This window comes from Nelumbo lutea, chromosome 4 (genome assembly GCF_056320005.1).
Source record: "Nelumbo lutea isolate HS-2025 chromosome 4, American lotus-T2T, whole genome shotgun sequence".
Taxonomy (NCBI): domain Eukaryota; kingdom Viridiplantae; phylum Streptophyta; class Magnoliopsida; order Proteales; family Nelumbonaceae; genus Nelumbo; species Nelumbo lutea.
The window spans coordinates 76,066,822-76,138,910 of record NC_142687.1 but is presented as its reverse complement, the minus strand read 5'-3'; the positions used below and the strand labels follow the sequence as shown (position 1 = coordinate 76,138,910).

General features: G+C 38.3%; 1 protein-coding gene across 1 annotated transcript; it reads right to left on the bottom strand.

Annotated features, from left to right (window-relative positions):
* Positions 1 to 26,733: 26,733 nt before the first annotated feature.
* Positions 26,734 to 63,555, bottom strand: G6PD4 (glucose-6-phosphate dehydrogenase 4). Its single transcript, XM_088984185.1, has 12 exons — positions 62,669 to 63,555; positions 61,932 to 62,199; positions 61,473 to 61,732; positions 57,039 to 57,133; positions 47,519 to 47,633; positions 47,168 to 47,373; positions 46,900 to 47,008; positions 46,676 to 46,716; positions 46,367 to 46,487; positions 46,082 to 46,284; positions 27,266 to 27,466; positions 26,734 to 27,164 (listed from the first exon to the last, which is right to left on the bottom strand). Exons 1-12 carry the CDS (start codon positions 62,786 to 62,788, stop codon positions 26,927 to 26,929), a joined length of 1,977 nt encoding a protein of 658 aa, XP_088840311.1. The 5' UTR covers positions 62,789 to 63,555; the 3' UTR covers positions 26,734 to 26,926.
* Between the last annotated feature and the right edge of the window lie 8,534 nt (positions 63,556 to 72,089).

The following is a 72,089-nucleotide window of genomic DNA, read 5'->3' as shown; positions in this document are numbered from 1 at the left end:
ATAACAAGGTGCTTATCGATAAGCTCTCACTTACAGATAAGCAGGGGGCGAATGTAGGAGTACAGTGATCGCTCAGACCCTCGAAGAACATCAATCATCAAAAACCAACACCACAAAGTTTCATACGAGCAACCCACAGTCAACCTTCATGTTGTGATGAACCCGCAACACACCACAAACCCTGCGATGAACTCACAACACATCACAAAACCATGATAAACCTGCGGTTCACGGGCCTATTTGACACCCGAACCAAAGGAAAACACAACCAAGCCCATCCAAGGGGCCCAAGCCCACTCGAACATGCGATGAACCCACGCCCGCCAAAGCATGCAATAAACCCATGGCTTACAAGCCCACTCGTGACCCAGATCAAGAGAAACCCGAGCCGAGCCCATGGTGAGGCCCACGTGTGCCCGAAGACACGTGGAACCTACAACAGCAAAAGATGTAGCAAGACGCCACATGGAGTCAACAAGAATCCACCAATCAAGCAGTGACGTCATTAATGCCATGTCAATTAAGTTAAACCACTCAAGAGGTAGTAGCACACGTGAGTAATGAGGAATCTTGAGATGAAGGAAAGCCGATCCTTGGGAGAATCCTCATGAGACACGTGGCAAAACCCCAATGGTGCACTTAATGATTGACAGTAAATCCAATATTCCCTTTCCTGATAGGAGACAAGCATCTTTATCTCCTACCTTTTAGGATCTCGGGATCTCCCCCCCATAAATAGAGATCCCCCTTGTATTGAAATTCATTCGATTCTCAGCATTTGGCATCCAACACTCAAGCACTCTCTCTCACTTTGATCCCTTGCCTCAACACCCTTAGCCCCAAAGAGCCTATTCCCCTACGCACCGGCCTCTCTTTGTCTTTCAAAGAGACCACTTACACCCAAGCCTTGCCCCACCTACACATAGGAGTCTACACCACTACATTTATTTCTTCTCTTCGATCTGAAGTTGGAGACATCAGATCTACTTGAAACTCCAAATCCAGTGTTGCTCAGAGGAGTCCTGTGACCTCCTTTAGCCTAGTTATAATTGGATTGGTTCAAGAAGTGTTTTATTCTTCTATTGGTTTGGCATATTATGGAAATTTCCTTTTTCAGACATCTGTGTGAAAGGTACCTTCCTATCATCATCTCTTCTTTTAATTCTAATATTAGTCTTGGAAATCAGCCCCTTTTTATGCTAATGGCTTTAGAAAGAATGGATGTCCTTCCCATCAAATTTAATGAATCAAACTATGCCTTGTGGAAGTTTAACTTTTAATTTCATATTGAGGCAAAGGGTCTTTGAGGCTATTTATATGGAACTACACCTAAACCTGATGACTAAAACATTAAGGCTTTAAATTAGTAGAAGGTATATCCACAATCAAACCTCTCCAAGCAATATCAAATAAAAGTTAACATATTTTCATACCATCAAGGTGAGAGAAAAGTCTAAGAATATTAGGTTGAGTTCATTAATCTTTCGACTAAATACGAGCTTGTGCACATGGGTGAAAACCCTTTAGACCGTTGTGTGAAGTTTATGGAATCACTTTTTGACAGAAGGAAATTCATGTATTTCTTAATGCATCTCAGACTTGAATTTGAAGTTGTTAGGTCTAATATTCTCACTGGAGAGACCCTTCCAAATCTAGATACTATTCTTGGGGAGATCTTGAGAGAAGAAATTAGGCTGGTCATACAGACTACCATTGATGGTAGAAAAGATCCTAACATAGACATTGTTTTTTTTATGATGAAATCTAAGGGAAAGAAGGATTTCTCCCGAATTTAGTGCTATGAACGCAAAGAGAATATCCCACTCGACCACCAAAAGGGAATAAGTCTAACTAGAAGAAAGGGTCTTATAAAGCTTATCAGAAATCCATAGAGAATTTTGATGCCCCATTTACCATTACTTCAATGGCTTCATGGAATGATACTTCCAGTGGTATTTCTGAAGAACGAATTTGGCAACTCATGTCTTCAGCTATCTCTTCTGCTTTCTTAGCTATTGGCTTGTCTGGTAAGTCCACTACCTTCCACCCTTTATCAAACCACCTTTGAATCATAGATTCTATTGCCTCTAATTACATGATAGGGGCCTCTGTTGGTTAGTCTTCTAAACCCCATCTTTCTAATAGATATATTATCACTATAAATGGTGCAAAACTAGATATACTTGACTATAATGATTTACACTTATCTACTTCTAAGTCCTCTTACTTTCACATACCCAAACTTTATTTGTGCCCAAATTAACCACTAATTTGATTTATGTTGGTCAACTTGTGGAAGATGGTAGCATTGTCTTGTTTTCTTCTAATGGTTGTTTGATATAGGACCAACAAACTAGGGAGGTGAAGAGGAAGGGGCGTAGACTGGGTCGACTATTTGCTCTAGAGTTTGGAAAGAAAAAAGTTGATTCTACTTCTACTTCTAGTTTACATTCTACTACATTTAGTTTTGAATCATTTAATTGTAATAATGATTGGAAGTTGTGGAATAAACACCTCAGTCATCCTTCTTCTAAGTAAATTAATTATTTGTTTGCTTCTAGTGGTTTACCAAGTCCTACTGCTTATTTTAAGAATGTTAATAAATCTTGCATTGCTTGTGTTTTGAGCAAATGTCATATTTTACCCTTTCCTTCACATTTAGAGCATGCAATAGTTCCTTTTTATTTAAAACATAGTGATGTTTGGTCGTCTCCAGTTACTTCTAGATTGGGATACAAGTATTTTGTGACTTCCATTAATAATTACACTCGCTTTACTTGGATTTACAAAGAAATTTGAAAATTACCTTATATTCAAATTATTCCAAGCTTATGTTGCTACCCAATTTAAGAGCAAAATATGTGTTCTATGATGGGGGTGAGTACTTTGATGGGGATTTTTAGACCAACTTGAAACAATAGGGAATCCAATCCTAAAAATCATATCATGGTCTAATCAACAAAATGGAATAGCAAAAAGAAAGAATAGACACATCTTGAGTGTAGTTCAGACCCTCTTGCAAAATTCTCATGTTCCTTTTTGGTTTTGGGTGGAAACATCTAACACTAATGTGTATCTAATAAATCTTCTTCTATCATTTGTTCTAAACAATACTTCTCCTCTCCAATCCCTTTTCACAAATTTCCGAACCTATCCTTGCTCAAAGTATTTGGTTGTGTTTGCTTTGTCCACCTTCCACCCCATGAACACACCAAGTTGACTGCATAGGCAGATTTATGTGCATTTATGGGTTATAGTCCTACTCACAAGGGATTTCTCGCAAAGTCATATTTCTTGAGCTTATGTCTTTCTTTGAGCATATTGTTAAATTTCCTATTCATTCTGTTTCTTTGTTAAACAACTCTGATTCTACAGATCCTCCAAATGCTCCAACATCAACTATGTAGCAACTTCAGACTTACTTCAGAAAACAACGGTTTACATTAGCTTCTATGACCCTTCCATCTTCTTTGACATCAAACGTCGATCCAATTACTCCATCTATTCATGTAAGTTCTTCTGGCACTCCACTTGAACCAATTGCACCCACTTTGCATTGTTCCTCTAGAATTTCCCGTCCTCCTGACTACTATGGTTATTCTGTAGACCATAGTTTCTTTTCTGTTGCCTTATCCACCACAGATATTCCTAAGACTTATCAATAGGCAATAGCAATTCCACATTGGAAAGATATCATAGACTATGAGATCCAAGCCCTTCTTGAGAATGACACTCGGGGTTTGGTTAAAGCTCCTCTTGAAACCTCTCTCATTGGGAACCACTGGGTTTAGTCGGTAAAGTTGAAGTCAGATGGAAGTCTAGATAGGTATAAGGCTAGACTTTATTTTCAAGGCTATAAACTGAAATATGGGATACACTATGAGGAGACATTTGCTCCTGTGGAAAAAATGACTACTGTTAGACTTCTATTAGCCATCTCTATAGCTAAAGAATAGACAATTCATCAAATGGATGTAAATAATGCATTCCTACATAGGGAATTGAAGGAAATTGTTTACATGAAGCCACCTCCTAGATATGGTACAGATCTACAGCTTGTTTGTCATCTCAAGAAGTCTTTGTATGACCTGAAACAAGCACCGAATGCCTGGTTTGAAGGATTCAAATTTGTAATCACTAATGTTGGATTTGTGTAGAGTTCTTCAGACCATTATCTCTTCACCTTATATCAGAATCAGGGTGTAACTCTTCTTCTCCTATATGCTGATGATATAATCATTAATAGGGAATGATGTGGAAGGAATTACTATTTTAAAATGACTTCTTAGTGGCTCCTTTAAGATGAAGGATTTGGGTCCTTTAACTTACTTCTTGTGACTTGAGATCAGTTATAATTCCCATGGTTATTTTGTTAATCAGCATAAGTATGCGATGGATCTTGTCAAAATGGCTAATCTCAGTGACTCCAAGATTGTTGATACTCCCTTGGAGATTAATCTAAAACTAAGCAAGGGTGATAGCTATCCTCTTGAAGATCCTACTCTTTACCGTTAGTTGGTAGGAAACTTAATATATCTCACGATGACTCAACTGAATATATCTTATGTAGTCCAAATAGTGAGCTAGTTTGTGTCATCAACTTGACAAGCACACTTGTCCATAGTCCATCAAATTATTAGGTATTTGAGGGGAACCTTATCTCATGGCTTATACTTCTCTTCATCCATCAGCCTTATTTCCTATATAGATGTTGATTAGGCTGGTTGCCCAGATAGTCGACGATCCACTACAAACTAGTGTATTTTCCTTAGTAACTTTCTCATTTCCTAGAAGTGTAAGAAATAATCTACAGTTTCAAAATCTTCCATTGAAGTTGAATATAAAGCTATGTCCTTAGTATGAGTGAGATTATATAGCTATGAGCTCTCCTACATTACATACTACAGGAGTCACCACTATCAGTTCCTCTCTTTGCGGACAATGTCAGTGCAATCAAAATTGCTTCTAATCTTGTTTTCTATAAGCGCACAAAGCACATTAAAGTTGATTTCCACTTCATTCAGGATCTTCTTCAAGAAGGAACTATTTATCTTCCCCATGTGTCCTCTGGCCTCCAACTTGCTAATCTTCTGACGAAGGCAACGACTCGGGCATGACATATATTCATTATGGACAAACTGATGCTCATTCCTAGGCATCAGTTTGAGGTAGAGTGTAGAGATAAAGAGAGTTAGCCAAGGAGGCTATATTCTTAGGGTGTTGATATGTCCATTCGACACACCCACAAATCTGTTGTTGTCTCTTTCTTCCTCTATTTTTTTTAAACTCATATTAGACTTTAACACATATATGTATACTAGAGGTCATATAAATATATATATATATATAATACATTTTACAACTTTTGATATTCTTAAATATGGTGTTTTGATGGCAATTTCCTCAATTTTTAAAGCAAATGATTGGGGTTCAAGTCTTTTAATTTACATTTTCTTTAAGAACATGCGTAATAAATTAATAGGTACAATAAAGAGTCATTAATTAACACAAGTTAATAAGTGGACTAATGATAATTAAGCAATATATGAAAATAAGAGATTATAGGTTTGAACCTTGTTAAGCACATTTTAAACTTTCTATTAGTTAAGGACTCAAGCAATTTCATGAAACTGGGACTAGTTCACCAGTTTTCCAATTAAACCGACTGGTGAATCGATTTTCACCGATTTTTTTATTGGGATATGACCGAACCAGCCAAGGTCTGAGGTTCCAATTCAATCGATCTGACTGGTCTGTCCGATTCGACTTTCTAAACATTAGTTATAACTAAATCTTAAATGGGATTACACACTGGGAATTTTCAACACAATTCTTTTGTTATAAAGCTTCGCTTTGCGAATGCAATGTGAATGTGCTATGATCATTTACTTTAGTGGGACCTGAATTCATATACTTAGACGATGAAAAGCACATTTCGCAACTAATGGTCCTGTTAAATAAAGTGTTTTTTTTATTAAATAATAAATAAATAAATAACCAATAATCAAAGTAGTCATCAAGAAAAGAATTTGTTAACTATTAGTGATTGAAAAAAGTATGCTAAGAGTGACGAAAGATTCTTTGCCTTTTCCTTTTGCCCATGGCTTTAAACTGATCATTTCAATCCTTACATGAAATTTTAAAACCAGAGATTTCCCCATGGTTTTAACTATTATAGCTTTAAACTGATCAGATTCGAATTGGATATACGTAGATCCAAATTTGATCCATTGATTGAATAAATTGTATATACCACGATTAAATTGAACTAAAAGCAATCAGAATAGAGACTTAAAAAAAAATGAAATATATCAAGGATCAAAATTTTGTTACATATGAAACTTATTGGTCTATATGTATCGTATCAAGGCCCCTCTGATATGCCCCTATACAAGATGTTTCACGGTCTCACCTATTATAGGGGGTAGATGGGCCTTAAACCTACCCCCTGAACAAGTTTTGAAGAAAAAAGAAGAGCGAGTCAAAATACACCCCGATATGCCCCTACAAGCTTATATATCGGGCTGTATCAATATTTTGAGCCCTATATATATATATATATATATATATGGAAATATTCATATACTATCACCAAAAAGACGTGATACTGAAAGGACTAAGAATTTTATGTTTTCTCAAAAGCCTTAAAAAATGAAACTTGTTCAATTGAACATTTTATTGTTTGAGAAGGCTGTGAACTTTGAACTCCCGGGGCGTAGGTGCCATTTTATGACTTCAGCCCCATCACCCATGAATTGTATGTTTTTCATTAAATCGGATTTGTTCCTCACTAGGGCTGTTCATAAGAAGGCCCAACCTGACCAAACCAACCAACCCGGACCGACCCAACCCAAGTCGGTCGGGTTTTCATCAACACTGGTCGGTTTCGGGTTTCTTGTGTGAAAACCAAAACTGACCCGAACCGAACCAAACCAATTAGTCTTCTAGTTCGGTAGTTCCTACTTAACTAGTCTTCTAGTTCCTACTTAACTAAATTGTATCTATCTTTGTTTCTATAATCTTTTACACCAAATAGGCAACCCATTAAGCAATTACAATTAGAATTAGGTGTCCTTTTTTACTTAGATTAGAATTTAGAAAGTTTCTTAAAATATAAATATTTCAGCCGTCTTTGTTTGACTTTCTATTTTATTGATAATTTTTATTGATAGCTTTTGTCTTCTATTAGAATTATGTGTCATTTTTTACCTAAATTGTATCTATCCTAGTTTCTATAGTCTTTTACACCAAATAGGCAACCCATTAGGCAATTACAATTAAAATTAGGTGTCCTTTTTTACCTAGATTAGAATTTAGAAAGTTTCTTGAAATATAAATATTTCAGCCTTGTTTCTATAAAACAGTTTGACTTTCTATTTTATTGATAACTTTTGTCTTATTTTCTATTCTCTAACTTGGTCCGCCCCCTCAAGTCCTCAACTCAAGACATCATTTGATTTTTGAACTTGGCTCTCCCAACTCTCCCATCTTCTCAAATAAATTTCCTTCTAATTCTAGGTTTTCCTGTCCTTTTTGTACAGGAGCAAAACCGAAACCGACCCAACCTGACTCAAACCAACCGGGTCGATTTTGCCTATCAGTGAGTCGGTTTCGATTTCCACCTTAGGTAACCCGACTAGATTGATTCAGTTGGGAAAACCCCAATAAACCGACCCAACCCGACCCGTGAACAGCCCTATTCCTCACAGACATGCCTGACACCACATTGGCAGCCCTATATTAAAAACATCTTTTCATGAATGGCAAAATCAAATACAGGAGATATTCTTAATACTATGGCTGAACTCACTATAAAATTGGTATGGGAGTAAATCTGAAAATTCTGATTTAATTTTGTTTTGGATTTTACTTTATTCACGTTCATAAGGGGAGCAGTTCCGAGTTCAGCAAAGAATGCATGGTAGCGTCACAGACGTCGTCATCAATGCGATCTTATATTCGCCTTTTCCCTTTGGAAATGATATTTCTTCGATTCTTTCTAAACAACTATCACAATCTCTCTGGAATCAATTTGATCCACTATGCATAATCCGTAGAACTTTTTCTTTTTCAATCTCATATATATCTGATGTAACTACGTACGCACTTAGGTGCACTAATTCGATGTCCAAGCGGAAATCAGGGAGCAAGAATTCAACCAGCTTATAAAGACAGCATGTGTTAATTGTCACTTGTCAGACATTAATTCCAGCCGTTAATGACAAGTTGGAGCACTAAGGGTTGGAAACGTAATTGGGATTCAATTCTTTTTAGGTCTAAAATTCTCTATTGATAGTGTACGCCACGTATAGTAGAATAAGCTGGATTGAGAAAAGGGTTGTGTTTGATACAGATATTCTTGTTTCTACCTCAAACGCTTTGACATTAATTCTATTAGGATTGGAATTGCTTGGGCTGCGTTTGAAACTATAAAAAAAAAGTGTAAATTTCGCTTTAGGGTAAATTTGCATTCAAGCGGGCGCTTTTGATAAAAAAAAGTATATGCTTTATTGGAATTCATGTTTGTATTTGATGAGGGTGGATTTGGCCCTCCAATAACATTGTGACACATGGCATCTCGAAACAGTTGGACGACACTCAGACGCCACCTAAGCGATGATTTGAAGTCCTAGATCGTAGTTCATCTTCGCCCCAACCTGTCGACCTGTCTTTACCGCCAATCTAAAGACTTTAGCCACAACTTAGACCGGTTAGGAGCACCTCATCTAGGGCCGACCTATAGCACCTTGTCACTAGACGATGTGACTTCGATGCGAGGAGCGACCTCTCTCGAGGGCTTGTCGACCTGACTGAAGGCCAGGAGGTGACCTACGAGTTGTGCTCGCTGACAAATTTGGTATGCATATCCCGACACTCCCAAGTTTATCAGAAGTTAGCCCATGTACTGAGTGTTCCAGAGAATGGCCAACGTGCATGGCGGTTACCTCAGGGGATCTCGGACCTGTTAGGCAACCTCCCAGAAATCTCGGATGCGGTGCGTGAAGCCCATGCCAAACAAAGCGTATATAAAGGCACCAATCCCAATGACACAAAAAGGTACATGCAATTATTTGCTCACTAGCACTTTAGCATTCAAATATTCAACTCGCATCCATAATATAGTACTGACTTAAGCATCGGAGTGATCTCGCCAGGTTAGTCACCCCAGATTTTCTAATCTATTATCTCATAGCTTGGTCCAGTTCGCCACGCAACTGGTGTTCAGATCATCTTCCAACTAGGAGTATCCAGGTCGCGCACCATTACAGCTAAAACTCTGTTTGGTAAAAAGGTAAATTTATCAATGCAAAACTAACCCAACTTTGCTATTTACATGGACCAATTTACACTATATATTTGCATCATTTCCAAATACAGTCTTAGATTATATTTGATATTTGTTGTCACATTAATACAAATTGAAGAAAGATATTTGTTGTGTGTGAGAATTACTTTAATTAGAATGATTCGACTTTACATATGCATTTTTAAGATATGTTTACTTTAACCATAAATAGCCTCAAATAATAATTGTATACCGATTTATATCTATATTGATCAATCTAAAGTCGTTTTAGGGAAAAACTGCAATCATACCAAACACGATCTTAATTTGAATATACGTCATGCAAGCTCTTCTATGACCATGGGTTGGATCAATTCCTCTCCTTGCTTCTAATTCGGATCAGGCTAATTTGCTTATAATTACGAATAAAACAAAATAATAAATAAATTATTTGACCTCACTACATTAGGATACAATGTGAGCATCACTTGTATATATATGGAGAGCAAATTAGCTAGAGACAAATTCATACACATCGGGCTGGCCGGGTGGGTGACCTATCTCGAGTGAATAAGCCAGTGCTCACTGTAGTTCCTATATATATGGGCCCCATCCCGATGTATACAATTTTGTCTCCAGTTCATCCCGACTCATATCAAGTAAGATTTTAAATATTGATATATCTGATATGCCAGTAGAGGCGTATCAGACAATATCAATACTTTTTTTATTTTTTATTTTTAAAACTGATTCAGAAGAGCCGGTTCGGGGCTCTTTCACCCCCTGAACCGTAGGAACGTATCGGGATGCTTCCGATACAATATGCATCGGCCGATACTTTGAACCTTGATATCAAGGGCATTTACTTTTTTTTTATTTTTCTTTTTTTCTTTTTGTATTATACAATATAATACAAGGGCTTATTCACCTTCCTAACAAATAAAAGAAGGGGTCGATTCACCTTACCAAGGAGAGACTGCATTTACACGGGTTTAATCCTAGTCCTTTCCGACCCAATTATTCGTAGCTTTTTCAGAAACAGAAGAATCGGGATTATGTTATAGTTTGGATTAGACAATCGCATTATTCGTAGCTTTTTCAGTATTCGATCTCAAGACGATTCCTTTGGGTTTCCTTTAAATAAAAATTGATACAGTCTTACAGGTGAACCAATTAAAAAGGAGGAATTCTATCATATTAAAAAAAAAAAGAGATTAAACAAAGAAGAACTGAGAAACCGCAATCTCTTTTATATAATATATATACCTTATACTTTTGTACATCGCTTCTTTTGCAGCTGGAGAGCAGAACCCAGAAAGGAAAATGCGGCATTAGAGAGTTAGTTTGAGGTCTAAGCTACCTTCTACTTCTTCTTCTTCTGGTTTTCTTTTTTCTTCTTTTCTGTAACAAGGAGTGGGGAATATCACATGAGGGCTTTTGAACTCAATTTCTTCCGTGAAATCTTCGATTTCGAACTTGGGAACCCAGACCGACTTCTTCTCCTTCTCGTCCACCTTCCTCTTCTTTCTCGACGGCGAAGAAGACGACTCACTCAACTCCATTCTTCGCCGGTCGCAGGCGTCTCTGAAACTTTTTATCAACGCGAAGAACTTGTCCACCTTCTGTTCTTCTTCTTCGTCCTTTTGCTCATCACAAACAAGTAATCTCCTTCTCCCGCCCTTCTCCATTGTTGGAAAAAAGCTGTAAAACAAAATTCTTAGAAAAGGACAAAGAATCTCTCTTCTTCTTTCTCTTTTTTTTTTCAATTAATTAATTTCTAGAGACCAGAAGAAGCAACGTCTGTAACTTCTCTGTGTTTGGCATCTTCACTACTCCAGAATCAGCCATTATATAGAAGAAAGAGGAACGCAAGACTACGTGAAATCTTGAATAGAGAGGAAAAAAGACTCGATGCCTTTTACCGTAATGTCTAAAATGACCCTCCAGAGTCCGGTGCTCCGGACCAAACTTGTTTGGATCAGCTACGACATTGTGAAGAAAGGCGTGAATATTTTAGTAAAAAAAATAAAGGAGCAGCTGGAATGCTGACTTAAGTGGGCTCCACCACTCTGATGTCATCAAAACTTGTCATCCGGTGCTGATGTAAGCTGGATGACGAGGGAAGTATTTTACGAAACGATGGGAGTAAAAGACGACGCTCCTGTCTGTCAGTCCAAGGTAAATGGGTAGTCTTCCTCGCACTTTCTTAAGTAGTGTTTGCCACGGGAGAGTTTTTCAACCGGGAGCGTTCTGTCTTACAAGTGGGCCTCCATTTACAAGTGTTTTATTTTACTTGTTTATTTGAAAAAATATAAATTAAAGAGATAATAGGCTGTTCGGGCATTTAAAGTGATTTGACTTATTATTATGGCATCTTAGAAAGAAGTCAGCTTTTTAAATTTCAATGTATCATATTCAAGATCATCAAGGTGATTCAAGAATCACCAATTTAATGATTCAAGAAACCCCTCCTTTATCAAATCCCAAATTTAGTATATGTTTAGTTCTGTGGGCATTTTTTGAGGGGTGGTTTTTTAGATAAACGTTTATCTGAAAACATCATTTTATACTTTTTTTTTTTGCTTTTGCTTTTTCTATTTGGTTTGGTGTTTTATGGGTGTTTCAAATAACACCCCCCATAAAGGTGCTTTTCACTCATCTTAAAGTGTGTCACATCAGCATTTCATTTCAAGAAATGCCCATATGTTGGGAGAAACAAGAATTTGGCATTTCCCCAAATGCCCCATGCACATAAATCAAATTAAGCGTTTCAGATTTTTAGTATTTATTTGATAAATGATAAAACCAAATAGTGATTTCATATGCAATAAACACCAACGCCTGTGTAGCATTGATGCGGTGGCATTTTTTTCAATAAACACCCATAGAACCAAACATCACCTATCATCGAAAAAAAAGACTACCAAAATGTGATTTCTCAATTACAAATTCCGTTTATTTGTTGATGTGGTGTGAATGACATTATTAGTAAAAATGGAATGCTTGTGAAATGCTCCAGTGCCAAACACCTACTAAGACAAAGAAGAAGCACATCAAGGATTGTTTGGCGTCATCTGAGTTTCAAACATAAATTCAAGGCATTTAGAATAACCCTCAATTTTCTTTTTGCTTATAAACTGATTCATAAAACACTCCATATAGAAAGGATCCGTGGAGTCTCAATAGACATCAATCTGTGTGAAGCAAAGTCTCAAGTCTCAACCCCTATGATGTCCAACGATCAATATATTGATCAGGTGGTGTTGGCCCCGTACACCTGTTTTTAGCTTTTTTAAAACCTATTCAACCTATTCAGAGGGATCGGTCTAAGGCCTGCCTACACCTTGAAATGGATCAAAACCCCAAGGTTGTGTTTGGTTGTTGATGATGCACAATCTGCTCCCTTGTGTCTAGTGATCTGGCCCGAACTAGGTTCAAACCTGGCAATGCCGAGTTGTATTGCCGAGCTGTAAACTGCAAGTCCAAACTGAGAAGAGCTATAGGGAAAGAAGAGTTAGAGTGCCTGGATAGGTTTTACCCAAGAAGACACTCCGATGCTTAAGTTAGTAAGTAGGTCTTTAGTGAGAGTAGGTGAGAGAGTATGAGATCTTATGTGTGCATACATCTTAGAGTGGTCCTAGGGCCTTTTTATATCTATTTGGGGTTCACGTGTCATCAACAACATCTCCGAGTCTACTGTGGAGTTGTTTCTACAGATTGGGGATGTGTTGGACTGTTAGTTGTGAGATTCATGCGGCGGTTACGGGTCGCTCGTAGGTCTTGTGGTGTACGATTCGGTGAGCTATTCCTATAGTCGTGGTAACGGTGTTCGTGCGGGCGCAACGCGTGGAACGGTTTTGGGGCGAGCTGTTGTTGTCGATAGGCCGAGCTTGCCTCAGCTCAGCCACGTACCTATTGTAGATTGCCACGTGTCGATCTGTCAAGCTGTCTTGCTAAGTTGGACGTTATGCTGCTGACAACGCCCACGTGTCTACAATTGTGTGGGGTGACCAAAATGCCCCTCATCAGTTGCAATACAAATAAATTTGCATTGATGCAAAAACCAATCTGAACGATCAGTTGGCCATTCTTCGTCTCGAGAGAACCAAGAAGTCCCGCAATCTTCAACCGCAATAGATCCAGCGCAATTCCGATCCAGTGCAATTCGAAGGTGTTAGACAGTTTTGTATGCCCTTAGCTTCAATCATAATGATGTACATTATGAGTTTATTGTAAATGAATAAAAGTACACATTTGATTCATGTTCCCTTTGTATGTTTTTGTGTAATACCCTTAAACTAGACACTTAATGAGACTTGTGTTAGTTTAGAATGTTCACAGCCAGTGGGTCGGTCTGGGGAGACCTATCCTAATAAGGCTGACACTAATGTGCCACCAAGTCAGTTGGGGTGGCTTGTCTCAGCTGCCAAGGTGAGACCCTAGGCACATGCAGTGTAGGATCAATTGAATCTTTGACCTGGACCAAATTTCGAGTATTGCCTTGGACCTTGGAGATTAATGGGCAAAACTTTAAAGTTACACCCGACCCTTAGATTCGATTATGGTACTGCACCAGGTGTCGGATTGGGCTGTCTTTGATGTACCAATCAGTGAGATCCTTACTGACACCGCCAAACCTCCAGTTCAATCTCCAACTTTGTAGGAGAAATCAAGATTTGATCTTGATAGCAGCCCTTTGTGAAAGGACTGATTGGAAGCAGTGCTCACGTGCCATCTAGCTATTCTTACGAAGGATCAGGTTCTTGGAGAACACTGCTAATTCTGCTCCATCCTACACTGCACCATCTTCAGTGGGAGCAGTCTTTGGATTCTTCCTTGGGTGTGAACACCTCCATTGAGAGATAATATTTCTCTGTATCAGATATACCTCTCTCCTACTCCGTTTGGTTCAGATCTGGTTCAGATTATGGTTCAAGATTGATCCTTGAAAATATGATTTTCTAAATAGGGAATTTGATTCTCAGTTGAAAGGGAGAGAAAAAATTTGAAATTCCCCCACCTTATTCCGCAAGATTTGGGCATCCATACGATGGATCTCTCATCCCTTCAAGAAGAAGGGGCCCCAACCAATGACCAAATATTCCACCGGGTGGAGAAGTAATAGTACCCCTGCCGGTGGTGTTTCAGTTGAAGCATAAAGCTCACCATCCCCAGGGTTAGTTCGACCTCACGGATGGCACAATAGGACATAAGGCTGAGCAAAAACCTAAAGGAGTTCGGCATCAGCGGCATCAGCGGCACCAGCAACACCCTATACCAATTTAGCACCTCGGTGAACCCCTCGCTGAACGGGAACCTCAGCCCAGCCTCCAAGCTGTGCTCATAAAAAAATAGCTCATCGGGCTAAGCATCAGTGGCCATCTTCTCGGGCAGCGGACACCTCATTTGGTATTCTATGGGAATAGCGTACATAGCTCGGATCCGAGCCATATCTCCAAGCGTCAAGATGCCGGATGTGGTACCGAACCGGTGACCTACTCGAAGAAGAAGCTCCGCCTCCATCCTGGAGGGACAAGCCTTGGCTTCCTCAATTTCGAAAACCACTAAGTTTCTCAACTAAGGCTCGTAGGTCGAGCCACAAGAAGAGCTGGAACCAAAACTACTGGAGGACCGGGATGAGGAAGAGGACAGATGAGATGAGGAGGACATATCGGACAATTTGCGGAGTTGAAGAGCGAAAGCTACCGAGCTATCCGTCGAGTTGTCTACCGAGCTATTTGTCGAACTGTGTGACCGACAAATCTGTCGAGCAATGGATGCCAAACAATCTTGCAAGCAATACTGAGGTCAGCCCCCCCCCCCCTTCCCTTTTATAACCATCAGGGGCACAAACCGAGGAGAGATCAATGGTGTAGATGAAGCACCCCAGACAACGCCTTGGAAGGCTAATCAACGCGACCAATAACATACAACAGGAAGCCTCGGAAACTGAAGCGGCACCCTCAACAGGCAGTGGTTGCGCCCATTAATTGTGCCAATTCAACTATAGTACCTGTCCAACCTTCGACGTGGAGACCCACGGTACCGGTCCAGCCTTCAACACGGATCCTCGGCTAGGCCACTCAAATCCTTAGCTAGGTAACTTATGGCCACAAGGCCGCACAGTAGTCTGGTCGAGCACTCCCCCTCCACAACAGCAGAACTGGGGGAGTGGTTCGGGAACCAAAATTTTGGTTCTTATTTAAGTTCTACAGCCGACGATCGGAGGATTCCTCGGCAATGACCAACACGGCATGGATAATACACATGCTCAGAAGTTCCTCAGCCGAGCAACGAACCTAGGAAACCACATCCCTCGGCTTTGGAACTGGGGAAGTGGTGTTGGGGACATGGTTGATCTGGCCATGAGGCCCCCGACCATCTATCACAGCTCGGCCACGTCGGTACAGTCCGACCGGGCTATGGCATTGCCATGGTCCCGCCGACCAAGTCAACTACGCTCCTCACGGTGCCCGCTTAGCAGATAGGGATGGGAAGACAACTCCATCGAGGAGTAGGACTCTACCCCTCGTAACCTCGGTGGGGAACTCTACCCCGATTTCCCTAGAAACCTACTCCGATCAAGATACGGACCCTCTGTCTATAAAAAGGTACTCCGTGCTCGAGGTAAGTGAGAGTATAGTTTATCACATTTTTATCTCCAAATATTCTGTCTTGCATACTTAATTAGTACTTAATTGGACTCATATTTCGGTTCAGGGCATGAAAGAAGGCATCAGGAGCAAAGAAAGGCAAATCGGATGACTTTTCACAGTTTCAGCATTGTTCAGTAATCTGGGCCTAACTCGCCTATCTAAACTCTGATTGGGATGATTTAAGACCCACTGGATAGATAAGAGAAAAATCCACAACTTTCATGTTTTGGGCTTTCGCAGATTCGGCCTGCATCAAAGAAAAATCTAGACCCAATGTCGGGGAAAATTTATAGGAAGGCCCAATCCGCAACTTAAGTCCAACATGCAAAAAAGCCTGGCAGTAGCCCAATTCGCAGAGGATGTCTAATACGAATCCAAGAACAAGAAACTGAAAAGAGTCTTATCAGATCTAAATTTATGATGTAATCCGATAAAGATAAAGAAATTGAGTTCATTAGATAAAGAGATAAGAGTATGATTAGACTAGGACTTTCTATTTTTGAGAGATTAACTTCAAGAAATAGTAGGAGACCAACCCCTCCCCTTAAGCTATATAAAGGTGTAGGGGGCAGACTAGAGAGGCATCAAGAAGCAGAGGAGCAATCAGTTAAAAAAGCAAGAAGACTACAAGAAGAAGGTGGCAGCAAGGAGAAGAGGAGATCTCAACTCTAAGGGCGAAACAATGAGTTCTTTCTTTCCTCTTGTTTATTTTATTTTTACTAGTATGAACTAATTTATCTGTGGTTAGGGTTGTGGAAAGCCTAATCATATCAATGAATATATTTTTATTCTGATTTATTCAAGATCATGATTTCCATATAGTCTATGAATTATCTTGCTTAATACTATTAGGAGTGACCATCTCTTGATTAATCAGGCATATGTGAATGAATTGAGAGAGGAATTCCTATATAAAGGGGTAGGGGGCAGACTAGAGAGGCATCAAGAAGCAGAGGAACAATCAGTTAAAAAAGCAAGAAGACTACAAGAAGAAGGTGGCAGCAAGGAGAAGAGGAGATCTCAACTCTAAGGGCGAAACAATGAGTTCTTTCTTTCCTCTTGTTTATTTTATTTCTGCTAGTATGAACTAATTTATCTGTGGTTAGGGTTGTGGAAAGCCTAATCATATCAATGAATATATTTTTATTCTGATTTATTCAAGATCATGATTTCCATATAGTCTATGAATTATCTTGCTTAATACTATTAGGAGTGACCATCTCTTGATTAATCAGGCATATGTGAATGAATTGAGAGAGGAAATCCTATATAAAGGGGTAGGGGGCAGACTAGAGAGGCATCAAGAAGCAGAGGAACAATCAGTTAAAAAAGCAAGAAGACTACAAGAAGAAGGTGGCAGCAAGGAGAAGAGGAGATCTCAACTCTAAGGGCGAAACAATGAGTTCTTTCTTTCCTCTTGTTTATTTTATTTCTGCTAGTATGAACTAATTTATCTGTGGTTAGGGTTGTGGAAAGCCTAATCATATCAATGAATATATTTTTATTCTGATTTATTCAAGATCATGATTTCCATATAGTCTATGAATTATCTTGCTTAATACTATTAGGAGTGACCATCTCTTGATTAATCAGGCATATGTGAATGAATTGAGAGAGGAATTCACATAACTGACCACATAATTCATGGTGTGAATTGAATGGTATATAGGGGTATATACACATGATTCATCTGAATGTAATAATTTTTCCTTGAACTTAATGCGTTTCTATCTTGAGAACTCTAGTCGAGTGATTGAGGGGTTACCTGATAGAAGTAGTTTTAGTATATCTCGAGAGAGAATATTAAATAAGATTAGAAAGACTTCAGCTTATGGGAATGAAAAATTATCTTGGATAATCTCATCCATTAATATTCATTGGACTGGTTAGGTGGACCGAAAGCCCTAGCGAATTCAACCAATCGTTACATACTTCAGCATTGTTACTTCTGCTCTTGTTTTTCTCGTTTCTGTTTTTTCATTAGTTCTTATTCTCAAATCTAAAATTCGATTGTCCAAATAATTAGGGAAGGCTGTAGTTCTAATACTTATTTTGTTAAATCCCCGTGGGAACGATATTTTTATACTACTTGATAACTAGTGCACTTGCTAGGGTTATATTTATAGCTATTAGTAAGTGACTTTTGACTTCTAACACCTACACTGCTAATTAGTCTGGACCAGCATCCCTATAGCTCGGCCCGGCCATCCACCACCTCCTACTGACTTGAGCATCGGAATACTTACCCAGGGGTAATTCCTCGGGCCTCTAACTTCTTCCTTGATCGCAGATCTTGAAGCACGGCCTCGTCCTTGAAGCTCGGCCTCGACCTTCCAACGAGTACTATCTGATTGCCATCCTCAAGCACTACCTTGGGCTGAGCAGCATCACTACGTAAAATAACATAGAAAATTAAAAATAGTCAATAAAAACCACAATCGTATTTACTGACTACCCCTCCCCCACCCTCATAATCCAAAAATTGAAAAAGGGTTTTCTATTTAACTGAAATTACATCGCACCATGAATAAAGGATGATGAAAACAACTTTATATTTCTCTTATTTTATAATAAAGCATTAGAGCCTTTGGGCCTCAATCATTTTGTCACATAGAAGACTTATGTGTCACTTTCCTACCGAAAAAATAAAAGGTGAAGGTATTATTACAGTAATTGCAGAAATATGATTGTCTTGTTCATACAAGTTCAAGTATTCCTTCTTGTAAGTTCAATTATTCCTTCTTGTAAGTTGTCCTGAAGTGTTCATATAAGTTAAATCATTCCTTCTTGTAAGTTGTTAGAATATCCTGAAGAAATTAACCTATTTTATTAAATGAACAAAGAAAAAAAAATCAACACAATAATGACATGTTAACCCACCAAACCCCACCATTAAAATCAATTTCGACTTCTCTGTCAAGAAACAAAGAAGAGGCCACGATAGGACTTATAAGGAAAATCACATAAAAGAAACCTCTAGTTGATACCTGCAGAGATATGAACCCAATTCTTACAACCACCTATGGAAAAGGGGTTATTAGTGTAGTGTTGTGCCATTCAAATGGCCCTACGAGGGATTCGGGCGTATTACTAAAATATCAAAAAGAAAATCTTTCTTTTTAAGGGTATAGTTTTTTCTCCTTGGTCGGTGACATATTCTTACAAAAAAAATTCATAGATGGGTATCTTTAAATATGTAGTTTATCGTTTATCACTCCTTGGCTCAGATTGAAAGAATTATAAATATAAATATGTAGAGTGCAAAGTCTTAAATTTTATATTATCTTATATCTATTTGTATCGTATATATTTGTATTTGTATTCTTTTGTGAAAGAAATAGATGCATTAATTTTCTTAATAATGATGGCATTGATGCCAAAGGCTGCATTTGGAAACGATTCAAATAAGTGTAGATGCAAATATATAGTGTAAAACAATTCATATAAATTGCAAAGTTGGGTTAGTTTTGCACCGACAAATTTATCTTCTTACCAAACAGATTCTTAGCTAAAATGGATGCAGATACAAATTTTAATAAATAATATAACTTTTTTATCAAAAGCCCACTTGAATGCAAATTTAATTCTTTTTTATTGATGTACTTTTACATCTTATTATCAATGTAAATATGCATTAGAAAATGTGTTTTATATCATTTGTTAATGAATAAAAATATTACTGCCAAATACAGGCAAAAGTGAATCAAAGTGCAAATTTACCCTGAACCGGAATTACGTTACATTTGAAAACGATGCAAATGAAGTATAAATCCCGATTCAAGATAAATTTACATCCTATCCTAATAATCTCTACCTCACATATAAATCTCTTCAGATTAAATATTTCACCTCAAATAGAAGCCATTATCATATTGCACCAAGTTTTACATGCACCGACCAAGAGCTATTTGTTCAAAGATCAGACGAGCCTAGCTTCACTCAAATGCCAATACATTCTCATGGGTGGAACCATCGTTGGAGATCAACCCCTATCGCCAACCATTTAGACCATAAAAAAGCTTATAAACAATGGAAATTAACGTGCATCGATCTATCAATACTTGTGCGCAATTGAACATTCAACTTTAATACCATTATTCTTAATTAAGAGAAATCAAAAACACTGAATAGCTCGTGATGTGCATAAAACTTACACTACCAGTAGCTCAACATCCCAACACTAATTTACATTATTTAATAGATGGGTGATCTTAATTAATTAATATTATTAATATTAATTAATTAATTAATTGATTATATTTTAATTTTAATTATCTTATATTTTATTTTATTAGAAATTATTAGTAATTTATTACTAATTATTTATTAAATATACTCCACTCCAGTTGCATGAGAGTGAGAAGGGTCAGCCAGGGGCCCAGGCTGATCATGTTCTTGGAAATTTCTTTTGTTTTGGGTGTTTACCTGCCACAACCCACTAGAAGACAGATTATGGGGGGACTATATTGGGTTTGATTATAGGGACCAGAAGACACAGATGAGTAATAAAATTGTTTCTGCGGATTGGAAGTTTCTGGACCCACGGAAGAGCCCAGCCCAAGTGCCCAACAAATTTTTTAAACAGATATCAGTGACCGGGCATTCCGACCCACTACGCGATGCATCTCCAATTAGAGAGTAGTCCAAAGAATCCAATGAGAGACGTTTCGCGTTTGGTTCCCAGGCCTGAATCTGTCCCGAGTCCGACTGGTGAGAAAGTTCTCATCTCGATTCTCGCGTAATGTCGCCATCTAATGGGGTCTGGCCATTTGGGGAACCAATCAGCAAGAAAAAGTAGAAAGGTGAAAGGAAGCCAAGACCTCGCCGTCGCGTCTGAGTCGCACTCTACTCTCCACCATTCATATATAGACTGATGAGTTTATGCAACGTCATCAATTAGGTGAAGAGCTACGTTAATGGTGGTGACGCAGAGTGATGACCGCCTGACCCACAGTTTCAGGTTTACGAAACTACCACCGACTGCCATGGACGCGTAATCGAGGTCAGCCTCGTTAGTTTCTGGGACATTTTAGTCATTTTAGTCGCAGAAAGCTTTCAAACGAATCACGCCACCATGGCGTTTTATAAAGAAAGACTCAACCTGCAGAAAGAGATGAACCGATTCTTTGTTTAATCTTTATTCTCGACTGTTTTTTTACTTTTTTGCTTTTATTTATTTAAGAAAGAAGCAGACTGGTCAATAGCTGTAGCATCATTCGCTGTTGTTCTAAAATTCTAACATTATGGAGGGAGAAGGAAAGAGAAGAAAAGTTGATAAAGACGTGGTTGTAGTTGGAGAAGAAGGAAAAAAGGATGATGACGATGAATTTGAGGAGAAGATGGAGAAGTTCTTCGCCTTGATCAGAAATACTAGAGAGGTTCGTGATCGATTGCTAGGCGGCTCAGATCAGTCGAGGGAGAAAGAGAAGAAAGACGTGGAGGAGGAAAAGAAGCCGGCGCCGGCTTCTACTTGGACTCCGTCGTTTCAATGGGAAGATTTCGCGGAGGACTTGGTTGACAACCCTCAGTCAAGAAGAATCATACCTCCTTCCTTAACGTTCACGTCAGTGGATCCTTCAAAAAGTAGAGAAGAAGAAACTAATAAACATGATAGATCAAAAGAATCAGATCGACACCCAGAAGAAGAAGAAGAAGAAGAAGAAAGAGGAGGAGGAGGTGGTAATGGTTTAGATCTCAGACTCAAGCTCTAGTGGTGTCAATGTAATGTTTATTCTTTTCCTCCTTCTGTGGTAGGGTTACTGATGATGTTGCAAGGCAGTGAGAGGAACCTGCGAGTTTATTTAAGCTAGAAAGATGCAAGGATGTAAATTTGGCTAGCCGCAACAGAATGAATGAAAAAATAAATAAAAAGAAACTGAAATAGCAGGTTGAAATGAAACTTGCATTAGTGCAGAATTTTACTTATTTGTTTACTAATTTAGTACCCATTCTGAACTTGTAAGTTCGATATAACTTTCTAACATTTTAACGTATAAATTAAATAGTTTTAAATGGAAAAAACGAAAAACAAAGTGGTTTATAACTTTGTATAACCTTTTTTTCTCTTACATTTGGAGTACAATTAAGAACCAGCTTCTTTGCATATCCTTCAAAAGAAAGTATGGATTAAACTAAGGAAAGAAAATATTAAGAGACATAGGGAGAGGGAGAATGACAGTACAGTTGGGGTAGGTGTCAGTTCCAAATTGATCTAATATAGTATTTTAGGATGAGGGTATTTGTCATTTTGAATTGTATAAAATTACAGTAGAATTCAGAATTTTGCAGTGTGGTACAATTTATTTTCCGTTAATATTACTAAGCTTGGGTGAAATAATTAAATAGACATGGATAAATCTCAGAATACATAAATGATACGAATTCCAAAGCTCAGTTGACTATCAATAATAAGGTACGTATAAGCTTATGTATGTGAAGTAATAAACTGCATTAACGCGTAGGATCATATGAACATAATTTATATTTATATGCAAAATTCATTTGAACCCATTATGGTGAATTGATATCCACAGATTTAAAAATGTATAAGTTTGAAGTAAAATTGTGTTTAGATACACATCGGCTATGTATGTAGATGCATATCAGCTCATATTGAGACTTTAAACCTTCCCTAAAATCAATATTTTAAAACCTGAAATGGCTCAGATGATTGAATTATTAACCTGACAGCCATAACTTTTATTTTTGGTTGGTTTGACAACGTCATTCATTTTTATCATCGGGAGATGTTCTCAATACACAGCAGGAATGTAATGTGGGACCTTATGAAAAACTATCTTATGGAGGAGCTGATTTCAACTCCTAAAATTGATGGTATGCATTGAGGATATAGGGCCATCATCTTAATCCCCACATACAGATAAAGAATTCCAAATTTCCATCATATTTAAGCTTGCGTTATAATTGTCACTATGAAAGTAAATTGTGTTTTATCCGTATTGGGCAACCTAGATATAATCTTAAATACATATTAAGGACCTAATTTTAAAACCCTTGAACCATTTGAGCAAGAGCACAGCGGAATTAAGAAACAAAGTTATATAAATACAATGTTCAAACAAAATTTATGAGAACTTCGTTGAGCCAAAGGTTAAATCCGTTGAAACCAAAGCTCAATACGAGTCCCTCCTAATTAGGTTTTCAGTGAATGAGACCACATTTCAGATTGCAGAAGGGACAAAATATTTAGCTATGGCATGGACCATAATAAAATAAAATGGTAGAAACGACAGTGTCCGTCCTTTATAATTAGGTTTTCAATGAAAGAGACCACATTTATGATTGCAAGAAGGGCAAAAAAATAGCTATGGCATGGGCCAAAATGACGTGGTAGAAACGACAGTGTCCCTCCTAAATCTTAATAATTAGGTTTTCAATGAAAGAGACCACATTTAAGATTGCAGCAAGGGCAAATTATGGCTAAGGCATGGACCAAAATGGCGTGGTAGAAACGACACTGTGTGGATTGGATACGGTCCTAACCTTCAGCATTTTGTGTATAAAATGGCTACTCTCAGAATATAACCTACATTCCTAGGAATGCCACGTTACTATGAGAGTGGGGTAAAATAATAATTGTTCCCTATTTCCTCTTGACCAGAAAGATAGACATGGGCGTGATGGGTGAAAATGTCCTGCCCAAAAGCACTCTCAACAGCATAGACTGTTGACCCCCAACAGCTGAAGTTATCCCCTAATTTTGTAAAAGATCTTAGAAGTTTAATTTGTGAAGTTGCTGCTGTTGTTGTGTCCTCAAAAGTGCTCAATCACTTTATAATCCAATTCATATTGTAATGTTAATCAACCAAACCACCGTCAAATTACCTCCATGTCGACCCCGTTAAGCAAGTCGCCAGTATACCCATTTGAATCCAAAAGATTCTCCCCTCTCTTCCTCGGTCCATCCATGCCCCTCCTTTGTACAATTCCTTTCTATGGTGCACATTCCTGTCAAGACATTGATTTATTGCACTCTTACTATTAGACAGTGTATGCCCTTAACTCCAATCAGCATAATGTATATTATAACATTTATTGTAAATGAATAAATTACATATTTGATTCATATTATTATAGTGTATTTCTATGTAAAACCCTTAAACTGGACACATATGAGACTCGTATTAGCTTAGAATCTTCATACCCATTGGATAGATCTGGAGAAATTTATCCTGCCAAGGCTAACACTAATGTACTGCCAAGTTGGTTGGGGTGGCTTGTCTCAGCTGCCAGGGTGAGACCTGAGGTACATGAGTGTATGTTTTCTTGAAACCCTGAACCGGACCAAAATTTTAGTATTGCCCTGGACCTTGGAGATAGATGGTCAAAACTGGAATGTTACACTTGACCCCTAGGCTCGATTATGATGCTGCACTAGGTGTCAGATTGGGCTATCTTTGATATGCCAATCAGCGAGATTTTTAGAGGGGGTCAAAACATAGGTATGTTGGGACAATCCAAGAATAATCTGAGTGGATGATCATAGTGACAGGATCAGCTCCTTTGTTAGACAAAGTGAATGATCGGGGATGCATTCTCTCTGATGGAAACCTAAACTACCGGCAGTTGATTTCAACAGTTAATATATATATATATATATATATAGGTTTCAAAATATTCGCAAAAGATTTTAATTCCCGGGATACATATGAATAGAGAGTGCAACACTGCACCTTGCGGCCGAAAGAGAAGTCATCTCTTGTCGGGCAGTGTTTGATCATTATGGGCTAAGAGGTTAAGTGTAAGACCATTGAAGGTTATACCTGATGGGCTAATCTTGCATCTGCCCATAGTACTTGGGCCTTCATAAGATGGCTGAACCCAATGACCATTTAGTGTAAATGTTGGGCTCATTGAGAGCCCATAGTGATGGACTCAGGGGTTCATTGTATTCAGCAGTGAATTCAGCCAGGCCTTGTAACAGAGGCTAGGTTGAACCCATCTATATATATACATAGGCTTGGCCGAATTCACTACTGAATACAATGTCGACCAAGCCTTGTAACAGAGGCTAGGTTGAACCCCTATATATATATATATATATAGATAGAGAGAGAGAGAGAGAGAGAGATAATAGATATATATCTACATAGATACCGAGATCTATGTGAATAGAGAGTGCAACACTACACCTTGCGGCCGAAAGAGAAGTCTTCTCTTGTCGGGCAGTGTTTGATCATTATGGGCTGAGAGGTTAAGTGTAAAACCATTGAGGATTATACCTGATGGACTAATCTTGCATCTGTTCATAGTACTTGGGCCTTCATAATATGGTTGGACCCAATGACCATTTAGTGTAAATGTTGGGCTCATTGAGAGCCCATAGTGATGGACTCAGTGGTTCACTGTATTCAGTAGTGAATTCGGCCAGGCCTTGTAACAGAGGCTAGGCTGAACCCATGTGGCTGATGTATAGATCAATAATAGGGTCCCACGCCATACAAAGAGAGCCAAGCTAGGCAGCATTAAAGTGGAAGTGACCATGAAAGCTTAATGGGCATAAAATCCCATTTCGAACTAGGTTAATTAGATTAATTAAATAGGGGCGGATCTGGGATTTGGATCAATAGATAAGATAAGGGGTTATCCTTATCTACTTAAAGAATATACATCCAAATAAAGATTTGGATCATAAAAACACCTAATTTCATTAGGAATGTTGATCTTTATCTATAGATAAAATAAGGGATTATTCTTATCATTTAAAGAGTTCAGATCCAAATAAAATATTTGGATTAGGAAACTCCTTATGGGATTAGGAAATTTTTTTCTTTAAGGCTATAAATAAGAGAGTAAGGCGAACCTCCAAAGATACATTCGCTGAATACAGAGAGAAGACAACACAGTTAAATTACACTTGCCTTCTGTTCTTTTTCTTCCTATTCTTGCTGCCCCGCGCTGTTCGATCTCTAGTTCTTGGATTCGATCAAGATTGGATCTTGATATTGTTTCTTGCGAGAAAAACAATCTAAAAATTATGCTCGTTGTCCTATTCGATTCTTGTTGAAGAATCACTAGTTCTTGGTGAAGAACTACATGTTGATCCTGTCTCACCCTAAGTTGTGTCATCTTTAATGGAGGGAGGATTTGGTACCTCTTTGGGCGTGAACACTTACGTTGGGAAGAACATTCTTGCGTAGATTCCGTATCAGGTATATCATTCTCTTAATTTGGTTTTAGATTTTGTCTGTTTTGATTACAAAAACGAACCTTGGAAATGTAATTTTCTAAATTGTGGATAAAATTCTCAGATGGAAGTAAAGAAATTTTTGAAATTTCGGCTAACCCTCCTACAGGGTTCGGCCATCCATATAATGGATCTCCCATCCCTTCACTTCTCTTCTTCCCCAAAGTAAATTAACTACTAAGATGTCCTTTCAAAAGTTTGCCCAAATCCACTTCTAAGAAATCTATGTATATTATACTTCTCAACTTTTTTTCAAGTCAACTCGATCCTAATCCCAAATTTTTGGGGTCAACCACACGAATGTTATCCCACCAGTGCCATTTTTACTCACACCCCAAGTCTCCTTACTGATGAGCATAGTGTCTGTCATCTATACAAATAAGCCAAGTGAAGAGCAAAGCAAATTCCAAATGATGTCAAAAGGTGAAAGTTGCCTTGGTTCAAAAGGAGCAGCTTGATATTGCAAAATAAAATCCCCTCAATTGAACATCATCTAGGGGAATTTAGTCCAGGGACAAAGAGGGAGTGGACGCCTGGACAGAACGAAAAAGGGGAATGGCAGGCTATTGAATCTGAATTCGGACTTGGCAGGAACAAAGACTACTGAATAGATACTTATACAATATTCCTTACATTCACCGTGCAACATTAGCATGTCTAATCAGTGGCTTTTGTTGACTTCAATTCATTACTAGTAAAATATTGATAGATATAGTGAGGAATACAAGTATACAGCAAATCTGCTGCTCATGGAGAGGGGCTGGCTATTGTTATTTGCTAGTCGTCTGCCCATCTGACACCATGTTTTGCTCCGAGATAGTAAGCTCCTACAGGGCCTCTGCCTCCAAACTCATAGAGCTCTGGGGCTATCTTGTTCTCATCTATCTCACGTAGAACTGGAGTCAGAATATTCCATACAGCTGCAAGCTCGTCACTTCTCATAAATAAATGGTTGTCTCCATCAATGACATCCAGAAGAAGATGTTCATATGAGTCGGGCACATCCACATTATACCTAATAAGCATGTATCGAGTAATGATTGCATTGGAATATCATTGTCAAGATTTGAACATAAATTTAAGAATTCAAAGGCAACCAAGAAGTTAAGAACTTACTTGTCCTTGTATAGCAAATTCAGTTCTGAAGCATCCAGTTGTAAGCTTAAACCTGGGATCTTATTGTTGACTTTGACAAGGATTGCTTCATCAGGAACATCCCGTAGAATCAGTTCATTAGTGGAAAGTGCAATGTTATGCCCAATGCGTTCACTATAGAGGTTTCCTGGAACTCGGTGAAACTGGATTCGAATCTCCACTCTGCATGAGAACAAATATAGGTAAGAAAATTGAATCTGGTGAAGTCTGGAAATACCAAATCTGTGCTATTGGAATTTAGGATGGTAAATTGGTGTTTTCAGAGGACCATCAGAAGCTGCAAATGCAGTGTCAAGACCCACCCCGTGCACTAGATTTGGAATGTCAAAGATCATTCCATCACAATGATGGAACCATACATGCATGCGTATAAATATGATGGAACCATCCAAACAATCCTTTTGGGTTGAGCTTTGTGCAAACTACATGGAACACAATCAGATGGTTGTCTTGGTATAGTTCATGGCTGCCCCCAGATATTTCCTACATGACCCTTCAAGTGACAAGCTGTATTGTATGACTCCAGAATCCAGATCACCTGCCTACAAGAACACTACCCACTCCTACCCATAAAACACTACCTCCGTGTATTGGGAACATCATTGTTCCTGTATGCAAACTACTCTCACAAGATAACAAAATAGGCAAATGATTGATTTTGGAGCCAGAGTATTGGATTTTTCCCGATTTACATATTATTTACAGGTCTGCCCTGAGAGTTGACTTGTCTAATCATAGATCAGTTTTGTTTAAAATTTCATAATTGGCTAAGAGTTTAGGTTTAGGAGTAGCTAAGTTTTCAACCCATCACCCCGATGTCAAGATGGTCTGGTCTAAAACCAAATCCGTCAATTAATAAAAGTCCATTGACTTGGTCAAAATCCATTGACCTAAACATTTAGATCACTGAACAATTCAAATAATTTACTGGTTAACAGATCAAACTGTAATGAAGCAATATTTGTTTTGAAAGAAAATTAAGAAAATAAAACTGTAGCAAGACAAATTGAGAGAATAAAAATAGGAAACATTTTTCGCCACGGCTGCAAATGCAACTCTATATCTATGAAAAACATAAAAAAAAAGGTATGGCAATGTCAAGCATTAGGCTGAACCTAGATGGAAAACTTAGGCCCAAGTGCTTATTTGAGCCATCAATTTTATGTCTAGAAAATGACAAATGAAGGAACTGAATGAACAGCGCTTATTTGAGCTCTTACAACTTGTACTAAGTTTCTTTCATTTTCAATAAATCCTGAAATTTTCCCATTCCAGACAGTTTTATCCTTTTGTCCCAAACCATCTCCAATTGCTCCTATTCTTTATCACACCAAAGTAGAATTTTTGTCCATTTTGTGCGTGATGTACTTCACACCCTACCGAAGTCGGTCATCCTTTTGAGGGAACTCCAGCTGATGATTTTACTGACAATTGGATCTCTATTATTTTTTGGGTCTATTTGGTTCGTGGGAATAAGGGTCTGGAATCAGAATTAGAATCCAACTGTTGGGAATACAGTTATCTTTACCACTTTTCAAAAAAAAAGGCAGCCATCCTTTAGAGTTTATTCAAAACCTGCCTACAATTTTTTTTATCAATAACTTCAAATTCATTAAGGCAGTAAGGGAAAATTACAAAGGAGGAGAGCTAAAATCTCCCAACTCTCCTCAAAATAATAAAGCAGAATTACAATTGATCCCAAAACAATTGTTTCTTCCCACCCCTTGTTTTGCCAAGGCATAGCAAAACCATTAGCTGTCTCTTAAGTCTTAACCCAACTAACTCTCACATCCATGTCTCATGTCAACCATTTAATTTTCTTCCTCTCATTGCTATAAGTCCATAGTCCATCTTCTTCCTTTTGCAGCCATCCCACCACCAGCTTTGAATCACCTTCTATAATCAATTTACTGATGCTCATGTCCTTTGCTCTTTGCACTCCTTCCACCATAGCCAAGACCTCAGCCCTTAATGAATCCCCCTCACCCCAGAAAATAGACCAACAATGTTGTCATCTTCGTTCCTGAAAACACCACCAATACCAGAGGGAACCGGATTCCTTGCACTACTCCCATCAAAGTTCAGCTTTATGAAACCATGAAGCGGAGTAGACCAACCAAGACTAGATACGTACTTATGGTGATCTGAACTAGCAACTTCCTTCCAATTTCTTAAGATGTCACTTGTTGAAAAATCAACCAAGAGCTCTAAGGATTTTGCCCATTGAAATGCCCCAACAGTGATCGACAATGGTTTCTCTACTTTCCTTATCAGAAAATATCCGTGCATTCCTTTCTTCCCAAATAGTCCACACTAAGGCAGTTCTTACACACCTCCACAACAACCTTCCCCTCTTCTTGGGCCAACTAAAGAAGGTAGAGGCAAACAAACTTGGCAAATTTGGTGGAGGGGTCCATCTACACCCAAACAAAGAAGAAAACCAATCCCAAATGGATGAGACAAATGAGCAGGATATTAATAAGTGATAGTGAGATTCTCCATTGGCCTTGCAAAGAATACACTAGTGTGGGGATAAGCACCAACTTGGTCTTTTCTTTTGGAGTAAGTCGCAAGTATTTATTCTTTCCAAGAACACTTCCCAACAAAAACCTCCTATCTGGGAGGGATAGGATAATAGGACTATTCCATACCTCCTTAACAGGAAAAACTTGTCCTACACTATCAAAGGATTGGGTTAAGACCTTGAAAAAGAAAGCACAAAAAGAACCAATAGGGGATTGAGTCCAAATCCAACTATCAGGTTTGGAAGGATCCAAGAAGACCCTCCCAAGTAAATGAAGCAAATCTAGGATATTGTTAAGTTCTGAATCCCTTATACCCCTTCTAAAACCCAAATCCCAATCAAAACCAGTAATAGAGCTAGAAGGAACAAGAAAAGTGGAGACAGGTTCATCTTTGTATCTTGAGAGGACGTACAAAGGGATTTGATCTTTCAAAGCAGTATCCCCCACCCACACATGTTCGCAAAATTTAATCTAGTTGCGAGAACATACATCATGCCTAATGCATGGAAGGAAGGTGATGCAGTAGGGCTGGAACAAAGTAACACAAGACAGAAAGAGAGAGGAAGAGAGAGTAGAAAGGGTAGAGAAAGAGAAAAGAGAGAGAAATCCCACGGAATCACTCAAAGGGGTCCTAGAATTACTCTAGGGTTTGTAGGAATCACTCCATACAGCAAGAGAGCTCTTAAGAAATCTTCATTTGTTCATTCATTCATTCGCTTCAAAAGGAAGAAAATACATCTATTTATAAAAGTGACATGTGGCCCGAAATACTGTTCACCATAATTACAAAAATGCCATTCCATGTCTTGTGCATCAAGAAACACAATAACTTTCTATCTACTAGTGCAAACAAACTGAAAATTGAATGACAATCACTACTAAGCTAGAGGAACAAGATGTTATAGCCCAGGGCCAACACAGGACTAGTTAAAATGACGAAAATACCCATACTGTAAATACAAAAAAATTAAGAAAATTCCATATTTGATTCTTCAGCTCCTTCATTATTCTCCCTTGGTTCAAAAAAACTCGTCCTCGAGTTTTGAAGAACTTGAGGATGAAAAGTTGATGTACCTCAATGACAAAAGGAGTAGTAATTCCCATAACTACTTCAACATACTTGGGTTGTACAGTTGATGTCACACACAAAGCTATAAATGGATATTGAAAGAAATGTATGTCTGAAATACTGCCTTCCATAACCTTCATTGTTAAATAATCAATAACATTAGCTTCTTGACCACTTGCATCACTGTTGAGTGGGCCGACTTGGGTTTAGTTTATTTTCTTTTAAATGAAGATGTTGTTGGGCCTTGGGCCCATTAGTTTTTATTTTATAAAGAGCTGTAATTACTTAGTTTGAGTTGCCGCCCTACAAAGGGCATCTTTGTAATATCTCATACTTAAGTTAATTATAAATAGAATGAGGGGCTGGCGGCTAGGGTTATGTTAATCAATCCTAGTCGACCTTCTTCTCTTTTCTTCCCTTTCCTCTGTCTCTTGTTGAAATCCCCAACTTTCTACTCTTCCTTTCACAAGAAGCTTGGCCGAAATCAGCACATAAGGCTTTCTACTTGGTATCAGAGCAGATTGAAGGTTCTTGAAGAGATTCGTTCCTGCAACCCTAGATCGGCTGACTGCATGGAGATTTAAGAAGCTGATCGAAGTTTTCAGGTAAGCCCAACTTTTGGATTTTCTTGATGGATCTGTATGCCCTGTAGCTGGTCTAGGGTTTCTCATCAGAATCAGGAAAAACTGGAGAAAGGGGAAGAGTCCTGATTTTGTTGGACTCTTCAATTTTGACCTAGGTAGTGGCGCCCTATTTTTTTAGGGTTCCTCTGGGTTTTTTGTAAGGAGCGATTCAAGTTCCATGTGGTTTGGAGGCCTCTAGAGAGGGCGGTTGCTTCTTCTCTCTCTTCTCCCCATCCCATCGAAAAGGAATCTTTCGTGGGAAGAAAGTCCAGGACACCAAAGGAGTGTCGTTGGTTCCAGAAGGTATTTTGTTTATTCTTGTTGCATTTTTTAGCTGTTTTCTGTACCTCTTTGAGTCACATGGAGGGACACAGAGTTGAATATAAGCCCAGGAATGAAATGGGACCAGTGGGAGGAGGTACTAGAGACCCCTTCGGAGCTGGAACCATTACTACAGTTAGGTTGGATGGTACAAATTACTTGGAATGATCCCAATCTGCAAAGATGGCCATTGGGGCTCGTGGAAAATTGGGGTATATTACTGGTGAAGAGGTAAAACCTGAAACTGACAACTCCCGATGGGTGCAAGAAAATTATATGGTAATGACATGGTTGTGTAATTCTATGGTGCCACATATAAGTAAAAACTTTTTATGGGCAAACACTGCTAAGGAGATATGGGATGGGGTTGCAGAGACCTATTCACAGAAGGAGAATGTTGCTGGGGCTTATCAACTGAGAAATCAGATTATTGCTACTAGGCAGGGAGATAGATCTGTTGCAGCTTATTTCTCAGTCCTTAAGACCCTGTGGCAGGAGATTGACCATCTAGAGACCTTTGCTTGGGAAACCACCAAGGATGCAGCTACCTATCAAAGACACTTAGAGAAGTATAGGGTGTTCGAATTCCTTGCTGGCCTTAACCCTGAGTATGACATTGCACGACAGCATCTTCTTTTCAGGGACAGTGTCACTCTCTCCCAAGCATATGCATTCGTGTCAGGAGAGGAGTGCAGGAGGGATGTAATGATGAAGAATCTCATGTCTGATCAGTCTGCTATGGTAAATGCTGTGAAACCTAAACAGAATGGCAATGAGAGCAAGAAGGAAGACAAAAGGGACTTAGTCTGTGACTACTGTAAAAAACCGAAGCATACAAGAGATACTTGCTGGAAGCTTCACCCACATCTTGTGCCGACCAGATTGAAGAATAAGAAAGGAAATGCACATATGACAGTTACTGGTGACACTCCGGTCCCCCCTACTACAGCTGCCTTGGAGTCTGTTGCAGCTACTGCAGTAAGGGCCGAGCTTGAGAGGTTTGGGTTACTTCTGAATCAGAGGGATACAGCTAGTTCCAATTCAGCCGCAACCGGACAACAAGGTACAGGTAGCACAGGTGGAACTCACTCTACCTCCCTTGCCCACACAGGTAGTCCACATGTCACTGCAAACTATGTTTCTACTTCAGGTAAGGAGAGATCTCCTTGGATTATAGACTCTGGAGCCTTAGAGCACATGACCCATTGCTCCACCATTTTCTCCTCTTACCAGCTCAGTTCTGGCAGAGATAGGGTCTCCACAGCTGATGGATCCCATGTTCCTATTGCTGGGAAGGAATCTGTCAAGATTAATGATTCCATTTGTTTACCCTCTGTCCTCCATGTTCCTAGATTGAACACCTTGTTATCTGTTAGTAGTTTGACTAAGAATTTGAACTGCTCAGTAATTTTCTCTCCTGAACATTGTATTTTGCAGGGTCTAGATTCAAAGAGGACGATTGGGAGTGGTCGTGAAGTGAATGGAATCTACCTCCTGGATACTCTTCCAATTCACCAAAGTCATCATGTTTGCAAGGACAGTGAGTCAAAACTTGTGGATTAGATTATACTTTGGCATAATCGTCTGGGTCATTTGTCGTTTTCTTCTTTAAGTTCTTTGTTTCCAAAACTGTTTGAGTCTGTGAGTCTGTCAAGGTTGAAGTGTGAAGGTTGTGAACTTGGAAAGCATTGTAGACACTCTTTTAAACCAAGTAATAAAAGATGTTCTCCTTTTGATGTTATTCATTCGGATGTGTGGGGCCCTTATCATGTTCCCTCTATGGGCGGCTATCGCTATTTTCTCCTGTTTGTGGATGATTTCTCTCGATATTCCTGGATTTACTTGATGAATTTACTTGATGAAATCACATGATGAGGAACCATCCTTGGTGAGGCAATTCCATCAGATGGTATTAACACAGTTTGGAACTAGAATCAAGATGTTCAGATCTGACAATGCTAGGGAATATTTTGAGAGACATCTTGCCTCATATATGTTGGAGTATGGTGTTGTCCATCAGAGTAGCTGCTCCTACAGTCCACAGCAGAATGGTGTTGCAGAGAAAAAGAACAGACACATTGTTGAGACGGCAAGAAGCATGATGATCACAGCGACAGTTCCAGTTCGTTTTTGGGGTGATGTTGTTCTCACGGCAGTATATCTGATTAACATAATGCCTTCTCGTATACTTGGATTCAACACTCCATTCAGCCTTCTTTTTCCTCAAGGGGAGATGTTTCATATTCCTCTAAGGGTGTTTGGGTGTGTCTGCTTTGCGCATATTCTTGGTCCTTACCGTTCGAAGCTTGATCCCAAGGCAAAGAAATGTGTCTTCCTTGGATATGCAGAGAATCAGAAAGGGTACCGCTGCTATGATCCAGTCTCTGGGAATCGGTTTGTTACTATGGACATCACCTTATTCGAATCTACATACTTCTTCTCAAGGAATCCTTCTCAGGGGGAGTGTTTTGGGGAAGTCAGTAGTCTATCCCTCTCCCAATTCCAGTTCCTATGTCTACTACTGTGCTTGACAACCATCCGATGTCACCTACCTTGCCACCCCCTTTGCGTTCCGTCTCACAGTATTACTCACGGCAGAGACTTCATAAGGAGGTTGATTCCACTACAGCAGAACTCACACCACTTCCTGTCGATCCCTTGGAGACTCCAGATTCGGCTGATACAGATCCAGGTATTCCCCTTGATCCCTCTACTATTTCAGTTCCCGTTGGTCCCACTAACACTGTTACAGATAACCTTGATCTCCCTATTGCTCTTAGAAAAGGGAAGAGGAAGTGCACTGCTCATTGCATATCACAATACTTATCCTACAATGGACTTTCCCCTTCCTACTGTGCTTTTCTCTCTTCTCTTGATTCCGTGTCTATACCCAAGGGTGTTAGTGAGGCTCTCTCCAAACCTGAGTGGAAGGCAGCTATGCAAGAAGAGATGGAGGCTTTGATTAAGAATCAGACATGGGAGATTGTGGACCTACCAGAAGGCAAGGAGACAGTTGGATGCAGATGGGTTTACACAGTGAAGTATAAGGCAGATGGAAGCATAGAGAGGTACAAGGCAAGACTTGTTGCAAAAGGATACACACAGACCTATGGCATTGATTATCTAGAGACTTTTGCACCAGTTGCAAAGATGACCTCTATTCGGATACTCTTTTCTCTTGCTGCCTCATACTCTTGGCCCTTGTTTCAACTGGATGTAAAGAATGCTTTCCTAAATGGGGATCTACAAGAAGAGGTGTATATGGATCTTCCAGCTGGTTTTTATGATAATGCTAAAAGAGGGAAAGGTATGCAAGCTGAAGAAGTCACTATATGGCTTGAAACAATCCCCCAGAGCATGGTTCGACAGATTCGGAAAGGCCCTGATTATTTTTTGCTACACTCAAACTCAATCTGATCACACCTTGTTTGTGAAGCGCAGGGGATCCTTGGTGTCAATCCTAATTGTTTATGTGGATGATATTGTTGTCACTGGGAATGATCTGAGTGAGATTGATAGTCTGATGAGGAACCTGCATAAGGAATTTGAGATTAAGGACCTTGGAGAACTGCGATACTTCTTAGGCATTGAAGTTGCAAGATCGAAACATGGAATTTTTATCTCTCAAAGGAAGTATGTCTTGGACCTTCTCCAAGAAACAGGGAAACTTGGAACAAAGGCAGCTAGCACCCCCATTGATCAGAACCATAGAATCAGTGCATCAGAAGGTGAACCAATAAAGGACCTTGGGAGGTACCAAAGACTTGTGGGTCGGCTACTATACTTATGAATGACAAGACCGGACATCTCCTATGCAGTAAGTGTAGTGAGCCAATACATGCATGCTCCACGAGACCAGCACTGGAAGGCAATTGACAGAATCCTTGCTTATCTGAGGGGACATCCAAGCAGAGGCATATTGTTTACTGATCATGGACAACTCAAGCTAGAGACCTATACAGATGCGGACTAGGCAGGATGCCTCGATGACAGAAGATCAACTTCAAGAGTGTGCACCCTAGTTGGGGGTAACCTAGTCTCATGGAAGAGTAAAAAACAAACGGTTGTGGCAAGATCGTGTAGAATCCGAATATAGGGCCATGGCACATGGAGTTTCAGAACTTCTCTAGATCCGTTCTTTGTTGGAAGAAATCGATGTTCAGGCAAAAGAACCTATGATGCTGTATTGCGATAACCAGGCAGCAATTAATATTGCTCATAATCCAGTCCAGCATGACCGAACTAAGCACATTGAAGTAGATAGACATTTTATCAGAGAAAGGGTAACTTCTTGAGAAGTTTGTCTTCCATACATTTCTTCTGATCTGCAGCTTGCTGATGTCCTCACAAATGGCGTTGCAAAGAATAAGCTGGAGCATGATCTATGCAAGTTGGGGATGTATGACATCTACTCCCAACTTTAGGGGGAGTGTTGAGTTCTTTTAAATGAAGATGTTGTTGGGCCTTGGGCCCATTAGTTTTTATTTTTTAAAGAGCTGTAATTACTTAGTTTGAGTTGCCGCCCTACTAAGGGCATCTTTGTAATATCTCATACTTAAGTTAATTATAAATAGAATGAGGGGCTGGCGGCTAGGGTTATGTTAATCAATCCTAGTCGACCTTCTTCTCTTTTCTTCCCTTTCCTTTGTCTTTTGCTGAAATCCCCAACTTTCTACTCTTCCTTTCACAAGAAGCTTGGCTGAAATCAGCACATAAGGCTTTCTACTATCACCAATCAGCCTATCTTGTGGTGAATCTTCCCCTTGGTTATCACTATGAACTTTCATATCCAAAATCCCAACTACAGCATTTGGAACTTTCCTTCAATGTGTCCAGCTCCCCTTGGTTATTCAGCAAAATCTTGAGCTTCTACGGTTCTACCATTATTGATGTTGGTGAAACTAGTACTATGTCAACTTGTAATTCTTGAATTGGATCCAGTTGAACTTATAAGGTAAAGTCATGACTTACTTCCTTACTAACATCTACTACAACCGACACATTTGCATCTTGCCCCACTTCTATCTCTTCTTGATCATTAACCTCAAGGTGACCATGGATGTTAGAAGTTCCTTCTTCAACCATTTTAATCTTCTCTTGGCCTGCACTCTTTTGATCTTCAATGTTTACAATTCCTATAGGTTGAAATTCTTCACTCACAACTTTATCTCTAGGAGGGGCATTGACATGCAAGAAATCATCTTCTTTATCTTCAACTTTGTACTTTCTTCTCATTGGCTTCAAATTCTTTGTTGTAATCAGCTGCTTCTTCTCTATCTTAAGAGCTAATTCAAAGGCATGATATAAGTCATAAATCTGAATTGTGGACAATTCATTCTTGATATCATCCCTTAGTCCATTCATAAAACAAACTGACTTGTGCCTTTCACTTTCTGTAATGTCACATCTAATATATAATTCATCAAACTTATGCATATATTGAACTACAAATAGCATACCTTGCTTGAGATTAATCAACAAAACATATAGATCATTGTGGAAGTATTGTGGAATGTACTTTTCTTGCAAATACATCTTCATCTTTGCCCATGTGGTAATAGGATATTCACCTCTATTTTCTAGTCGTTGCTCAAGAGTTCTCCACCATACTCTAGCAATACCCGCAAGCTTTATGCGTGCAAATCTAAATCTTTGTTTTTTAGACATATCATGCCAATCGAAATATTCTTCTAGTATAGTAATCCAATTAAAGAATGCTTGTTTGTCTTCATCTCCTTTGAAATTAGGCACTTCCCTTTCTCTTCAACATTCTTGAAAAACTTACTCCTATAGCCAATGTTACTAGATCTACTTTCTTCCACCAATTTCTCAAGTAAATCAACCATAGACCCTTCATATGGTTCAAAAACCCTATCATCATTGATTCTAGACCCATGAGATTGTTTAAATGATATCCTAGGCCCACAGAGTCGGACACTGTGTGAGAACATGGTGACTAACCATTAGCTCTGATACCAAAACTGATGCAGTAGGGCTGGAACAAACTAACACAAGACAGAAATGAGAGAACAAGAGAGAGTGTAAGAGAGAGAGGGAGGAATAGGGGTGGAGAAAGAGAAACGAGAGAGAAATCCCAAGGAATCACTCCAAGGGGTCCTAGAATCACTCTAGGGTTTGTAGGAATCACTCCATACAGCAAGAGAGCTCTTAAGAAATCTCCATTCATTCATTCATTCGCTTCAAAAGGAAGAGAATACATTGTCAACTTGGATCAAAACAGAGGAGAAAAAGTTAAGAGTGAAAAGGGTGTGTTCTGTCTTGAACCACACACCCAGAAATATTTAACTTATATATGAGATAATACAATGTTATGGAAAAAAAAGTTATGTCCTTGTCCTACAATAAATAATAAAACAAAAAATATTGTACATAAGTTACAACATAAAAGGGCGGTCCCAAGGGCCAAAAAAGGAAAGAAGATGTAAGAGACATAGATCAGTCTCCACACACCCCCTCAAACTGATGCTGAGGTACGAACATCAGTTTGTCAACTAGAAACTGGTGGCGAGCACAGGTCATAGCCTTCATGAATATGTCAGCAAGATGAAGGGCAAAAGACATGTGCGGTAGAGATATGTGTCCAGTAGAAAACCGGTCTATAATGAAGTGGCAGTCAACCTCTATATGTTTGGTGTGCTCATGGAAGACCGGGTTGGATGCAATCTTGATAGCACTCACATTATCAGCATAAATAGGAATTGGGGATGACAATGAGATGCCAAGATCATTAAGAAGGGCTCTCAGCTATATAATCTCACTGCAGACGGATGACATGGCCCTATACTCAACCTCGATAGATGATTTGGAAACAGTCGGTTGCTTCTTGCATTTCTAGGATATAAGAGAGTCACCAAGAAAGACACACCAACCAATAATGGAGCGTCTAGTGTTTGGGCATCCTGCCCAATCAGCATCTGCATATGCGGATAAGCTAAGCGAAGGAGATGTAGGGAAGAAAATGCCATGTGAAAGTGTTCCATGGATGTATCTAATAATGCGAACAACTACAGTCATGTGCAGTTTTCGAGGAGAAGAAACAAACTGGCTTACAACTTGAACCGCATAAGAGATATCTGGACGTGTCATGGTGAGGTAGATTAGACTACCGACAAGTTGTCGATAAAGAGTGGCATCTGCTAGGAGGTCCCCATCATCCTTCGAAAGTTTCATATTCATCTCAAGAGGTGTGCCAACCTGTTTGTCATCACTCAAGTTTGCATATTTCACAAGGTCCATCGCATACTTGTGTTGATTAACAAAATATCCACGAGGAGAGTGAGTAACTTCTAAACCCAAGAAATAAGTGAGATGACTAAGGTCATTCATCTTGAAAGACTGACTGAGTAGCTATTTCAGAGAAGAAATACTTTGATTGTCATCACCGGTGATAAGAATCTCATCCACGTAAAAGAGTAGTAATGTAATTCCTTAGGGACTCCTCGATATGAACAATGAATAATCTGAAGAGCTCTATGTGAATCCTGCATTGTGATCACTGAACGAAATTTCTCAAACCAAGCCCTAGGGGCTTGTTTAAGACCATACAAGAACTTTTTGAGTCAACATACCAGGGAGGAATTGTCATAGTATCCCGGTGGAGGCTTCATATAAACAGTTTCCTTGAGGTCCACGTGCAAGAAAGCATTTTTGACATCCATCTGATGAATTTCCTAGCGTTTAATTGCAGATATGGCCAACAACAGACGGACAATGGACATCTTAGCAATAGGGGCAAATGTCTCATCATAATCTATCCCGTACTCCTACTTGTACCCTTGTGCCACCAAATGTGCCTTGTATCTATCAAGACTCCCATTGGAATTGAGTTTCATTGAATACACCCACTTGCTTCCAATAACATAGGCATTTGGAGAAGCTGGAACCATATCCCAAGTACCATTATCCATAAGAGCTTGGAGCTCAAAATCCATAGCTTCTTTCCAATGCGGGATAGCCATGGCCTTCTGGTATGACGTGGGAATATCAGTGGCAGACAAAACAGCAAAGAATGAGCTATGGTTTGAAGGAAAACCATAGCAGTTAGGAGGATGAGAAATTCAAGAAGAGCGACATAAAGGAGGATTAGAGGATGGTTGAGGATCACTGATAGGTGCAGGTGTACTTACAGGATCAAGAGAATGATGAGAACTCGGTGGCTAGAGATGATGGATCAGCTTCTGGTGATGAAGGAGGCAAGGCGATAGGAGCTGGAGCAGCTAGCCTCTTTTTGAAATAGACACGAAGCAACTTTGGAATGGAAGATGAATCTAAAGAACTTGCAGAGTCAAAAGAATGCAGTACCGAAATGGAAGTAGCAGGCAACTTAACAATGTGAGCAAAAAAGGATATGTTCTCAAGGAAGATGACATTGCGGGATACACGAACTCAACGAGACTTCGGATCATAGCAAAGGAAGCCCTTATGATCAAGGCTATATCCCACAAAAGCACACATCGTTGATTGGGGAGTCAGTTTTGTGCGTTCATGTGGAGGAAGTTGAACAAAACATACACAACCAAAGACATGAAGAACAGAAAAATTAGGTGAACAATGAAACAAACTTTGAAAAGGAGATGTATTATGCAAGAAAGATGATGGAAGAATGTTAATAAATTACACGGCAATGCTGGTTGCCTCCACCCAAAATGAAGTAGGTGCATGGGAATCATGAAGAAGAGTTCGAACTATGCTCAGGATATGTTTGTTCTTGCGCTCTGCCACTCCGTTTTGTTGTGGAGTGCCAGGACAAGATCTCTGGGATCGTATTCCATCGTCTCTCAAGAAAATTTGAAAATCTCCATCAAGGTATTCACCCCTTGAGTCTGAATGGAAAACCCCAATGTTTGCATCAAATTGGTTTTTGATTTTTGCTAGGAAGGATTTAAAGGTAGAAAAAACATCAAATTTGTTTCTCGAGAAATATATCCATGTAAAGCAAGTGCAGTCATCAATAAATGTAACAAAATATTTAAATCCTAATCTAGAAACAACTGAAGACGGCCAAACATCACTATGTATTATTTTAAAAGGAACAGAAGCATGTTCAACAACTGAAGGAAAGGGTAAAACATGATTCTTACTCGAGCAACAGGAAATGCAAGCCTATCAACATTATTAAAAGAAGTAGCTTTAGAAGAAAAAAAACCATTACGAAACAAAGACTCAAGTTTATTTGCAATTTTGCATAGGGGTGCCCAAGACGCCTATGCCACAAGTGCCATACATTATTTCTGCAAATAACCTCAATACTAGGAGTGGTAGTAAGTAAATAGGATATGGATGAATGCCCCGGTGTCTTTTCAAATTCCAAGGCAATAGCTGACCCAGTCTACACCTCTTTCCTTTCACTGTCCCAGTGCGCTGGTCTTGTATCAAACAGCCATCATGGGAAAAGAAAACAATGTTACCATCCTCAACTAGCTGACTGACTGTGATCAAATTAATTGTAAGTTTAGGAACAAAGAAAGTTTTAGGTAGATGAAAACAATAATTAACAGATGTGGTTAAGGACAAATCATTGCAACCAACAATATTTAGTTTCTCTCCATTAGCAATAATAATGTGTTTATTCAAGGATTTGGGTTTAACGAACTGACCAGTCACCAATGTGAGCCCCCGTCATATGGTTAGAGGCCTTGGAATCAATGATCTATAAGTGGATAGGAGAGGAACCATAATAGGATGACTCACCCGAAAGACCGATGGCTGAAAATGCAGAGGAAATAGATGAGGATACTAGCTGCCGCATTCTTCTTCTGTAAGAGTCCCAGAATTTTCATCCATTCCAGCTGAAGCTGTACTTCCTGTGTCTGTACCTTTAGTGGTTGCCTGGAAAGCCTTGTGTTGATTCTTCTTAGAGCTTGAACCATTCAAGAATAATATGTCCATGCTATTTGCAGTAGGTGCAGAAATTTTTCTTCCGGCAGTGTGAAACAACATGTCCATATTCCTTGCATTCATAGCACCGTACACGAGACAAGTCCTTATTGGGTTTGGATTTATTCATCAAAAAGGCTGTCTGTTCCTAAATCAGATTTCGACCTCAAGGTCGATTGAGTAATGAGTCTAGTTTCCTCCTTGAAAAGCTCCCCCAAAACTGTGTCAAGTGTGGGAGGAGTGCCCCTACTAAGAATGTTGGATCTCTTACAATTTCATATTCAGGTCTCAAAAGCAACAAAAAATGCATGATTTTCCTCCTATCAAAGTGGTCTTTCAGATTTTTTATGCAGCAAGCAAAGGTGTTTTCACCCAATATGAACTAATTCATACTCTGTCCACAAGTTCACAAAACCAGCATAGTACTCTTGTATTTTCTTCTTACCCTGACAGTAAGAAAATATCTCTGTCTCTATCTGATACTGACGCAAGATGTTGGACTGTTGATACACCTTTTCCATGTAGGTGAACATCTCACTAGCAGTTCGATAACTTCTCATTGGAATAGCAATCTCAGTTTCAACAGATCTGAGAAGCCAAGACACCACTTTGGCATTGTCGATCTTCCACTGTTTCAGCCCCTTAGAATCAGACTCATCTGGTTGTTTTGTGGAACCATCCATGAATCCCCATAATCCATTTCCTTCAACATAGAACTGGAAATGGAATTTCCAGAAAGCATAGTTTGTTCCATTGAACTTTATTGGTAGAATATCTCTTTTCTCCATGGCCATTTCAGCAAAGCAAGGAAAATTGAGAAAATAGAGCAGTAGAAGGTCCAAGAAAGTCCAAAACTCGACGGAATAAGTGTGCCCAACCACACGTCACAGAGAGGAATCAAAATCCAATAAAGAAACCAGTCACACAGAGTTCTCGAACTGGTAACAGTCCAAAAAATGTAAGTTTTCTGGACTATCGAACAAGAAGAGGGGCAAAACACTCTTCAAAAGGAATCTGAACCAAAAAAAATTATAGATCTGACCTGGGCGACTTCAGATCTGAAGTTTCATAGTTATTGGAGTAGCCGATTGAGAGAAATTGAAGAAACCCTATTTCTGATGGCGAGCTTCCAGAGAAATAGCAGTTGAGATGTGCAAATCAGTACAGCAACATACGAAATCCAAAACTGAAGAAGATGGGTCTATCTCACAGATCTAAAAGGATGTCAATCAAGGACAGGTTGAAAAACCTGCTCTGATACCATGTCAACTTATATATTTATAGAGTGACATGTGTGTTCTGTCTTGAACCACACGCCCAGAAATATTTAACTTATATATGAGATAATACAATGTTATGGAAAGGGCAGTTATGTCCTTGTCTTACAAGAAATAATAAAACAAAAGATATTATACATAAGTTACAACATAAAAGGGTGGTCCCAAGGGCCAAAAAAGGAAAGATGTAAGAGACATAAATCAGCCTCTACATACATCTATTTATAGAGTGACATGTGTGGCCCGGAATACTGTTCACCATAATTACAAAAATGCCATTCCTTGTTTTGTGCATCAAGAAACACAATAACTTTCTATCTACTAGTGCAAATAAACTGAGAATAATGCTAAAACACTACTGTCCTTGTCCCTCAAGACGACTCCTATGCCAGAGGGGCCAGGGTTAACTTGGCTGCTTCCGTCAAAGTTAAGTAAAACAAAATCCTCAGCAAGGGAAACCCAAATTGTCACATAAACCTATTTTGAGGATGAAGTGCTAGCCACTGTTGACCAGTTCCTCCAGAAATCAAAGGAATAGAGTTGGGATAAGTCTGTTGCTCTCAACCAATGTATTGCCCTTATCAATATGCAATCCTTCAATTCAGAAAGGCTTCTCTCCTAATTATGGAACATTCTAGTGTTCCTCTCCCCCATAATGAAGCTACTCTAATACACCTCCACATCAGCCTTCCTCTTTTTGATTGCCTACCAAGGACTGAGGCTTCAAACAATTGAGAGACCTCCGCTGGCAGCAACCACCTGCAACCGAAAGGGGCAAAAATCCAAGACCAGATAGTTGTAGACACAAGGCAAGATAAAAACAAGTGGAAGGAATCTTCGTCGTTGGATTTGCAAAGGGAACACCAATTTGGGGACAAGTACAAGGCCTTTTCTTCTGCACCTTGTCCAAGGTATTAACCTTCCCAAAGAACACTTCCTAGCAAAAAACAGACCTTTGGGGGAATAGGCTTAGTCCAAACTTCCTTAACAGGAAAAGGTAAAGAGATAGAGGACAAATAAAGGATTTTAAAAAAGGAAGCAACTGAAAAGGAGCCTTTAGGCAACAGGAACCAGATCATTTTATCTGACTTGAGGGGGTTCAGACAAACATCAACTATTGCATCCCAGCCATCCGTTGCAAGCCCATGAATACTTGCAACTACCTTTGCCCGTAGTTTATCTCTGTCCACCGGGTAGTCTCCAAAGCCATTTGCCCAACAAAGCCATGTTTCTTTTATGTAAATTTCCTAAACCTAGACCCCCATATTTTTTGCTTCTACTTACAAATTCCCATCTAACTCTATGATCCCTCTTCTCCTCACCTGGCTCCCACATGAAATCCCTCACTAACTTTTCCAACTTTTTCCCCACTCTTTCTAGCATCTACCTGCCTACAAATTTTTACTTAAAAATTCCAAGCCTGGACCTATTTTCCTCATTTCAAAGTTTTTCGTTGTTTTGGGACAAAGTTGCAAAAGTTGTAATTACACCTCAATACTCTTCCTACCTAACTGATCTCTATCTTTAGTCTCAAAATTATCCATAAACCATATTCTAGTTAATTCCATCCTAAATTCACCCTTGGGTCATAACCAAGGACTTAACAAACTCACCTCAAGATTCTTCCTAACCTAACTGTTCTTTATCAAAATTAAGCAAGAACCTGATTCCTTCCTAACCTTACTAAGCAAATACAGTCCAAGGACATGACAAAAGAAGTGCAAGAGTTATGTATTTTTCTATCAAATTAATTGGTAATTCTATGACAGGCCATTTTCAACATCCCAGTGAAAGTTGCGAAAAGGTTGAAGGGAATGATGAGTAACTTCCTATGGGAACCCAATGACTCAAAAGGATCATTTGATAAAATGGGAAATAGTGTGTAAAGACTAAGGAGGATGGTGGATTAGGATGGGGAAGTTAGTCTCTACAAATATTTCCTTGTTGGGAAATGGCTATGGAGGTTTTCTTTGGACATAAACAAAATTACAAACTATGGCAATCTATTATTAGAAGCATTCATGGTTTGGAATCTGATGGATGGGACGCTGGCTCATCTACTCAATCCACTCTTGCTTCTCCTTGGAAATCTATGAGTGTTTTGTACCCCTCTTTCTTAGTCCACATGAGGTTTTACAGGGAACAAATTAAATTTTGGGAAGTTCTACTGTGGGGTGTGTCTCACTTGAAAGATCAGTACCCTGCCCTCTATGCTATTTCCTCTTATTCCTCTTATAAGAATAAACTAATTTCCCGGCGTGTTTCCATCTCTGAGTTGTTATCTTGGGGTTTTGGTTGCAGAAGAGAATTAAGTCTACTAGACCTTCTTCAATCTCTGGGGGTGTATCCTTGACACTTCTATTCTGGATTAAAGAGTTTAGAGCTTGAACTCCATCGGCTCCTCTTGTGCCTCTTTTTTTACCATTCCCTTCTATCTTTCTACTTTTACCTTTGATTTTCCCAATAAAGGCCATTTGGAGAGATCAAACACCACCTGGAGTTAAAGAATTCTATTGAGAGGTTTTAACTTTTAACACCAGAAAATCAACTCTTATGAGGTTCTGCAAAAGAGGAGACCTAGCTGGTGTCTTTCCCCTTACATATGCCATCTTTGTAGTTTGTAGAGCAAGTAATGAATCTACTGCCTATTTATTATTCTCCCTATGGCAAAAACAGGTAGGGTTGCCTAGAGAGCTTTCATGATTAACCTATTGAGATAATAATTTATTATTATATTATTGAGTTATATGAAAATGTTAAGTATGCTAAATGAAATATTTCTATTATTTATTAGATTTTTAGACACTCAGATCACCAATTTTGCATTTTAAAATAGTGTAGATCTAAACAGTAATAGGTTACAGCCAGGAAACAATGGAAATTAACTTGGTGAAGAGGCCATGGAGTCACTGGAATCACTGCTTTGGAGTCATACATTAAAAAAAAGTCACCACCATGACCCAGACAGTCGGCCCATTCTTAGGGCTTCGGGTGGAGTGAACTCAGGAGTCAGCAAGCTATAAGTATAAATTGGTCTGCCATTATACAAAAACAACGCACCCTACCTGTGTTTAATTAGCCCCATGCCGGCTTTGATCAAAAAGGGTACACCATCCCAGCGAGCATTATCAATGTACAGGGCAGCAGCAAAGAATGTGGGTGTCAAGGTGTTCAGATAAACATCAACCTTGTCTGCAGAACTAGCCTTATATTGGCCAAGAACAACATCACCAAGTTCCAATTTCCGGATTGATCTCAGAACCTTGACCTGGAAGAAGCTTCATATCAATCTTCTGAAGGAACTGCAACAAATTATGAAATGCACACACCTTCCAGAGAGACTAACTTACCTTTTCATTTCGAATATCTTCACCATCCAGACTTATGGGTGGCTCCATGGCAAACAATGCTATTGTTTGCAATATATGACTGTGGACTATGTCCCGGATAATGCCATACCCATCAAAGTATCTAAGAAGAAAACATGTGACAAACAAGATAAATGAAACCAACATCATGGATTGATTGATTTCAACATCGAGTAGAACGAGCTACTTGATTCATAAAAAAGAGCCTTTTTTAGAAAAGATAACTTGTATTCAAAAACAGGGAAGAGCAATATCCAAAGGATCTTTTGAGAACGTATAACTTGTATTCACCTTCCTTGCTTTTCCATACCCCAGTCTTCTGATAAAATGACCTTTATCAAGTTATACAAAAAGTATCATTAAAGATGCTTTTTTATTGATAGTTGTAAAAAAGAATGGAAATCATAAAGATGCTTTTTTATGGATAGCTGTAACAAAGAATGGAAATCATAAAGTTGCTTATTAGAACCAACTTGGGTCTAATTAATTGGTAAACAGAAAAAGAAAAGTGATACCTGCACGTTGCGTATGTAAGTTCTGCTCCAGAGTGGCTCAAAAACAAGATTAGAGAACCTTAAAACAGTGAGATTTTCAATCAAATTTTTCCCAAGAAGATGATCTATCCTGCAAAGGGGAAAGGAAAAAGAATAAATTAAACCAAATACTAAGGCACCTGCTCAATTCTTAAGGTGAGGTATAAGTGAAATAAATTAGCATGTACGAGATGCACTTTGAAAGTTGTTAAGAAAATTGAAATTGCACAGAGATGTTATGCATAAGCACCTATAGATTTGCTTTTCCTCGAATTTTGAAAGGAGAGACCGTGTCAACTGATAAGAAGAGGATGCATCAAAACCAAATGGTTTTTCAATTATGATCCGATTCCAGCCCCTTTTGGTTTGTGCATTATCAGCAAGAGACAGTGAAACATCAAGAAGTGCTTCTTGTGGCACAGAAAGGTAAAATATTCTGTTTGTTCCAGATTCACCCTGAGGTCATTGAACTATTAAAGAATAAGTCACCAAAGCCAGGCAACAAATAGAAATTGAACTGAAAAATACAAACCTTTATATATGTGGAATAAATTAAAGAAGACTCAAAACTACCTAGTAGTCTAGGTTTCACTAACTTTACCTCAGTTGTTTCCATTAGCTTGTTGAGCCTTGACATGCCATCCCTGTTGTCAAAACCTCCATTAAGGTAGTATGTTCTACTGAGAAAAGCATCCAATTTGTCATCACAGTTTTCTCTGCAGAGTAAAATTTCAGAGCCTTGGTGAAAATTCCCTCTTCTGGTTTCTTGATCATGTTGAAATGAAACAATTGCAGAATACCAAGTTCAAAACATATTCACCATATGACTAACCATACACAACACACATCACTTCCCAAATATACTAGTCCTATGCCTTTGATGTTTACAATGGAGGGATTAGATTGATAGATAAACAAAGCAGGATATGTCAGCACGCTTCTTATTTCTTCCCCACCCCTTCTCTATTTTATGGTTTTTTTGAATTTTTTATTTTTAAAATTGAACAAAATAACTCAAGTAGCCAATTAACTTTTGGACTTTCATCTCACCTCATTAACTCTCCTTTTCTTTCTCATTAACTCCTTTGATTATCTCTCCTCATTAATCATGTCATTAACTCTCTCTTCTAATAACTCACTCCACTAATTATCTCTCCTCTCAATCACTCCATTAAATTGCTTAAGATTCATTGGCACTTTTTTCCTTTTTAGTAGAAAGGTGTTGAAATAAAAATCTGTAAAAGAAAAGAATGTTTCTTGAAGAAGAGAAGAATGGAGAAAAGGAAGAGAAGAGATTTGAGAGAGAAAAGAGAGCAATAATGCTGGCCACCCTCTTCACTATTATTTATAGTTTGAAACAATAAAGAGTACAAAGACAAATATGCCCTTATAGGGCAGCTAACACATAAAATAGCATAAAACAATTAAAATAACTGCTCAAAAAGGACCGAACAAGAGCGTTGTGGTCCCCATTCCTATTTAAACAAAAAATAATCAAAAACTACCACTATAGGCTACATGATTTGTCTAAAACCTCAACACTCCCCCTCAAGTTGGGAGTAAATGTCACACATTCCCAACTTGCGTAGATTGTATTCAAGCTTATTCTTTGCAACACCTTTGGTGATGACATCAGCCAATTGTAGTTCAAAGGAGACATAAGGCAAACAGACTTCTCCAGTTGTCACCCTTTCTCTTATGAAGTGCCTATCAACCTCAATGTGTTTAGTCCTGTCATGGTGAATTGGATTGTGGGCAATATTGATTGCAGCTTGGTTGTCACAATATAACATCATGGGCTCCTCAGTTTTTATTCTAATCTCACTCAATAAAGATCTCACCCTAAGTATTTCTGAAACACCATGAGCCATAGATCTATATTCAGCCTCTACACTTGATCTAATCATAACTGACTGTTTTTTACTCTTCCATGAGACCAAGTTTCCTCCCATAAAGGTGTATACCCCTGATGTAAATCTCCTGTCATCTAAGCAACCTGCCCAATCTACATTTGTGTAAAACTCCAGCTTTAAATTTTCATGGTTTGAGAAAAGAATCCCTCTGCCAGGATGCTTCTTCAAGTATGCAAGTATCCTCTCAATGGCTTCCCAGTGCTGAACCTGAAGAGCATGCATATATTGACTCACAACACTAATAGCACAGGAGATATCTAGATGTGTCATATATAAATGTAGTAGCCAGCCTACCATCCTCTGATATCTTCCCACATTCTTAACCAACTCACCATCCAAAGCATTAATTCTATGATTTGGGTCAACAGGAGTATCAGTTGGTTTAGTTCCTAGCTTCCTAGTCTCCTATAGTAAGTCCAACACATACTTTCTCTGAGAGGTGAAAATCCCATACTTGGATCTTGCAACCTCAATCCCCAAAAAGCATTTCAGTTCACCTAGATCCTTGATCTCAAACTCTTGTTGTAGTGACTTCTTGAGTGCATCAATCTCCTTCAGATCATTTCCTGTAACAACTATATCACCTACATATACAACCAATACTAACAAGAGTGTCTCTCTCCTTTTAACAAAGAAAGTATGGTTGGATTGAGTCTATGTGTACCCAAAACGGATAAATGCTCCAAACCATACTCTAGGTGACTGTTTCAAGCCATATAGTGATTTCTTCGACATGCAAACTTTTCCCTTACCAACATTCTCATAAAAACCAGCTGGAGTATCCATATATACCTCCTCTTATAGATCACCATTAAGGAAAGCATTTTTAACATCAAGTTGGAATAGAGGCCATGAATAAGTAGCTGCTAAGGACAAGAGAATCCAAACTTAGCTCATCTTAGCAACTGGTGCAAAAGTCTCCAGGTAATCAATACCATAGGTTTGTGTATACCCTTTTGCAACCACCGACCTCACACACAAAAGTAACAGACCTTTCCGAAAGGAGAAAAGAAGAGAAATCTCTCTCCTCCCACTATCTCCCACCGGAGAGAAAAGTAAATCAGTCACTCCAAAAGGCCCGGAAAATTCCAGAAGCCTAACCACCCCTTATAGAATACCTAGAGAAGTCCAACAATACCTGAGCGCCCAAGATCAAATCAAAATTAAAGAGTCCAACTTGACTAAGACTCTTTCCCACACTTCAGTTCTTCCTGATTTTGATGCCAAAACATAGATCACCCTCCTAATGACTAGATCACACCAAAAAAACCAAGAACTGGACAATTTGAAGTAGATCGATCAGCCCTTTATCTCCTCATGCAATCGGCCGATCTAGGACTGCATGAAAAAAATTCAAGAAACCCTAACATTGCTTTGATACCAAATAGAAAGGTGCTGAAATAAAAATCTGTAAAAAAAAAGAATATTTCTTAAAGAAGAAGAGAAGAAAGGAGAAAAAGAAGAGAAGAGATTTGAGAGAGAAAAGAGAGCAATAATGTTGGCCGCCCTCTTCACTATTATTTATAGTCTGAAATAATAAAGAGAACAAAGACAAATATGCCCTTATAGGGCGGCTAACACATAAAACAGCATAAAACAATAAAAATAACTGCTCAAAAAGGACCCAACAAGAGTACTGTGGTCCCCACTTCCTATCTAAGCAATAAATAATCAAAAACTGCGACTATAAACTACACGATTTGTCTAAAACCTCAACGTACTTTAAAAAATGAATAATAAACCAAATGCACTTCACTTAGGGACAATTATTTCAGCTTGGCTCGGGCCTAGGTCCACATCAAGCCCACAAATATCAGGGCCAAGCCTGGTCCTAATACATCAAGTCCAACATGGGCCTAGCCTAGCCCGCAAATAAATAAAAGTTTAATAGTTAATAAAAATATCATAAATAGCTACCCAAAAAAAATGTTTGGGTTGGATACAGAGGGCTCTTTTAGTGTGTGGGGGCGTAAAAGGGTAGTGCTTTTTTCTCCTTTTTTGAATTTTCTAATTTTGTTCCTCGTCATATTATAGAAACAACCAATCATGAGTAAGCCCCACCGATTGTTTGCACTCCAACAGTTTGAATGCCAAGAGCCACCATCCTCTTAGAAGTTTGTTAGGGGAGAGAGAGAGAGAAAGAGAGAAATTTACTCTCATTCAAATTCCGCTTATTTGCAGTGTTTTCAACCCGTCGTTGACACAGCTGGTCAAACCGTTCGAACCGTCACCAGGCCAAGATTCTAGGTCCAATTCAGTCAAGACCCGTCAGACGGTCAAAAACCATTGACTTGGTCAAGAACTATTCGACCTGATCGGTTCAACTATTGAACCGTTTGACCCGGTCACCGGGTCGTGGGTTGCACATTCAATGTATGCAAACCTTCGGAGGCCATAACTTTGTTAGACAGTTTTGTATGCCCTTAGCTTCAACCCAATTTGATGTACTTTTGACATTTAGTATAAATAAATAAAGTGCATGTTTGATTCATGTTGTTTGGTATATTTCTGTATAAGACCCTAAAACTGGACACTTATAGAGACTCGTGTTAGTTTTAAATGTTCACAGCCATTGGATAAGTCTGGGGAGATTTATCCTGTCAAGGCTGATACTGGTGTGCCACCAAGTGTTGGGATGGCTTGTCTCGGCCACCAAGGTAAGACCCAAGGCACATGCAGTATGGGATTACTTGAATCCTTGAACCGGACCAGATTTCCAGTATTGCCCTGGACCTTGGAGATAGATGGGCAAAACTGGAAAGTTACACCTGACCCCTAGACTCGATTATGACACTTCACTAGGTGTCGGATCGGGCTGTCTTTGATATGTCAATCAGTGAGATCCTTAGCGGGGGTCAAAACCTAGGCATGTTGGGGCAGTCTGAGAATTCACCTGAGTGAGTGATCATAGTGACAGGATCAGCCCCTTTGTCGGACAATGGTAACGATCAGGAATGCACTCCCTCTGATGGAAACCAAACTGCCAGCAGTTGAGTTCAATCGTTGGAATTTTGTTTTGCAAAATTAATATATATAAATGTATATGTACGGTTTCAAAAGGTTTGCAAATGGTTTTAATTCCCGGGATCCATGTGAGTAGAGAGTGCAGCACTGTTCCTTACAACCGAGGGAGAGGTCCTCTCTTGTCGGGCAGTGCTTGATCATTAAGGGCTGAGAGGTTAAGTGTAAGACCATTTAGGATAATACCTGATGGGCTAATCTTGCACCTGCCCACAGTCCCTGGGTTTTTATAAGATGGCTTGGCCTAGGGACCACTTAATGTAAGTGTTGGGCCCATAGGGTCCATGTGATGGGCTGAAGGGGTCACTGAGCTTTTCAGTGAATTCGGCTAGTCCTTTTAATAAAGGCTGGGCCGAACCCATGTGGCTAGTGTATAGATCAATGCTTGGGTCCCACGCCATACAAAGAAGCCTAACTGGGCAGCAGATTGGAAACTAGTTAAACACTGAACACTTAATGGGCCAAAAGCCCATTACGAGCTGGGTTGATATGATCACCCATCTATGGGGCGAATATGAGATTAATGTTAATAAATGATTGGGCTTTTGACCTTATCCACTCTGGGAGACCAAATTCAAATCATATTTGAATCTGGTAACCTCCTGATAAGATCAGGAGTAAACTAACTTAATCTGCAGATAGGATTAAGATAATCCCCTATCCAAATATTGATTTGGATTGGAATAACTCCTAATTAGGAGGTTTTCTTAATCAAGAAGAAAGGAGGAGAAAACAAATTTGAAAATATCAAATTTCGAACCAAGGGTTTTACAGTAAGGAAGAAAGCTTTCTGCGTACAGAGATTAGATCTCACAAAACTCCAGAGAGAAGAAAAGTTGTTCAGCCATCTTTGTCCTAGGAGTTCTCCTCCAGCCGCCGCCATCCCCTCTTGCAAGATTCAATCTTTGTAGAAGAAAGAAGTCAAGAAATCAGTTCTTGACATCAGTCTTGCAGAAAAGACTGAAAAGGATTCGGTGTTCAGAGTTTCCAGTGGGTTCTTGCGAAGGATCCAGTGTGTAGGACGCACCCTGTTGGTTCCGTTCCATCCACAACTATGTCATCTTCAGCAAAAGCGGATCTTGGTGTCTTCTTTGGGCGTGAACACCAACTTTGGGAGATACTGTTTCTCCGGATCAGGTACAATCCTCCCTATTTCTTTTGGTTCAAATCTGGTTCGATTATGGCTCAAGTAGAATCCTTGAATATTGTATTCTAAATTCAGGGAATATGATTCCCAGTTGGGAGAAATTAGGAAAATTTTGAAATTCGCCCACCCATTCCGCACCCTTCACGGCGTCCATTAGATGGATCCTACCATTCTTTCAAACTTTGCACTCCGATGTTCGATTAGGGTGATTTTTTTTATTTTGGGTAACTTTTCAAGATCTATGCGTCCCAAGGAGTCGTAAGAGCCTTGCCCACTATTTTCGCTAAAACAAACCCATTTTTTGGCCTCAAATTGCAATTTTTAATATTTTTTATAAATAACAAATCAAAAACTAAGTTAAAAAATACAAATTAAATATAAAAATACATATAACGTATCCAAAACATATTTATACATCATTTATTGATAAAATATAGGGTAAATTTCTTAAACTACCCTTATCATTTAGCTAATTAACTAAATGTACCCTTACTGTTTGAAAATTGACTGACACTACCCCTACTATTTCTGACAATTGTCTAAGTCTTATAAATATTGTTAAACATGGACAAAAAGTTTAAAATGTTCATTTTACCCTTTAACTCAAACATTCGACTGATCAGCAAAATTACTTTTTTATCCCCCATTTTAACCTATACGTGCGGGTTCACTTGGATGAGTGGCCGCCGATGGCCACCGATCTTTGCTCGTTGCAGCTGCCACCGATCTCTGTTCGAAGGAAACACTACAACATCAGTTGCCGTCAGTCTCTACTGGGTTAACCTTAGATTGTTGTGAAAGCCTTTTGCTTGAGACAAAGATCAATAAAGCGCCCAAGAATAGAGAGGAGCACAATCGCCTTCGCCCGCAACGCTTGTCGCTGCAATTTCTGAATGAAGGTGTGACAGTGAGAAAGGTTGGAGATCTCAAATCTGCAAGGAACCCAAATTTGAGATCTGGCCCATCGTTTGCCGCTTCAATGTAGGTACTCACCGTCGATGATGATTTCTTTCGATAGGTGGGTGTTAATTTCTCACCACTTCGATCTGCAAGGAACCCTTCTCCTCTGTTGCTGATACTCTTCACCCAATCCTTTAAACGCCCAGCTGCTCCCACCCGGGTTGGACTTTTCCCTCTCATTCAAACTCCTCTCCAACCTTCTCTCATGTGAACCCTAGCCAATACGAGACCACTGACGACCAACATCAACTGATGTGCAACGGCAAGGACTCAGCCGGAGACTGAGTCATTCCATTCTTGAGGGAAGAAGATGAGAACTAAATCTCATCTTAAGCACGGTCTGAGGTTCTACATTCGACACTCCCAATCCCTCGTCCCCAAAAATTACATGCATTGGCCAAGTTCGTGTCAAGACGAAGAAATAGGGGAAGAAGATGAGAACAATGCCAGAACAAGAGTTTCAGAAGAATAGACCCAACCCAGGACGGGATTCATCTGCAACCACATCAGGATTGCCTACAACACAGGAAACAGAGATGGGTTCATCTGCCTTTAACGATTTGCAAAGCTCTAAGAGCCTTTGAGGCCGAGTTTAACCATTTCCTTCCTTGTTGGTCTTTGTATACTTCAACGAATAAGAGACAAAAGGCAGTAAAGGCGAGGACTTCACGAGAGTTTAACTATTCATTGTCTTCGACAAAGAACAGAGTGACGAGAGCAGAGGATTCTAGTGGGTTGTCATCTTTGTTAGCTCAGGATCTCAACAGAGTGGCGACAGTTTAACTATTCATCGTCTTTGTTAGCTCAACAGCTCAAATAGAGGGTTGATCTTGATAAGAATGTTGATTTGGAACCGATCTGGTGTTGACGGAGAGGAATCTCTCTTTGTTAGCTCGGGAGCTCAACAGAGACAGTTGGAAGAAGATAGAGGGAAGAGAGAGAGAGGTCGAAAGAGGATGGGGGTGTCGGGTTGAGAGGAAGGGATGAGGGTAACATTGGGTTTTAAAAAATTTTAAACATCACGTGGTGTCACATGTGTACGGGCTTTGACGAAATATTAGCGGATGCTAACGGTAAGGGTAAAGCTAGACAATTGTTAGAAATAGTAAGGGTATGGCGATCAATTTTCAAACAGTAAGGATATACTTAGTCAATTAACTAAACCATAAGGGTAGTTTAAGAAATTTACCCTAAAATATATATTTATACATATACACATATACACATATATAGATATGTATATAAATATATATACTTAGTACATATATATGGTGACACGGCACGGTCTGAACTGTTCGACCAGGCCAATCAAACCGGTGACCCACGACCTGGAGGTAAAAACGATTTGGTCTCCGGGTCAGTTTTTAAAACATTGCCTATTTGTTTCATATTCAAATTCTATTTAATTGGTTAAATGTTAGAAAATTACAATTTGAAATCTAATAACTAAAATTAAAAAATTAACTAAAGTTAATAAAAATATTAAACTTTAGTTGGTTTTTATCTAGCAATTGTTAAAAATTAGTTCATATATTAAAAATTAAAATAAATTTGAATTCCCTTTAAAAATAACTTATATTAATAGAAAAGTTAAAACTAACAATAAAGGTAAAAAAACCATTTGTGTTCCATATAAAAATAATAATAATTAATTAAAATAATAAAAATAATAATGACTCAATTCGAAGTGTCTTAAAGCTCCTTTTACTTGGGGATGATTATCTATTAACTAGCAAAGCCCAACTAAACATGCAAAATTCCAAGCTCAAGCAACTACTTTCTTCTAGGCTAGGCTTCTAGCCCGAACACCACTCTTGGCCTAACCTAAGCAACCCCTAAGCTCATTATATACATATATGGTAAATATTATTATATAATAGAAAACAAATTTTATATAGATATATGGTAATAATATGTTAGTATATAAATAATAAACCTCTATATTTTTCTAAAATTAACTAAAATTAAATAAAATTTTGAATTTGTAAAAAACCATAGTTTTATAATTAACATGGGCAAGCTTGTCCCAAGCCCAGACAACTATTATTAGACTAGAGGTGTTGGCCAAGAATGGGCACAAACAGCCTTAAAAACAGCTATTACACTATTAAAATCTGGCCCAATATCTTCTATTTTTTTTGGTTCATTGTGCTACACAACGGGGGATAGTCTATCCCCCATACCCATAACCCCAAAACCCTTAATGGTAGTCTAATTCAATATAGGAACGACAACAAGGCAGGTTCGAGGCAAGGATCATATTCCCCGTCCCCAACCCCGATTTTGAAATAAATCCCCATCCCTGACCCCGACCCCCACCAAGAATAAAAGTTGTTCTCCATCCCCAATCCCCGATGGAGATGTGTTCCCCGTAGGGACCCAAATCCCCAAAATAAAGGTAAATTTTAAAATATAACTAATATTTTATATAATATAAATAATATCATCTATATTTAGAATAATATATAATATGAATAATATTTAATATATACATATAATCAGGGTCGGGGTGGAGCGAGGACTTCATTCCCCATCCCCGACCCTAACCCCGGTCGGGGGTCCCTATTAATCCCCATCCCCATGGCCCATCCCTGCCCCTGCCAAAACAATCCCCACCCCCAACCCCATCAAGTCAGGGAGGTCAGGTACCCACTGGGGATGGGGAAAATTACCATCCCTAATTCAATTCCAAATCTGCTAAAACAGCTTGTGGCCGTACCAATTAAGCCACCCATGATGAGTGGCTCAGGGTCAACTTGACCCATGTTCATCTATGCTTTCATAGGCTCCTTTGGCTTCTATTTCACTTAACAAAGTCCATGCTCCCAACTAGTAGAGTATATACAATTCAAAAGAATATTCCAAAATTTAAGAATGTTATGAATCACAAAATGAAGGATTTGTGCATGGCATGTGATATCAAATAGTAGATGGAAAAGATAATAGGTCTGCCTTATTTAGATTCTGTGTGCAACTCTCCCGTAAGTGGGGTATTGACTTTATATAGTAATAGATGATTTATTGGTGAAGGAATAAAGACTTAAAAAGAACTACTTAAGAAGTTAAGCAATGCATCATACTGATGATCAACACGGCAGGTCAAAGTAGAAGCAATCATGGATCTAAGATCTTCATCTTTCAAGTTCTTTCTGGAATACCCAAAGATGCCAACATTCTGCAACCATGGGAAAACAAGAATGTTCAAATAATAAAATTCAACTATACAATCTTAGAATAAAATAAGTGAAGATATCCATCCAATACTCAAATCAATAGAAGCCTTTAATATTATAAAAAACTCCTTTAATCCCTGGAGCATGTTTGAATGGATGAGAAGTATAGTTTAAGATCTTTGTTTGTTCCCCTTATCATTTCTTTCTTCATTCATAACTTAGTGCTTAAGATTTATCTATTTTGACAGGTGAGCAGAGAAGTTCAGTTGCTTGAATGCACACTTGGCAATAACCCTGTCAATATAATAGTTGAAGTTGGAATTAAGGAATAAACACTACGGGCTTCATGTGTCAAATCCAACCATCACAACATGAAAATCATCAAACTTCACATTTGGAAGGGACATTAACCAGTGCATTGTTGTTGCTCATTATATGTATTGTACAAATACTCATTGTCTTAGTGAGTGAGTTCAAATATTTCTCTATGTTTTTGGCGTACTGAATTATAGTACTATATTCTGATTATTTCTAATCAAAGCTACTGACCAAAAAAATATCTGATTTAAGTTTCACATACATATGTGCTATATAACTAAGTAAATTTCCAAATGTCAAGATCACATCCTGTCAAGTTCTAGACTTCTAGTACTTTTTCGATGATCAAGATATTAAATTTAATAAGATGAAGTTAGAAAGATTCCCTCTATATTGCTGGTATATGAATTATACTACCTTATATTCTGTGTTTTAGTGGTTCAGTTAAGTCTAGTTCAAAGAGAAAGAGAAAGAAGAAGAAGAAGAAGAAGAAGGAAGAAAGCTGTCGAACTAGAGAGACTAAACCCTCCTAGTCGACCATAATCTCTATTATATTAAAATACGGGTACAAAGTCAAATATACCCCTACTTAAGTATGGGACAAGAACAATAAAAAACAAAACAGAATTGCCACATCATTACACTACTTAAACTATAATGAAAAGACCAAGTTACCCTTACTCGACCAACCCTAGCATTCTGAATATTTCAGATTAAAGCTACTGATCAAGAAAAATCTGATTGAAGTTTCAGATATATATGTGTAAGAAAACTCAACTAAAGTTCCAAACATCAAGATCATATGCTTTTCAGTGTCTCTGCCTGCTCATGTGCTTCCTGTGAAGCAAGCAGAGAAACTACCTACCACCTGCTAATCTCCTGTCCTTGTGTTTAATGTTTTTCTCCCTCTTTGGTTGAACATGTGACCCGTCAACTAATGCTCAAAGTCTCTTTAGGGCCTCTTTTTCAACCTGGCCAAGGAAAAGAGGAAAATGTGGAACTGTACAAAGGCAACGATGCTGTGGACAACTTGGAAAGAAAACAACACCAAAATCTTCAAAGACACAACAACCAAAGGAAATCATCATGGAAAACAGAGCAATTAATGCCATACATTGGATCTAGACATTAGAGCTCTTCGCCCCATTCTCAATTGATGATAAGAAACTGCAAGCACATGGCTCGATCTCCCACAGCTAGATCCCTCTCCTTGGCATATTGGAGCCCTCCTAATCAGAATCTTGTTAAGCCGGATTTTGATGGATGCAGCATGGGAAGCCCAAAAGCATCATGCCTTGGAGTATTTAGAAATTATCATGGAGAAATCTTAGCTGTGTAATCAGGCCCTATAGAACGTAGGGATTCCAGTAGAACTCAAATGCAAGTAATGTTAAGGAGACTAACATGGAGAAGATCATTTGATTTCAGGAACGTAGTGATGGAAGGAGACTCTAAAGTGGTAGTGTAATAGCTTGGTATACTAGTGAGTGATCATGGCAATACAGAAACACTATGAGAGAAATAAGGCAGCTGGAAAAGGATAAAGTCACTTACTGATGAGTCAAAAAATTAGGCAAATTTCTTGGCTGATACATTAGCTAAACAAGGGTTCAACAGGAGCCAAATGTTCTGGAAGCAGTTGTAAGACTTCAGCTTGTATCTCAAAAGAAGGAAGAGATTAATCAGTTCAGAGTAGGCCATATGGTTATACCTATGGGGTACTTGGCACTTTGCACATGACAATTCTTTTAATCATAAGCAAAGAAATTTTCACTATTACCTACAAAAAAAAAACAGATTTTTTATGATAGTAAAAGAAAATTTCATATAAAAGCAAAAAGAGAATATAAGGATCGGCGATAAAGAAAACATTTAAACATTCATCACCTGTCCCAACAAACTTATACAACCATCCATATTCCCAATACAATAAACCCCATGTTTGCTTTTTTTTAATCAAAAAGGTTAAGTATTTTTGTAGTACTATAAAAAAGTGAGGATACAACTATTGTCCATGTACACTCATGCTGTTAATGGGACCACACAGAGCAAAAGACACACCCCATATGGTCCAACAGCATGCCCCTGCTTTGCAGCCTATCACAGTTCAGACACTTCTCCAAAACTGTTGTTCAGACAAATAACTTTGTTTTTGAGGGAGCACCAGATTGCTAAATCCTGCTAGAAGGAAACTCACATAAAGCATACTGGTTTAGCTTCCTGTAAAAAGATTTGATGAGAACAGACCACTATTCTCCCAGCTCCACCTCCTACAACCAGGTTGATCCACCTGATAACAGCAAGACTTAATTCTTTGAAGCATCTCCACCATGTGGTCCATCTCCCAATAATTCAAATTTTCTTCTGAGAAACTGGATCCCAGGTGACAACTAATTTGATAACAGTCCTTAACCAGTGCCTCTCTGTTCTGTGCAGAGCCATAAACAAAGATGGATATGATTCCATCATAGACTGCTTCCAACACCAACTATCCACCAAGAATCTAATTCTGTTAATTGATGTTTTTAAATGTTAAGTATTAATAATTTAAGCCCACTGTAAAAATATGAAACTAAAAAAATAGTTTTCCACTCACCCGATACACATGTATCAGGTGTATCAATACTTTGAACCTTGCAAGTTCCCACTTCATCTTCCTTACCCCAAATTTAGATTCTATCATTCTCCTCCATAGGCTCTTTGGCTCCTCGATATATCTCCAAAACCACTTTCCTAACAGGGCTACAATAAAACCTCACTTTCCAAATCCAAACATAACTGAGATATATTATATTTAATAAGAAAAAGAGGGAGAGATTCCTCAAGCTAGAAAGTACATAAGAAAAACCAAAAGGGGAACATGTCTTAGCATATTTGATTTATGCCCCCTAACTGTAACAGAAGAGTCAAAGATAATGCAACCTCATTGTCTTCGATTTTTATATTGCTCCTGACTGATTCAACCAAATTCTTTAAGAATCCTAACTCAACACCAAAGTGGGCCCTCAATTTGCCCAAATAGCTTCCCCACAGAAGATTTCTTCTGGTCAAGAATCCTTCTATTGCTCTGTTTCCATAGTGGCCAGCATAAACAAAAGGAAACAAATTGATAAAATTTTCCCTTGGGCTAAAACCAGTTATTTGCCAAGATGAGATCAAGCTTGGAAGATCTTTCAGGGCTATGAAGCGATGTCTAAATAATCTCCAGAAAGTGGGACATATTCCATCAGTCACTTTTCAATATAACAGTACATGTTTAACAGATTCCACCTCCCACCTGCACAGGCTACAGCTACTGTCCAACATCATGTCTTTGTTGATAAGATGATCAATGGTGAGGATCTCATCTTATATAGCAGCCCATATGAAGAAGGATAAGTTTGATGGAACATGAGCTTTCCACAGCCACTTCCAAGGGATAAGAGAGTCTCTAGACACTTCTAAGGACTCACAAAATAATTGAACAATGAAGACACCAGATCCATCTGCTTCCACATTCTCATGTCAGACGGTAAGTTCTAATATGATCTAAGCTAAAAGGACAAATATAAGTAGTTGGAAACCAGATAAGTTCAATTAAAATGACTTTTTACATACCAAACTTACTAAGTAGGATAGTGAGGATCAAGAGAAAAATCAGCATGAAATAGTCACAAACTAAATATCAGTAAGTAGAGCAAATGGGGCTAAGTAAAAGAGGTAATTTGATGTTGAACATGATACTGCCTACAATATTTTTGGACACCATATATCTGTAAATATAATGAAATTTTATATTTTAAAGTCTGTTCATGAATAGAAATCCTTTTTGCCTTTGATGCTCTTTTGTCTACTTTACCATTTAAAAAAGCAAAAAAAAAAAAGGAAGAAAGTAGCTTCACAGACTTGGTCATCTGCGCTAAGATGGAAAATTTGAACTGGGACAAGAGTTCCATATTTCTTACTGAAATAAGGCTTCCAACTGGATATATTAAGCCTTCCGAATCTTGACCAAGAAGGACAAAAAGATATCAATTATCATACCTCAGGAAGAAATCCACTGTAGTATAAAGCAAATAATGCTGGAAAAATCTTATTTCTAGCCAGCTCGCCAGTAGCCCCTATAACTGCAATGCTAAGTGATGGCGCATTACCACCCTGAGTATCATAATTGCTAGAACTTGTTTCTCTCAAAGATGGAGATTTTAAAGATGCAACGGGAATAGTAGGAGCATCATTTTGATTCTTAGATAAAGAACTATCTTCAGTCTGAGGAATATGTGTAGCTGTTACATCAACCGAGTCTGCATAAAACATCATATAAGAAAAAATAAATACAGATATTACTCAATGTACAAAAGAAAATAATGAATAAACTCCTTTTCTCTCTGAAGCAACAACAACTTATAAGACATAATAATATTTCTTTGTGTTTGATCAACATGCTTTGATGTTGTTGTTGACAGAATACTCAGAAATTAAGAAAGCGGAACTACTACTGACCATTAAGAAACTTTGTTGCAGATACTTCTTCGGGAATGCTCCCTTCACATGAAACCAGTGTTTCTGATTGCCCTTGCAATTGATCTTTCCCTTGAATTTTAAGCCTATTAGACTCACTTGCCCACCCACACTTTTTATGATGACTTTGAAAATTGAGCTTCTCAAGTATCCACAACTTCAAACCACAAAACCTTTGGCCGAAATTGAGAGCACCACCATGAAGCACAAGAGAACAATCAGATGCTGAAGGGAAGCAATTTGTTGAAACCTACATAAGCCATGAAATATAGACTTAGATGTAGAGGAATGAATTTATATTTACAGTTTACCAAAAGGCAGAAAATTGATAAAGCGGCATTGGCAACAAATGAAACCAGCACCATCAAGCTCCCCGAAACAGAAAATGGTGTACCTTTCACGAATATACTTTGAGCAGGCAATTTAAGTTTCATTAACAGGCAATTACCTTGTGAATATATAGATCAAAAGAAATCAAGAATATGACAGAAAGAAAAGAGAGAGATTGCTGAACCATGCATTTTCCACCGAACTAGCCATCGATGTAAAACAACTATTGAATTGACACACTTTCTATCAATTCAAATCTACCAGAGTAGCAACAAATGAAACTTTGTTCATTAAGAAAAAAAATCAGATCATCATGACAAAAAAGAATTTTTAAGTTGAGGAGGCAAGTGGGGAGTAGAAACAGAAGAATGTTTAATCCGCAAACTTACCGGAAAACTACGAAAGGCGGCCGATGCAGAGGTTCCCCGGCTACTTGCACAAAGTGATTTGGGCCTTTGTATCGAAGATTCCTTTAAGGGAATGGTGAGAGAAGAGGACCAGAGTGCCATTTGTTAGATTTTTCTAGGGTTTTGAGCTTCTGCAAATGTCCATGAAGGCATAGGAGATGATATTTGAATTTCCAAGTTTTCGATATTATGGAAATCAGGAAATGTTATTATAATCATAATAGTCGATAGACAGGATGATTTGTAACTGGTAAGTGTGATTGTTTCTAGCCCGACCGGGCTGGCCCGCAAATTTCCGAACTTGAGCCCAACTATGTTGTCCCGTCTCGAACTGAAACGGCATCAGGTCCCTGGCCGCCGGCGGATACCCCAATGGGGGAATTCACGTCTGTGCCCCAGAGGCGCTCCACATGCACATCTGCGCGTGCATCGGTAACATGAGCAAAAAAGACCGAAAAATCGAATCGATCGAAAAAATTGATCAAAACCAAATCGAAAAATCGATTAATTGAATGAATCGATTCGGTTTTGGTTCGAAGTTTTCAAAAAATCGACAATTTTGATTCCATTTTGGTTAATTATTTATAAAAACCGACTGCTAATCGAACCGCCGACCATATATATATAATAACATATAATTATATACTATAGTTATATAGTATTGTATACATTATAATTTTGTTTTTGAAAATCTAATAATATATATATAATAACATATAGTTATATAGTATTATATATTATATTTTGTTTTGTTTTTGAAAATCTAATAAATGCCGCTGACAATGAATGAGACTTTTTAGTCCGGCAGTTTGAGAGTGTTCAGACTCTCTATGGCAGTGGCAAACTGGTTACCAGACTGGAAGCCAAACAGCCGAACTTTCTTTTGGCTTTTCCCTTTCTTTCCCTCTCTCTCTCTCTGAGCTCTCTCTCTCTCTCTGACTCTCACTCTCTGTCTCTCTCACTGTACTCAGTCTAGTCCTCTTCTCTTCCTACTCTTTCAGGCATTCAACCAATCAATCCTCAGGCTTCAACTAGGAAGGGCACTCCCTCCGTCCCTCTTCGCCTTTTTCTTTCCCACTTAGCATGATGCATTACCGCTGCATCAAGATCTGACACACTGAGGGATCTAGTTCATTCATCATGCATCCACACCAGCTATCCAAACCTCTGTCTCCACACGCTCTCCTCCTACACTGGCTCCACCAAGACTGCCAACAACGTCGCACGAGTGGTCGTAACCGTTAGTCTCTCCCACATTTGGGTTGTCTCCGGCTGCATCGCCCGCCTTGCCAAGCTCCACGGCGGGAGCAAGAGGCAACAAGGCGCATTGCGCAATTGTGTGGAGCATTGGACTGTTGCGCGAGACGCTTGAGGAGCTCTAGCATCTCAGACATGTGTCGTTCAGGACTCGTAGAGCATAAAGAACCAAAAAATTGAACTGCGGTTAACTGTTCCACTGGCTGATTAACCAGTTGCATCAGTTTGGTTCTGGTTTGGTTAAATATAAAAATCGAACAAATCGGTTCGGTCCAAAAAATCACCCCATGGTTCGGTTAACCGAACCATGAACACCCCTAACATCTCCCCTACTTGTCATTGAGATATGTTCCCAATGCAAGGTTTGGATGTGTTATGGGGCGCCAATGTAATCTTCCAATGAGACTATTCCTTTTTTAACATATTTTGGGGAGTTAGTCTTTTGCCAACAAAACACCTTCTAACCCTCTACCAACTTCATCTTGACACCGTACATCTCACTATGAGACTGAAACTCACCATAAAAGTGGGACTCACTATTTATGAGATGTGCTTTGTAAGATCATGTTGGCAGGGGCTTGGATTGTATTTTAATTGTCACTTCATCTAATTCAAGGTGAGGCCATGACAGCAAATCAAAGGCTTTGGTTTACTTGTTTCAATACAACAACAAATGTTGGTAAACCCAAATTAAAACTCCTACCTACAATGGGAACATCTTCCCCATGAATGGTAACATGCAAACACTAGAAAATGTTCTCAATGTACAATAGGAGATCCAAGCTCGTTAAACCCAATTCAAATACTGAATTTACTAAAATACCCTAGTGCTTATAATTAAATTACTAATATTCTAAGAGATATGAACTTATGTATTATGTGTGGAATTTAATAATGTTTTGAATCTTATGTGAAGGATATTTGATAGTTTGTGTTTTATACATGTTCCTATCAAATAATTGGAAATTTTGATGTTCTTTCATGTTATTTTACTTATTTATTGTTTATATATAACAGAAAATTAGACATAAGTTCTACATAGGAATGCAACCAGAGGGGGGTGGGGGGTGGGGTAGGGACCATACTCTCCATCCCCTACCTTGATCCCCATGAGGGATAAAAATGACCCTCAATTGATCCCTGACAAAGATGAGTTCCCCCATTAGGGATCTGAGTCCCCAAAACTTTTAGGTTATGTTTGGTTTGAAGGAAAATGCATGGAAAAGAAGGGAAAGGTAGGGAAACCTTTACAAACCTTGTATAGATTTCCTTGTCTTTCCCTTCCTTTCCCTACCTTTTCCTTCAAACCAAACATAGCTTTAAGTTAAAAGTTTTTTTAGAAAATAGACTTATTTAGAATAAGGGAAGTTTTTAAAATATAAAAGATTTTAAATATATTTTGATACATATAATATAAATAATAATATTACACACACACACACAATATATATATAATCAAGGTTGACATGGGGCAGGGAATTCACTCCTCATCCAAGTCCGATATCACTATCAATCCCTATCCCCGCCAAGGAAATCTCCACCCCTAACTCAATGGGGTCAAAGAAGTCAAGTACCTAGTAGGGAGAAGGAAATTCGCCATCCCTAGTTCTAGACCCGATCCAACCCACCCTCAATGCAGTAAGGATAGGATCAATGAGGGCTTTACATTTTCATGTGTGAGTAATGTTTGAATTCTACAAATCCAACCTATTGCGAGTTTCAAGAAGGATACGGTTTGGGGAGGTAGATAGAGTCTAGAATTTACAAAACCCTCCTCAAATCCAACCCATTGATATCCCTGTGTACATGTATATAGACTATAATAGATGCACATTATGTATATTATATATAATATATTACAATATATACGTAATATGACTTCTTACAAAAAAAAAAAAAGTTCAAATGCTAATAGAAAAAAAGGGAATATCCATGATATTGGAAATACAAGGTATCTAAAGAGCTTTATCCAATCAAAGCAGCACCTCGTGAATTTTGATGAATACCATTGATTGGTCATCTCTTTTTATGATGCTGCCATGCTGGTTTGATTAGCTATAAGATAAGTTTTTCCAATGCCATAGTTGAACCCTAAGGTTATGTTTGGTTTGAAGGAAAAAGTAGGGAAAGGAAGAGAAAGGAAGTGACACCTTTACAAATCTTGTATAGGTTTTCCTGCATTTCTCTTCCTTTCCCTATTTTTTCCTTCAAACCAAACATAGCCTAAAAAAATCTCTCTATGCTCAAAACGGAGGACAAGGTAGTTTTTTTTTTTTATTATTCTAGATGATATATTGTTATCATTTCCCTCTTTTGTCTACTAATTAGTTACCTCACTTTATATTTTATCTTTAATTAGTCGGCCCTGGACAATGATGTTAAAAGAAACCGTGACAAGAGATTTATGACAATGTCAAATTGAGCCAAGTAGTACCAAGTCCAACACAAGCTATTTTTTTGGTTGTTGTTAGATAAATTTATGTTAATTTATATTATTTATTTTTTTAATTTTTAATATTATACTTTATTAATTTTATTACTCTTAAATGCAATGCACATGCTTTGATAAGTAACATTTAGATAGTAGTCTTAGGACATTTCTGATTGGGTCAAGCTGAACTCTATCCATTGTAGCATTATTCTTGAGTTATGTGTTGTCTAATATATTTAAGTTTGCCGCAATGGAGCTATAAGACAAAGGAGACAATTCATGTTCACAGATTTTTTTTAGAAAATTAGCAATGAAGTTTTCAATGATTTATAGAAAAAAATTTAAGGAATTTTTAACATTCTTTTTTTTTTGAAAATATATTAGGAAATATTTTTGAAGAAATTAATATTTTAACAAAAACATGTTAATTAATAGTGTTTCTAATATTTATTTTGAATACATATTTTCCAAAATTTAATTACATAGCAGATTCAACAAACCAAACTGGATCAATCAAGATATGTGTAGGGCCCAAAACATCCCATGGAGAGAGAGAGATGGATTTTAGGGTTTCTTGCAGATAAGGGCAATTTTTGCTCTGAATATCAATAAAAAGTAGTATTTTTATAAAATAACTAAAATAAGATAGTTTTTTTAGAAAAATATAAAAAAAAAGGGCAGGAATATTGTTCATCATCTTCTCTGACTCTGTATTCATGCGAAGAAAGTGTGTGATGGTTCCACTCTACTTTTATGTTTCATGGAGTATTCGTTTTAGTTGTTTCTCAATAAATCCATAAGGAACAAAATATGTTAATTAGTCAATCTTCATCTGTCGTTGCGAGCCACAACTACCCAAATGAATGGTCAGAACAAATTCAGTGGATGGTTGGTGGTGCCATTGACTTGTTTCTACCGACTCATAGACTCACAGTTTTGAGCTCTATGCTATGGATCAAGAGGGTTCGAATGAGAGATGCCATGGCCGCAGCTTGAACTTCAAGGCATCGCTTCTATCAACAAGGCGTCTTACCGCAGCTGGTTCCATCGATGCAAATGCAAATGCAAATGCAGATCCCCGAGGAATTGCTCACGATATAAGTAAAAGGATCCCATTTTCATGGGAGAGATCTCCTGGAATGCTCAATGACATTGAGAAAAGCGGCCTCCTTGCTGAGAGCGCACCACCTCCCAAGCTCCCACCGGGTCGATGGCGTCCTCCGGCGAAAGTGGCCTGCGATGATGATGATAAACTTGTCGACGACAACAACGATGATGAAGATGTTAATTCAATGGACTGTGATGACGATATCGACGCCGACGACGATGAGGTTTTGTCATCAGATGTAATAGATGACAATTTCTCGTTATCAGAGTCCATAGATATTGTTGATAGCATGAACCTTGGGGTGCGTGGGTTGGAGCATGAAGGTTTAGAGATGGTGGAGTCTACAGGAAATCACTCACCGAGTTTCATAATATGCCGTTTTCTCTCCCAGATGCCTTGGCTTCTTCTTATTCAATTTCTTCAAAGAAGAAAATGCATAAGAGGGTTCCTTCTTCTTCTGCCTACCATTTCTCAAGTGATGATGATGATGATGATGGGTTGATCAGTGATATTCAAGTCCCCAAAACATAAAGATTTATTCATCCCCGAAGTACACTGGCACGATCGTATACACCTTCCAAGGCATGTGGACTTGCACCCTTCTTCCTTTGGCGCATGAAGCACATCTACGGATTGAAGAGCCCTATCGGCATGGCTCGCGCAGTTCCAAATTTGATGGCAGTTCCAGACAAACACGAAATGCTTCGACCCAAGGAAGGTGGTGGTACGGTTGATTCATCATTCATGCCAGAATATAATCCAGATAGGGTTTATTGCAGATAAGGTCCATGGAAAAGTCGAGTGGAACCATCTCACACATTTCTTCGCATGAATACAGAGGCAAAGAAGACGATGAACAGTATTCTTGCCCAAGTTGTATTTTTCTGGAAGAAACCCTATATTTTATAATGACACATAATTATAATAAGATTTTAATTAATTATTAAATTTTTACTTTACTTTTATTATTTTTTTATCGGGTAAATTTCTTAAACTATCCTTCCTGTTTGAAGATTAACACTACCTTTACTGTTTTTTACAATTGATTAATACTTTCCTTTAAGCTAACATAAAGATATAAAGATAAAAAGACTATTTTACCCTTTATTCTTCTTCAAAATTTCAAAATAAAATAGAAAGATTAAAAATATAGAAGATATGACAATCTGTTAACCATCTCAGGCAGCCCCAACAATTAGATATGACAATTTGAATCCACCACCTTCCATATATACAAAAATCTTCAATTACTCATGCTGAACCTATTGCAATTAAGGCAACCAAACAAACCTAGAAGCGGTTTTGAAAGCAAGATATTTAATAAAAAAACAGAAAATGCAAAGACGGAGTAGTGGAGCTCATCTCCAAACAGTTCTAGCGGTGAAACACACAACTCATCTCCGAACAAACCGCTAGAAGACAAACTTTGTTCTACTCTCCCATCTCTTTCTTCCTCTCTCTCTTCCCTTCTTCCCTCTTCTAAAACAGTAGGAATAACCAGAATCAACAATGAGTGAATTAAATCAAGAAGATAGTAGATCTAGACGGCAACATTCTTCGATGAGAGTAGATCTAGATGGCGGCGTTCTCCATTGCAGCCTCACAGGGTTAAACAGGGGTTCGGAAGAGGGCAGATCAAAGTGTTTGTAATCAGCGGCAGCAACACCCTCTCCTCTTCGACGCAATGGCAAAACAATGACACCCCATTCCTCATCTGACCTCTCTCTCCATCTTCCCAAGCATCCGTTATTGACTAGTTTAGCAAGGACAAGGATGAAGCTACATTCTATTCCAAGAAATTCCATTGTGAACTAGCACTTAAAAATATTTTCTAATAGTGTTCCCCTTATCATTACTTTAAAAAAAAGTAAGTGCATGTATTTGCAAGGTGGAGAGAGATAGAAATAGGTAGAGATATAGGGGAAGGAAAATAGATTTTAGATGGTTTATTGGGATGTGAGATAGATTATGAGATGCTTTAAAAGGAAGTAGGTGGAGGAGATAGTTTAAGAGAGATTTGAGGAGAGATTATTTAGGTGATCTGGAAAGAGAGAGAGAGAGAGATTTTAAGAAAATAGAGGTGTTGAGGTGGCAAGTTGAGAGTGTTAGGAATGGCATTTTGAGGAGAGAGAAGTACCTAAGAGAAGCCTGGTTGGAGGAAAGAAAGGAAAGGCCATATGACGTGGCGAGTTTTGTTTTAATATATGCTAATAGATAGATACTTATTCAAGTTATTCAGGGATTGTGAGAAAAAAAAAAAAAAAAACATGGTAAGTTTTTCTCTTTATATACCTAAAAGCCTAATAAACAACAAAGAGGAGTACCATAAATTAATGTTTTTTTGTCGGGCCCACCCACTAAAGAGCTATTGTTGTTTTTTCTTTCTTTTTTATTTTTTTTATTTGTTGAATGACAATAATTTTGGGCTTTCCAAACTATTCACCAATCATTGCTTATAGGCTGTCCCAATAATACCCTCCATACAAAGCCAAAAGCTACCAAAGAGAAAAGCCCTCCAAAACAATCACCGGGTACCCATTTGTGAGGGATGAAGCATAGCAGCTTTCTAGCTTTTGGAGGTAGGTCAAACCAACATGATAGTTGCAAGGTGCCAATTGGCTGGTTGGTAAATTCTCTTGTTAATTCAAGTTTACTTTTACTATATACAGTTTTAGCCTATCAATAAGGCCTTCGATGTATTGCTGTGATCCACCTTGATGTCACATCGTCTAATTCAGACCATAGAGGTTGCAATTTCACATTTTCAACCTAAACATATGGCCACATCTTAGCAAAAGTGGTTTTTGTACTTTCGAATGTCCAGCCACGCAGCCATACAAATTTCAGCTTGGTTTGAGAAAAGCTCAATTCGATTCGATTCACTTTAAAATGAGTTTCAAACTGAATTCAAGTCCAATTTACAGGTTAGATTGTTTATTAAGCCAAACTTGAATATTATAAGCTCAATTCATGAAACTCATAAACCTAATTGAATTTATATATAATACTTTTTAATTTTTTATATGTACAATTTTCAAATTTTATATAAAATTTGATTGACTCACAATCAAACCAACTTGAGCCATTATTTCTAGCCTTGGTTTAAATTGAACTCGAAACTCAAGCCTTGTGTCTTTTCTGCCGAACCAAATTTGAGAATAGTTTAATTTAAGGTTCGGCTTAGCTTGTAACCACGCAGAGAGTCCAGTCACCTATATCTATATATTAAAATGGAATGTGATAAGCTAACACTTTCCTGCTTTGTGGTTTATTTTCAAAGTCATTTATCTTTTTTCTAGTTTTTTCTCAAAATTACCTATCTTTTTTTTTTGTTTTTTTTTTATTTTCTAATTTTAAAATTGAACAAAATAACTCAAGTGACCAATCACCTTTAACACTTTTAACACTCCTCACTAATACACCATTAACTCTCTCTCTCTCTCCTCTCTCTCATTAACTCTTTTAATAATCTCTCCTCATTAATTCTCTCCTTCAATAACTCATGCCACTAATCCTCTCTCATCTTCGTTATTCCATTAAACTAATTCTCTCCTCATCTTCATCTTCATTATTCCAATTAAACAATGTTCATTTAAGTCCAATTCAAGGTTTTTTTTTACGGGTTTTGTATAGAGTATTTTATCACAATTCAAGTCGCACTTTAGTGAGAGTGGCTAATTTACTATGCTATAGATGAATCTGTATTTTTTTTTCGTATCTTTATGCTATATTTATTAATTTTTTAAATTTTACAATTTGTACCTATTTTTGTGTTATTTTTTAGGTAAAAATATTGTTTTACCAACATAATTTTTGATTTGTAATTATTTATAAATGTTGGTTAAGGGTAAATTTGGCATTTAAAGACAAATGCTAATAGAAGGAAAATATCTATAGCTTTTTTCAAAACAATATGGGAGGTTTTTGTTAAGGTCAAAACATATATAGGGGAGGTTCATAGGATTGTTAGAAAACCCAAGGAGGTTTTTTATAATTTCCCTATTTTTAAATAAAATTTAAGTTGATTAAAATGAAATATAAATGGATTATAATTTTTATGATGTTTTATTCAATGTTTTCAACTCGTCATTGACCAAAACGGCTAAACCATTTAAACCAGCACTCAACCCTATTTCTAATTCTAGATTTCCTAAAATCTACTTTCAACCTAAGTGGTTGAACCATTGACCCTTTCAATCTAGTCATTGGGTCATGGGTTACAATATACAATGTATTGAAAACTTCTAGAGGCTTTACTTTTCACAATCTTTGCAACCCCCACTATACAAAAAATAACTCATTTGTGGTCTCAAATTTCAATTTCCAACTTATTTTTATATTTATAAAAAATTAAAAACTAAAATAAAAAGTACAAATTGAACCTATAAACACACACAAAATGCAATTATGTTATATCATATTATACATATAGAGATGGAAGATGTTTCATAGTTTGATTTGTCCAACCCGGACATTTGAACCATTGACCCATGACCTAGAGGCAAAAACTATTCAACCTCCAAATCAATTTTTAAAACAATGGTTTTAATTTATTTGTTGAGTGAATTACATAATATTTATTCTGAAATATAAATTAAGTATTAATT

Coding starts and splice junctions, on each gene's coding strand:
- G6PD4 (XM_088984185.1), bottom strand. CDS start 62,788: ATGGCACTCTGGTCCTCTTCTCTCACCATTCCCTTAAAGGAATCTTCG. Junction 46,717..46,899: donor CTTACATACGCAACGTGCAG/GTATCACTTTTC, acceptor AACTTGATAAAG/GTCATTTTATCAGAAGACTG. Junction 27,165..27,265: donor AATTTGCTATACAAGGACAA/GTAAGTTCTTAA, acceptor CATGCTTATTAG/GTATAATGTGGATGTGCCCG.